Source organism: Pan paniscus, chromosome 7 (genome assembly GCF_029289425.2).
Source record: "Pan paniscus chromosome 7, NHGRI_mPanPan1-v2.0_pri, whole genome shotgun sequence".
Lineage (NCBI taxonomy): Eukaryota > Metazoa > Chordata > Mammalia > Primates > Hominidae > Pan > Pan paniscus.
Window position 1 is genome coordinate 136,628,037 of NC_073256.2, and position 72,089 is coordinate 136,700,125.

Below are 72,089 nucleotides of genomic sequence, written 5' to 3' on the forward strand. Positions count from 1 at the left end.
TACTCAGGAGGCTGAGGCAGGAGAATTGCTTGATCCCAGGAGGCAGAGATTGCAGTGAGCCAAGACCACACTATTGCACTTCAGCCTAGGAGACAGAGTAAGACTCTGTCTCAAAAAAAAAAAAAAAAGTGTTCTTTTTCAAGCCGATAATATGTTACAATAACAGAGCGCTCATTGACAACCTTTTTCATGCCACTGGTCACTGTGGAAGCAGGAAGGAGAGGCAAAGCAAAGATGGCTGAGGATATGCAGTACAGCAAGGAGGGTGCAGTAAGAGACCCAGTTGAAAGTGTTCTCCTAGGTGGCAATGCTAAAATAAGCTCACTTGAGGCTCTTCTGAATCATTAGCCCTTCTAGAAACTCCAAGGACATATTCATTCACTAAAATATTTTGGGCATAGCGTAGTTGCTGATCATCTCCATGATTACTTCTTTGAAGTCTTTCCTTTGAACATTTTTTAAGTGCTTACTGAGAATTCTTAGGCAGAAAATAAAACAGAAAGATCATCCCGTGCCAATCAGAGTCTGAACACAGACAGGGCTCATCGATCAAACAAATCAATGCAGAAAACTTAAAATTTCCTATTAAATAAACACCACACATTAAATACCAGAAAGTGGTGACTAAGAGGTGGAGAGAGGAGGGATATACAAAAGGTTTCACCCACACCCTGTTTTGTGGTTTTTACCCGGATGCCACAACCACACCTATGAGTTTCACTTATTAAAATAATAGAGAAGTAGAGTAACTAGAATCTGCTGAGCAGAGCATAGTGCTAAATACAGTTCCTCAGAGACTGAACCTGACAGGCAAGGTCAGGATTCAACTTGGAGAATGTCTGATGAGATTAGCCAATGTTTTTTTCCAACGTGGTCTACCTGTGTGTGCTGATGCGTGTAGATTTGGTAGATTTGCTCATCTTTAGTAGACGAGAAAATTAAGCTCATCTCCTCTGTTGAACTTACAAAATGTTGACGTTAAAACCAAGGATAAAATGGAGATAAATGGGGATAAACTAGAGCAGGAAATTCGAACCATACATTGACTTAAAAAAAAAAATCCCCTTAAGCCATTAAAAGGCAATAAGCAAGTAGTTTTATACCAGTGAAATCAATAATTAAAAGTTCTACTTAAAAAAATATAACCCATGCAACATCGTGTGTCCACTGAGCAGTAATAGGCGCCTGTGTAAGGAAAAGAGCTCTCATCATATCAGCTAGCATTTAAGGAGCTTACTGTGCGCTAAACTCTTTTCATGTTATATGATCTAATGCGAGCATCTATGCCAGTGGATTTCACATCCCCGTTTCACGGACGAGGACACCTCCGGTGACCTGCAGGGACCCCGCGCCAGTGGCTGCTGCAGCTGACTCATCCGACTCCCACGCGCGACGCTGCCCTAGTGGCGTTTTAAAAAATCCCACTCGAGTCCCATTTAAAACATAAGCACCCCACTTTTTAAGTGTGACTGGTGACCTCGATTTTACCTTCTGAGTCACAGCACCAAGACCTGTGTATCTGTCAAACTGAGCACAGTGGGCGAGGGCGCGCTGTGAGAGCTGGGGAGAAGACAGGTGGAGAGCACAGGTGCAAACTAAGGGGAGGGCTAGAAGGTAAAAATAGCGATCAGGGGTATGGGGGTGCGCACGGAGACGCCCGCGGAGCGCTGGCGCTGGCCAGCGGAGCAGGAGGTGAGGTCGGCGGAGCTGGGAGGACCGCGCCTGGCGGCTGCAATAGCCGCACCTGTGCACGTGATCGCGAGCGGCTCGGGCGCCAGGGCGGAGCGGCGCTCACCTGGGCCCACGTGACGGGGCGGGGCTCGAGGAGCCCCCCACGGCCACGCCTCCTCCCGCGCGGCGCGCCCGGAGCCCGCGGAGCTGAGCGGCGGCTGCGGCGGCGGCGGCGGCGGCAGGAGCCCGGGAGGCGGAGGCGGGAGGCGGAGGCGGGAGGCGGAGGCGGGAGGCGGAGGCGGGAGGCGGCGGCGGCGCCCGGAGACGCAGCAGCGGCAGCGGCAGCATGTCGGCCGGCGGAGCGTCAGTCCCGCCGCCCCCGAACCCCGCCGTGTCCTTCCCGCCGCCCCGGGTCACCCTGCCCGCCGGCCCCGACATCCTGCGGACCTACTCGGGCGCCTTCGTCTGCCTGGAGATTGTAAGTGGGGCCGCCGGAGCGAGGGTCGCGCGGGGAGCGAGGACGGGCGGCGGCATCCTTGTCTTCCTCTGCGTCCGCCCCCGGCCTCCTTCCCTTCGACGTGGCTTTGTCCTGCGCTCCCTCCCGGGGTCCTCTCGGTGCCCCGCGCCGCCGCCCGGGCCCTCCCTCCTAGCACCTGTTACGCGGGCACCTGCTCCCCCGCGGGCGACGGAAATTGCCTGGGGAGGGCGAGTAGGCGGCCCGGCAGGGCCGAACACTGGGGACGTGGAGGAAAGAAAGGTGTTGGGGCTCAGAGGCGCCTTTAGAAACCCAGGGCATGGCCAGGGGCCGCGCTTGGCCGGAGCGAGCTCCTGGCTCTCGGCCTCGCCTGTTGCTAACCTGCCATTTTGTTGGGTGGTGCAAAGGTGTAGCCGATGACTGGGTGACCTGGTGGCTGCCACGCTGTGGAAAGTGGGGGCGGGAGGCAACAGGAAGAGGAAGAGGGCTGAGGACTTGAGCATGCTTTTTCCCCACTCACCCTTGCCATCATTAGTGGCCTTTGGATTGGAAAGAGGAGCTGGGCAGGAGGCAGGGCAAGGAGAAAGGTGAGTTATGTGCCATGCCCTGGGCAGTTTCTAATCCAGTGGGTGTGAGAATGGTGGGGGAAAGGTGGAAACGTGGCTTTCGAGTTCTTCTCTGCCTGCCTTTGCACCTTCTCACTTTCTGGCCTCCTTACGCAACTCCAAACCTTTTTAGCACACTTTCTTGGGCCCAAGTAAAGGTGGGGTTACCTGCCTGTCGTGCAGCCTTTATAGGTAGCACTTGAACTTTTTTAATGGAATTTTATGGAGTTGGAAACTTTCGAAGCTCCTTGTGGACAAGTAGAAAATGTGCAAATATAAATTGGGCAACCTGAGGTTGCATCATGCCTGAGAATGGCAAATAAAAAGTGAAATGTTAGCGAGTTAGTGCCTTTCCGGCAGGCTGGTATTGTTTGCTCGGTTTAGGATTTTCATCTCTCCCCTCACCCTCGCCTTTGAGCTTGCATAACCTTTATTTGGGTCGCTTTGGTTTCACTTTTGTGCTTGTGGAGCTGGAACACCTTGTGAGCACTGTTCTATTATGCTCAGGTAGCCACACCACCCTAAGTTAAGTTTAGCCCGGATTTGAATCTGAAAGAGGAGACGTGAGTGAGTTGCCGGCTATGACATCAGTAATGGGATCCTGACTGCGAGGCTGGTTTGAGTTTGAGCCTGGTTCAGAAGCATCTGAGTGCTTGGGATGAGGTGCAGGCATCCATGTGGGAAGAGCGGAGAGAGGATGGCATTGGGCTGGCTGCCTTGCTGTGGGAGGGAGACACGTTTAGAACTGGAAGATCTGCAAAGAACGATTTCTTAGGTTCTCGGCTACTTTATTCCATGTTCTGCAAGCTCCAGTTTTTTGCCTACCTCTTTGAGAAGTTTTTGCCATATCCGCATTCCACCTGTACTAGAATTTACAGACAGTTCATTGAAATACTTTCTAAACTTCAGTACTTTTGTCTTTTCTTAAGCAATAATATACATGAAATTTCAAATTTGATATTCTGGTTATATTTTTCTAATGTTTATTCAAATATATGTATGTATGTATGTAAAGATACATGTATGTGTATATGTAAATATATATACATGTGTATATGCAAAGAAGGCTTATCCATATGCCCTCTAATCAAATACCATCTCAAGAACCTGTAGTCATGTCAGACTTTTAGGAAACAAGGCCTAATTCTGGGGGAAAAGAATAGAAAGTGACTTAGTCAATTTCCCCCTCCCCCTCCCCATTATATCTTTTTTAAATCTAGCCCAGTGGTTCTCAATTCTTGCTGTACTTAATAACTTGAACAGCTTTTTAAAATACTGTTACCAGCCCAGACTAATTAAATCAGAATCTCTGGGGGAGTGCCAGAGTTCACTAGTTATTTTTTTAAAGCTTCCCTGGTGATTCTAATATTCAGAGCCTAGAGAAGACAGCTCTGCTTTCAGAGATGTGAATTCTATCTGCTAAAACTACCACCACTCCCCAACCTAGGAGGGATTCCAGACTCACAGAAGTGTCCAATCTAATCCTCTTATCTCATTTCCTCTGGCTTCTTACATCCTGCAACATGTCTCACACTCCTGGCTACGTAGAACAGCATCACTTCCAAAAGCTTATTAGTTTGCTTCTCTCTTTTTATGGCCAACTCAATAAGTTTACATTTTAGGCCCCCTTTATCTCCTTTACTTGAATATCAATCTCCCCCACCCCATTGAAAAATGACCAAAATGTTCCAGTGAAACTGGTGACCTTAGAGAAACAAAACAAGAGATCACACTAGAGTCAAACTATAGCTCCTCGGCTCTCATCTTTTAGGACTGTTTAGAGATATTGGTTTACATGCTTTAAGAGAGCAGAGATCAAAGCTGCCTTGTTACCCCTCCATTTAGAATACTCATCTTGAGTGGATGTACAGATAGAAGCTAAGTGAACACTTTTGAAGCAACTTAGCTCCTAGATGTCTCAATTTCCATCTAATTTTCTGATTCTTTTAAAATTGGCCATCTCCCATGGCTCCTCCTCAGAAATTCCTCAACCTGTAAAGTAAATGTGAGAATTTCCCAGGCACTGTCCTAAATGCTAAGTGATCTCCATTCTGGGGACCCATTATTTTAACCTCTGCCAGTGTTTCTGGATATCCTCAAACTCCATTTTAATTTTGACCTTCTGTTCAAATTCGTTTGTCTTTAAGAGTTCTTCATTTCTGTCCCATTGCCTTCTGAAACTTAACATGTGAAAATTGTACCTGACAAAGGAGGACTGGGCTATCAACAGTTGACTACGCTATTGACACCATGCTCTTGGAGTTTGGTTCTCACACTAACCATTTAACTTGGCTCAAAATATTCATTCCCAATTCCCCTTAACGTATTCTATTCATAGCCTGTCAGATATAAGCCATTTGTTGGGGAGATATTACAAAATATATAAATAGTGCCAGCCTACGAGCACCAGGAAAAGCATTATAGCACTGGCTTCTTAAGTGGAGAATATTACAATCTCACATGCATAGTGATTTTTTTTTTTTTTTTGAGATAGGGAGATAAGGTGTGTTCCACTCCTGGATACCTAATTGTCAGCTCTTTGGTTTTGGGCTTAGCAGTACTTACCAATGTATGCTTGCCACAGAGTTTAATACTAAGTTAATATTGCAAAGCTAAGCCTTTTAGCTTAGAATGGAAGACATCACCTTCAAAATTCTCATTTTCAAAATCTCACAGTTTTTTGAGTGAATATTTTATAAAAATCACTCATCGGGTATTTACTGAATACCTACTATGTGCAAGGCACTCCTCTGGGAACAAAGATGTTTAAACCCTTCCTCACTGGAAAGACCTATAACCTAGTTGAGAGTATATTCACAAAAGTAACTACCATTCAGGGAAGAAAGAATTAAGTATGGGAAGTGAACTGCAGCTAAAACATTTTCCAGGTGGGTCTATCTACTTTAAAAAATAACATGGGATCATCTGCACTATTGGGCTGAACAAGATATTTAGGGTCCCTGCTCTCAATGAGCTTATCTTGTAAAATGCACAAGAAAAATTGAATTTTTAATAGTATTAATCACGAAAAAGAATACAGATAATCATTGAATTCATTGTGTTTTATTTTGCAGTTTTAGTGTTTAAGAAACTACTTATATTCCCCAAGTTATTCATTCACATTTATCTTTGTGGGAGATACTCTAGGATTCTTATTCACATGCTTCTAACTGCAGTGTTTTGGGTGCCATAGTAATTTTCATTTACTCAGCTTATAATTAAGAACATACTAGGCATCAAGCCTTCTTTTATGCCCTGAAAATAGAGTAACCAACATGGCTCCTGCCCTTAAAAGAAATTACTGTTTGGTGGAATATAAAGTCAAGAAAGAATTACCGTGCTGTGTATGAAGTGCCAATATAGATTTATAAAAAGTATTGTGGAAAAGCAGGATAGAGTACATCTGACTTCTGGAGAGGTCAGAACAGGCAGCTTTAATGAGGTGGGGACATTTGAGGTTAGCCTTCAATAATGAGCCATGGTTCATTAGAAAATGGGAAAGAGAATTCCAGGTAGAAACAAGGACACGTACAAACACAGAGACAAGAAGGACAATGGCAAGAACGTTCTGTCAGTTGTGAGATTTTGGTGGGCAGTGGCAGAAGAAGGAAAAACAGCAGGTAGGACTCAGGTTCTGGTTTGCTGAGAAATGCTAGGCCAAGGCATTGGATTTATTGTCTGATGGAAAGCTGTGAAGGACAGAGATAAACTTGATCCAACCTGTGTCTTACAAACCTTTGAGTGATGAAGTTTGGTTGTAAAACAAAGAGACTGAAGGCAGGAAGAGCAGTTAGGGAGCTTATTGCAATAGTTTAGATAAGGGATGAAAAGAACCTGAAATAGAACCAATGAAAGAAGGATGGAGAAGAAGAGAGAGAGGTTTGAGGTTTGGGAAGTCAATTAAGTATGTAAAGTTTGATTTGCCCCAAAATGATACCTAGACTAAACTTAAATATAAGATGTAACTCAGAGGAATTATGCCAGAAAAACAAATGTTAATGAAAGGATGATTGTGAGGGAGGGACTTTAGGGGAGGCAGGTTCAGTCATGCAGATAAATCTATGAAAGGGACTTCAGGTTATTTTCAACTGAGAGCTTTGACTTTGGACTAGTAACATGTATATGTTCTGATGTATAGAGTTTGTTGCCTGGAAAATAAATTTTGACTGTGAAGGGACATTGCTTATTTGCAGTGTGCAAGAGGCAGCTGTCCATGGACATAGTTGTCCCCTAAATGGGTTTTAAAACTGTAAGTATTTTTTTTCCTTTGCCTCTGGATTAAAAATCTTCATCCACATTAAAAGAATCTTTAGGCCAGGTGCAGTGGCTCATGCCTGTAATCCTAGCACTTTGGGAGGCTAAAGCAGGTGGATCACCTGAGGTCAGGAGTTCGAGACCAGCCTGACCAACATGGTGAAACCCCCATCTCTACTAAAAATACAAAATTAGCCAGGTGTGGTGGCACATGACTGTAATCCCAGCTACTTGGGAGGCCGTGGCAGGAGAATTGCTTGAACCTGGGAGGCAGAGTTGCAGTGAGCCAAGATTGCACCATCGCCCTCCAGCATGGGAAATAAGAGCGAAACTACATCCCCAAAATAATAAATGAATAAATAAATAAACGTTAAAGTTTCATAAGGGAAAATAAACCAATGCCCCTGCCAGAGATTATTATCAACAGTCATTTGCTCCGACTGGCAGTCCTTTAAAAAAAAATACGAAGAACTGAAATATGGAAAACTTTAAACCAAGTAGCTGAAAAGATTCACCTTGAGCTCCAAAGGAAAAAGTCATGGAGAAGAGATTTGTTTTGTAGAGCCTGATAGAAAGGTTGTACGTGGTGGTAGGAGCTGTGGACATGGTGTATTTGCAGTGATATGGCTGAATAGAAATGACCCTGTAATGACAAAGGACAGGAACCAGGTTGGCATACCCAGTATCATGCACATGCAGTACTTAACAAATGCTACTTGTTTGTTCTATAGTACAAACTGAGCAGTATGTGAAAATAGTCTGGAGACATTGGCTGGAGTGGAGAAGGGCAGCTTGGGAGTAGATGCCCTCTTAAATCTTGCCCAACATGTAAACTGCCATAATTCTTCTCCAGGTTTCTGCACTTTAACTTGAATTTCCTAAGTGTTCTATTTCATATGAGAGTACCATGTCCTTTTATAGACAACATATATAACAATCTCAACTTTTGTATAATAGCTATGAGAAGGAGGAAGGTAAAAAGAAAGGAAAGAGCAGTGATTTATGCAGGTCTGGCCAATATCAGGGCATTGGCACGCAGGAACAGCTTTAAACTAAAAGTGATAACTAGTTACCTGCAAACATGAAAAGAGAATTTTCAGAATCGAGAGGAATTATTATAAAGAAGAATAAAAAGAATCAGAACATATTTCTCCTCTGTAATATGAGCTTTCCATTTTAGGGTCAGTGTCAGCTATTTAAGCAGCTGAATTGGAGGTTTAGGTCACATGGGGAGGAAGAAAGTATAACTCTTTATAGCACTCTTAGACATATTTTTAAAGCCTTCAAATGTAAAGCTAAAAAGTAGAACTTCTTTTGCAATGAGTATTAACGTATTTTGGTCATAAGCCTCTTATGTGTATGTCATTTCTCATTACATCCCAGAATTTGTTCTGTTTTCCTAATTAAATAAATAAATAAACACCTTGCTGCCTTGCATCTCTAACGCAGGTCTATGCCAGGGCCAGTCCAGAAGCAGTTTGGACAGAAGTCAGCATGGTTAGAGGACAGATGGGGACTGATGAGGGGAGCAGGAGGCACTGGGAGAAGGCACAAGATTTACCCTGGTCAAAAGTTCCAGTGGCAGTTACAATAGAAATAGGTCATGTGGGCAAATTTGGGGCCGAAAAAAGATTTAAAATTGGGTGTCATGAATTCAACTGGCAAGAGGTACAAAGTTTCCCATAACTTTCCATCTCAGCCTCCTGAGATCTGGTACTAGGTGGTGGGTGTCACCAATAATAACTTGAGAATTGAGAAGTACATATTCTCGCTTCACTCGTTTTCATGCCTATTTTTGGACATCCACCATGAACCAGGGAGTGAGCTGGGCTCCAGACCGGAGTGTGTTCCTAGCATCCCAAGCTGCACTCCTCGAGCATTCTCTTTTGGAACCATTCATTACACACGCTGGTTGGTTTCCATTCATTTCAAGGAGGATGGATTGAGGACCTTCTGTAGAAAGCACCATCCTGGGTAATGAGCATACGGAGATGTTGAAGGCAATGTCACCGACTCTGACGTCACAGTCTAGTGGGTGAAACGGGCATGTGGATCCATGACTTTGATCCAGTTGTAATTGCTGTGGAGAATACACGCGTCAGTAACCGTGGAAGCACCGAGGGATGGCACCTGGCCAGGGAAGTCTTTCTGGAAAACATGGTAACTGGAGTTTAGTTATCCAGCAGAATTTTTACTGGCAGCATGCTAGGCAGACACATGGTCAAGTGTGATCATTTCTCTGTGCTCAGGGGATGAGGGGTAGAGGCTGGAATGCAAAGAGAGGGTGGTAGGAAAAGAAGCATTACAGGGAAGATGATGAGCTTGGGGAGGGGGGCAGCAGTATGCCTTGTAGTGGTACCAGTGATCTACAGTCGCATTGTGAATGAATCCATACTTGTGTGGGCTGCTTTGTAAATACATCTACCAGTTATTATATTGTATCTGTTGGCTAAGTATGTTTCTAGTTTAAAGAAATCTTTCAAAATGCGAATTGTATGTAAAATGTAGCTAATTGTAGATAATCTTTTTTTTTCTAGCTGATAAATTTCTGAATATACTGAACACTTCCATAACCATGATGTTTCCTGTGAACACCCCATAAGTAAACATCCATTAAAATAGAAGGGGTTACAAGTAGATAAAGTGTTCTGAACTCCTGGGTGGGGGGGCCACATGCCCCTTTGTGATTCTGATGAAAGGTGTGGACTGTGTCCTCAGAAAAATGCGTATGTACTTGTCCACCCAATTTTATATGACTTTAGGAAATCATATGGAATATGGGTAGAAACCCTGCTTTAGAATGAACACTAAACCACGAGAGGGGCAGAATAGCAGAATGTTAAAATCATAAGTTCTGGAAGCCAATTGCCAAGTTCAAATTTCAGGTCTAACACTTATTAACTATATAACTAGGAACAAGTTATTAATGGATTTTACCTCAATTAACTTATCTATAAAGTAGGAATAATAATGTTGTCTCTCAAGGTTTGTGAGGATTAAATTGGCACAAATAAAACCCTTATAACAGTGCTTATAACATAAGAGCTCAGTAAATGTTAAGTACTATTTCTGCTATCACCATTAGCTTCAACTTCTTACTCTAACTCTACAAGCCAGACTGGAAGACAAATATTTTTTTGCTTTTCCTCTATGTTTACTGGGTGTTCATTCTCACTGCAGTAGAATAATGAATTATCCAATATATAGATAATAGAATTAGAAGGAGGGAGCTTAATACGGAAAGTTCTAAATAGTGTTTTCCCTTATGGGTAGTTTAGCCAGCCTTTATCCTTTCAAATTCACTTACCTTTTCCTGTTCTCATTCCAAACATTAATTGAAAATCGGTCACAGTAGAAATTAGCCTGTTTACTTTGTGGGTATACTAAGATGGAGGTGTCAAATTGGTTTGAAAAAATTTTTAGCTGTCAGAGGGTATGTTTAAAAGCAGGTAATTAGGAAATAAGTGACATTTGAAAAGAAAAAGGGCATTTGCAAAAGGAATCCTTTGGGAACATAAGACCGTCCAAATAGGAGATGAGTTAAGAATCTGTAATTCATGCACCCAGAATTGCAAGAGTTGCTACTTGCTCAAGAGCATGTTTTCCCGTGGGACTATGTATTTTTCCCATTCCACAGTTTCTAGTGAAAACATGTTTTAACATCAAACCCTGAGGATTCAGTTTAGTGTGATTTGTGGATAAATACTTCTGTGGTTTTCTTATGGGAGGGTTTCAGCCAAGTCATACCTTTCTGGTCTGCAGAGACCAAGCAAACATAACAAACATATGTTAAACCAGGAAGAAGATCAGTTGTTTTAGGAATGTGTAGCAATTTAATAACTGCAACTCAGAATATATTTGAGTACTTCTGGTATGTACCCAGTACACCTAAAGTTGGGTTAAGAAGATAAAAGGTGACTGAGTCACCGGGAAATGCTGATACCTACTCCTAGGAGGTTTTTACCTTTGTATTGCCTGGAAGCAAAGGTAGTCTTTTTGTTAGAGCTTGAGGTTTGATGTCATAAGCACTGACTTAGTTTCTTAAAGAAATTTCAAATTGAGGTGCATTTGGCTATTTTATACATAATTATTGGATTTTTTAGAACACTAGAAAGCAGTGGAAGGCAGTGGCAGGGAAGGGGTCAGAATATGGATTCAGATCCAAGACGATGAGAATAACGTGGGCGAAACATATAATAGTTCCGAATACCTTTCTTCACAGTGTGTACTCTGCAGTTGCTACGGTATTTATCATCTGTTCTCTGTCAGATTTAACCATTTTTGTGTTCTGCTTTTTACTTCTAAAAATATGGCCACCTCCAGAGTCATCTCTACTGAACAAGAATGCTGATAATTACACTGTTTTGCAAACACTCTAAGCTCACTAATGCCCAGAATTAGAGGAAGTGAATATACTGAGCATTGGTCATCTCAATTTTTTAAGTTCAGTTTTTTAACTTAAAAAAACTGGAGCCAAGTTTAAGTTGGAGCCAAGTTGGGAAGCTCAAGAAGAAAAGTAGCTTTTGTCGAAAGGAAATCACAAAGTAGGGAATAATAACTGTGTCAAGGCCAGAGTGATCCATACACCAGTATGACAGTTTCAAAATGAGGATGGTGGCCCTCCAAAGTGGGCTCAATTATGTTCTCTGGCCCATCCTCTCTCTTCCAAAGCGAGCCTGGATTTCACAGAATCTCAGCTCTAGGGATGTATCATATGTATTTACTTGAGTGAGAGAGAGGGGGCATTCCTACACTCCTTCCCTCTCCCCTTTCCATGCAGCACATACCCCACAAGTGAGGAGGTGAATCTGACTCCTGTTCATGCAGCATTTAGTTTCCCTTCCAAGCCTTTGAGGTGTTTGAAGGGCTGTAATTTTGAGTACGATAAGAATGGTTAATCTATACTGTTTTACAGTATAGCCTCTGCTGTCAAAGCCTTGGTCTGTCTTGAAAGCTTACTCTGAAGCCTGCCTCCCCTGCCTACCTTTCCAGATTCTTCCCATTATATTTCTTCTCTCCTCTCCAAGCCTCTCAGAACACACTGTGTTGAGCTCTTTTTATAGCATCCACCGCAATCTGCTCCTGAATCAGTTTAATGGTGTCTATTTCTTCCTTATTTCAAGCTCCTGGAGATGGAACCTTGCCTTTTTTGTTTTTTCTTGAGTGTTCTTCTATAGTACCTAGCAGTAGGTTCGGGGCTGGCCTGTTTGAGGTCCAGTCTGGGTTTAGTAAATGCTGTGTTTAATTCCAAAGGATCATATAGCCTCCTCTTTAGAGGTGTGAATATATCATCATCCCTAACTCATATCTATTTGGCTCTGCCTGTCCCTAACAAACAGTGGCCAGTTGCTTTTTATTATCCTTTATATTTGCACATAGGTTTTCAGGAAATAACTCAGAAGAGATACTTAATGTATATTTCTTAAACTGAATTTAAAGTTATGTAGGTTATTCTTTGTGGGAGAGTAAGAAAAGACTACCAGAAAGAAGAAAGTGGAAAAAAAGGAAAGATTGATCCACTGAAGACATACTTATATCATCTTCAGATATTTATTTAATAGTATGTAAAGGTAAATAATATTTTATTAGGAACAAGTTTTTTCTTTTATAGGCACTGATAAGGTGGTGGTTAAATGTTTAAGATGCATTGATATTCATTAGATTTATTTCATAACACTTTCTGGATCAAATGTTAATTTTTTATTTGACTTTAGCAGTTGAGGTATACACCACAACTATACATTTTTTTAGACTGGTGATTCGATTATCATTGATCAAGTGATCATTTATGCTTTCAAAAATGTTTCTTCAAAGCAGTAACAAATTATATGATTGGGCCTTTTCTTGAAGCTTGAATTAGAACTTGTGTTTTTAACTTTCAGTGACTTGTGGAGTAATTTGGATATCTAGATACTGAAATGCAATGTACAGATGAGTATTGATTTTTAATATTTGGAGCTCAAACTGTTCTCATATGAGCACTAGCTTGTTTACTAAGCAAATAATTGAGAGCGTGCTCTATCACTCTCCCTGGGTGTGTGTGTGTGTGTGTGTGTGTGAGAGAGAGAGAGAGAGAGAGAGAGAGAGATTGATTCTCACTTGCTTGAGGTGTCTTCAGGGCAGGTATGTAGCCTAAGGTTTTGTGCTGCCAAATCTAGCATAGTACCTGACTGATGGTTAGGAAAGGATTACTGTGTAGATTAATAAATGGCTTGGGATGCAGAGACATATAAAGCAGTATGCTGCCAAGAAGGCCTGGTAGTGCAGATGGAGAGCCAAAGGGATTTAATTACAGTGTATCTCACTGATGTAACAAAGCCCAGTAGGGAGGTTGCCCAGAGGAGGGAGGCATAACTGAGCAGGGGTGGATCTCAGGAAAAATGTTGTAAATGATGTGCTCAAGATTAGATGTGAGTGGGAGAACCTCAAGTACACATAGGGAGGGAATGACATTCACGGCATGCAAGTAACAGGCCACTCTGATGTGAAAGATCTTTGTCTTGGAACTGTGGATTTTTTTTCTCCCCCTAATACAAAATGTGAGGGGCATAGTGGCAAGAGACAAGGATGAAAAAGACATGTCAGATCACAAATGGCTTGGAATGCCAGGCATGGTAGTATGGAGGAGACCAATGGTGATAGATGCATAAAACTCATCTTCACACCATTTCTCCTGCGGTGTTCTCTCAAGCCTAGAGGCCTTTCCAGAAATCTGGGTGTTTTCCTTATCTGTCCTTTTTCTGTTGTGTCCCACATCTGATCAGTTACCAACTATTATCATGTCTACTTCTAAATTTCACTCTAATCCATTCCTTTCTCTCTGTCCTCAGTGTTCTGATTCTTACACTCTGTTGGTATAACAGTCTCCTGTGTTACCCAATGTTTGTGAAATCTCTGTGTTGATAGAGCTGAGAAACACAGAGATGTGCTGCCTCACCATCCACCCTTGCCTCCCCAGTCCATTCTCACATTCTAGCCAGAGACAAATTTCTAAAGGCAAATCTTGACCATGCTAGTTTCTGCTCAAGATGATCTTGGCTTTGTCATCGCCCTTAGGTGAAGTTCAGTTCCTTGGCCCGAGCTTCAGCACCTCCTCGCTCAGTCTGCAGTACAGTTCTCTCCATTCCCCACCAGCACATGCCCCTCCTGTCTTGCTGAGCTTTGTTCTTCACCTATGCGGGGCTACTCTCAGCTCCTGCCATGGAACCCCCCCTTTCCTCCCTCTGCTTTACCCCATAGCCCTGTGCTTTGGATTGTTGTTTCTAGGAAGTATTTTCAAATCTGGATTTATAGCCCTTGCTGTGTGGACCTGCAGTGCCCAGTATTTGCCCAATTGTGACATTTATGAAGCAGCTTTTTAATCACTTGCTTACTTGTCTCTTTCCTCTAATAGACTGTGAGTTCTGTGGTGACAGAAACCAAGTGTAACCTGTTTACCATTTGATTCCCAGCACCTGGCATAATGCCTGAAATGTAGTAGGTATTTATTGATACTTAGATCCACAGATATGTGAAGTACTTATTCCTATGTCGAACACATAATACTCAATAAATGATGGTAGTTTTTATTGTTTACTGCCATATACAACAGCTGCAACTATTATTCTAGCCATTTTTTACTAACTCTCTAAGAAGCAATGACATCAAAAGCTGGTTTATAGTGATGTGAAGAGCAACTTCAAGGAGAGGAAGTGGAGACCAAGCAAAGATGAATTTGTTAAAATGGTTGACTGAAAAAATACCTTCATTGAAAAGGTGGTAGTCAGAGAATCAGTAAAGTCAAAGGAAGGTATTTGTCAATGATGAGGGAATACTGGACATGTACATGGGTTGAAGAAGCGAGTCCAACCTGAAGATACAGGTGTGGAGTTGGATCAGTTCTCCAAGCAGGAGGATTGATCTTGCACCTGAGGAAAGAAGGCATCTTACATAATAAGGGGAAAATCGAAGGGATGGGGTTGCTGGAATATGTGCAGGGGTCTGGGAGGAAAATGAAGGCAATGCTGAGGGTAATACAAGCATGTTTAATTCTGTTGTGTGAAAGGTATCTTTTAAGCAAACCAATTACCCTCTTTTTCTCTTTCAGCTGTTCGGGGGTCTTGTCTGGATTTTGGTTGCCTCCTCCAATGTTCCTCTACCTCTACTACAAGGATGGGTCATGTTTGTGTCCGTGACAGCGTTTTTCTTTTCGCTCCTCTTTCTGGGCATGTTCCTCTCTGGCATGGTGACTCAGATTGATGCTAACTGGAACTTCCTGGTAAGGACTTTTTATTTTAAGTCTATTGCAGGAAGATGGGAGAAACCTGTATCCTATTCTGTTCTGAAATGCCAGAGTCCCAGTTCTGTTGCCCCTAATGGGAGAGAAGCGGTCCAACCACAGAGACTGCTGTGGTGCTGTGGTGGTGTGTGGCTGCCTTGATGGACAACAGGGCCCCAGTTTGCGAAATCTCTGTGTTGATAGAGCTGAGAAATAATTGTTACTCCTACAACTTAGATAACTGTTACTCAAAAACTGTTTCATTTCATATGGCAAATGAATTGCATTACAATTATCAAACAATTGAACAAATGCCTTTGGGAACTAAACATTGTCACATCTTGAAATTTTCCATTAATTTCTGCCCCAGATATTTAAATATGTATTTTTTTTCAGAAAACAAATACTTACAAAAGGGCATGTTTCATATTGATAATAAACGTCTGTCCCAAATTAAAAAGAATTGGTGAGTTTTTAAAAATGAATTTGTGGCCGGGCGTAGTAGCTCATGCCTGTAATCCCAGCACTTTGGGAGGCCGAGGCAGATGAATCATGAGGTCAGGAGTTCAAGACCAGCCTGGCCAACATGGTGACACCCCGTCTCTACTAAAAATACAAAAATTACCCCGGGCATGATGGGGTGTGCCTGTAGTCCCAGCTGGTTGGGAGGCAGAGGCAGAAGAATTACTTGAACCCGGGAGGCAGTGAGCCTAGATTGTGCCACTGTACTCCAGCCTGGGTGACAGAGCAAGACTCCATCTCAAAAAAAAAAAAAAAAAAAAGAATTTGTGACCAAGTGCAGTGGCTCATGCCTATAGTCCCAGGACTTTGGGAAGCTGAGGCAGGAGGATCACTTGAGACCAGGAGCTTAAGGCCAGCCTGGGAAACATGGTGTAACCCTGTCTCTACAAAAACTACAAAAAATATCTGGACATGGTGTTGTACTCCTGTAGTCCCAGCTACTCAGGAAGTTGAGGCAGGAGGATCACTTGAGCCCAGGAAGTCGAGGCTGCAGTGAGCCATGATCACACCAGTGCACTCCAGCCAAGGAGACAGAGCAAGACCTTGTCTTTCAAAAAAAAAAAAATTTGCAATCAACACAATTTTTAAAATTATGACACCATTAAATTAGATCAACTTTTTGTTTAGTATATAGAGCTTGTCTTTCATGCTTGCAGCCATTTATTCTCTAAGACTGTTTTAGAATGACTCAGAGGATCACAGTGCTTCAGGGAAGTTCAAGAAGAACCCCCATTAGGTTATGATCATACTTTGGTGTTTAGAAGCTTACATCAGACCTTCAGTCAGGCTTTATATATATTCCTTTCAAGTATAACAGCATATTATTCCACAGCTTTAGTGCAGATGTTAAATATCTGTTCTTGTTTTATTTATAGGGCATAAGAGGAACTGTAATCCTAAATGTTATTAGTGGTGAAGTGTAGGGAATGTGGCTGGCCTTTAAGCCAGCCCTGGGGCAAATGGCATAGCTTAGTATAAAGCTAAGAAGGAAGTGGAGTACCGTGGTTACAGTCCTGCATGGGCTTTGAGCATAGATCTGGTTTGCTTAGTAGCTGTGTAGCCTTGGGCACAATTATTAACCTCTCTCAATTTTAATTTCTTCCTCTGTAAAATGAGAATAATATATTTGGTATTGAGTACAGTCATTCATGTCCTTATTAATTTATTTGTTTTCCCAAGTTTGCATTTCCCACCCATTTGTAGCATTATATCTGATGTTCAGAAAATTAAATGTTAAGCGTTTCTGTTGTTTTAATTGTGCTACTCTATGAAAGTGACAGCTGAAATTGGAAATCTTTGTTTCATAGGTCAGCTGCAAAGGTTACCTGTGGTCTTTTAGCTGGAGTAGTCTTTTAGCTCAGTAGCTGTTACTGAGGCCAAAGATGGTAATAGCAATGCACAGTGTTGATTGTATGGTAGGCATGCTTTCTAAGAGCCAAATCTTGTCTTCAAGGAATTTATGAAATGTTTTCCCTATTTCGAAAGGGCTTCTCTTTTTTTCTTCTTTTGTGTGTGGGTCTTTTTATTATTATTATTCAGTCATTTTTTATTGCATGGCTTGCTTTTGATAGGTTTGGTAACATATTTTGTACACTCTCCCAGGAAAGCTTTTTAGCCATGTATATAATGGAATTGTCACAAGTTGGTAACAATTTTTAATTGTTGCATTCTGGAACTGTCAGACATTAATGGCTCAAAAATAGTTGTTTTCTCCTGTGATAATAGTTTACCACTTTATACCATACTTGAAGGAAGCAAGAATGCATTTTGATAAAGAAGTTATTTTCTAGATGTATTTGTTGTAGGATATTGAGTTTACTATTTCTTCTGGGTTTTATTGACTAAGAAAATTACATTCATGATAGATAGCTTCAGCAGTTTTTCCTGAGCTTTCTAGCTTTTATATAAATAGTGAAATAAAAATATACTATCTAATAACAGATATAAAGTACTAAATACTTGCCTCATTCTATTCTGGGAAAATAAGGAGATTTTGGTTTTGAAACAGCTTTTCTGTATTTTTTTTCTGGAGAGGAAAAAAATACCATTTTTGTGGAACTTTTAACAGAAGATTCTAAATTTATATAGTCCCCTTTGTAGGAGAAGGGTACTAAGGAAAGATACATTTTAGAAAAATAGAGCTATTTAAAAATCCTATGCAATTAAACATGTTTCCCTTTATTCCCCCAAAGTATAACTGGCACACATTTTATCATTTGCCTATTATGGACATCACTTAATATATTGGTTTTTTAAAGATTTTTTTAATTTCAATAGCTTTTAGGGTACATGTGGTTTTTTATTACATGAATGAATTGCATAGTGGTGAAATCTGAGATGTTAGTGTAACAGCCCCCCGAGTAGTATACATTGTACCCAATATGTAGTTTTTTTATCCCTCCTTCTCCTCTCCCCACCCACTCCTGAGTCTCCAATGTCCATTATACCACTCTGTATGCCTTTGCATGCCCATGGCTTGGTTCCCACTTACAACTGAGAACATACAATATTTGGTTTTCAAATAATAAGTGAGTTACTTCACTTAGAATAACGGCCTCCAGCTCCATCCACTGCTTAGTATCTTACATTTCGTCAGCTATATTTTCTGGCCCCATATTCATTTGCTTATTTGACCTTAATGACAATTCTTTATGGGTGATAAGTATTCTTGTTCTCATTTTTACAAATGAGAAAACTGAGGTTCAAAGTGGTTGTCATCCATTTTTCTTGCTGCTGTTAATGTAAACGAGGATCCCCCTATACACAATGCAGCTTTTTTTTAAGATTAACTTTGTAGAGTTTTACTACATAAACTTGCAGATAGTATTTTCTCACTCCAACTTTTTTTATACTTTAAGTTTTAGGGTACATGTGCACAACGTGCAGGTTAGTTACATATGTATACATGTGCCAGGTTGGTGTGCTGCACCCATTAACTCATCATTTAACATCAGGTATATCTCCTAATGCTATCCCTCCCCACTCCCCCCACCCCACAACAGACCCCGGTGTGTAATGTTCCCCTTTACATATGTATACATGTGCCAGGTTGGTGTGCTGCACCCATTAACTCATCATTTAACATCAGGTATATCTCCTAATGCTATCCCTCCCCACTCCCCCCACCCCACAACAGACCCCGGTGTGTAATGTTCCCCTTCCTGTGTCCATGTGTTCTCATTGTTCAAGTCCCATCTATGAGTGAGAACATCAGTGTTTGTTTGGTTTTTTGTCCTTGCGATAGTTTGCTGAGAATGATGGTTTCCAGCTTCATCCATGTCCATGCAAAGGACATGAACTCATTTTTTATGGCTGCATAGTATTCCATGGTGTATATGTGCCACATTTGCTTAATCCAGTCTCATTGTTGGACATTTCGGTTGGTTCCAAGTCTTTGCTATTGTGAATAGTGCCGCAATAAACATACGTGTGCATGTCTTTATAGCAGCATGTTTTATAATCCTTTGGGTATATACCCAGTAATGGGATGGCTGGGTCAAATGGTATTCCTAGTTCTAGATCCCTGAGGAATCGCCACACTGACTTCCACAATGGTTGAACTAGTTTACAGTCCCACCAACAGTGTAAAAGTGTTCCTATTTCTCCACATCCTCTGCAGCACCTGTTGTTTCCTGACTTTTTAATGATTGCCATTCTAACTGGTGTGAGATGGTATCTCACTGTGGTTTTGATTTGCATTTCTCTGATGGTCAGTGATGGTGAGCATTTTTTCATGTGTCTTTTGGCTGCATAAATGTCTTCTTTTGAGAAGTGTCTGTTCATATCCTTCACCCACTTTTTCATGGGGTTGTTTTTTTCTTGTGAATTTGTTTGAGTTCATTGTAGATTCTGGATGTTAGCCCTTTGTCAGATGAGTAGATTGCAAAAATTTTCTCCCATTCTGTAAAAAATTTTCTCCCATTCTGTAGGTTGCCTGTTCACTCTGATGATAGTTTCTTTTGCTGTGCAGAAGCTTTTTAGTTTAATTAGATCCCATTTGTCAATTTTGGCTTGTGTTGCCATTGCTTTTGGTGTTTTAGACATGAAGTCCTTGCCCATGCCTATGTCCTGAATGGTATTGCCTAGGTTTTCTTCTAGGGTTTTTATGGTTTTAGGTCTAACATTTAAGTCTTCAATCCATCTTGAATTAATTTTTGTATAAGGTGTAAGGAAGGGATCCAGTTTCAGCTTTCTACATATGGCTAGCCAGTTTTCCCAGAACCATTTATTCAATAGGGAGGGAATCCTTTCCCCCCCCTTTTTTTTTTAACTAGTAGATGGAAGTTTGACCCTGAAATGAAGAGCAAACATGGGCTTAAGACAAGAATGTGAGATATAGTCACTTGCGGGCGGGGTGTGGGGTGGAAGCTATGCCTGAGGCTGAGGTTGCCCAGGGAAAAGGCAGACACATAGTGGGCAGTGCTCTGGGGTGTGTGAGCATTGATAAGATGGGTGAAACAGCAAGAGCACATGAAGGCAATTAAGAAAGAGGATGGGTTCATCTGCTAATAAGTGGAGGCCAGGGGCCTAGGGCAGAGATTTACAAATGGTGGTCCTGGCCAGAAGAGCAGCAGCATCTGGAAACATGTCAGAAATGGACATTATCAGGTTCCACCCTGACCTGCTAAGTCAGAAACTCTGGGAGTAGGACTCAGCTGTCTTGTGTTTAAACAAGCTCTCCAGGTGGTTCTGATGCAGGCTAACATTTGAGAACCATTCACTTAGCAGAAATGATCTGGGCTGTCAAATGCAATGAGTGAGGCTTGTGGAAGACCTTCTTAACACACATCCCACACCTGGCACAAATTGGAATAGTACACTCAGGATGGCCAAATACAAATATAGGTACAGTCCACCAGGGGTTGGGAATAGTTACTGAGTAGTTGGCCCTATACTAGGCCCTGGGAATACAATTGTGAAAAAAGACAGATCTAGCAGTTGCTGTCAAAGAGTTTGTTGTAGTAGACAATGTAAGTAAATTGTTACAAAATTAATGCATTAATTAATGTTATGTTAGTAGCCAAAAAGGAAAAGCCTAGCATGCCAAAACAACATATGTGTCATCTCAGCTTCACTGGGAAGTAGATTCTAAGATGGATTGAGAAGTACAAGAGTTTTGGTTTGGGCTTTTTGTGCATTTTGTTGTTGTCGTTATTGTTTAAGGGAAAGGGGAGATAACACTTGTAAAAGAAAATAAAAGAGGAAGTAAGATCAGGAAGAAAACCCAGAATGATACACTCTACAAAGTCTTGACCAAATCCATACAAAACTTCAGAACACAGCCTGTCCTTTGAGAGTTTTGTGTTGGGCACAAGTGGCCAAGCACTAGTACCTCCACTGTGCTGTCATTAGTGGGGTTGGGGGATATCCAGGAAGAATGTGGCCTTGGCTCATGCATTGTAGCAGATCGCAAATCCACTGAAGCTGGAGGCTGTCAGCTACCTGCACCCTTCACAGCTAAACATCAAGTTCCTTCTTGATGGAAAATGTGTGCAGTGCACAATTAGATGCTCCACTCTCCTCTCATACTGCAGATCCATTTCTCCATATACATCTGGGAGTCACTCCTCTGGGGTTCCCATGTGCCTTTCTTCCTGAAGAAAGACTTAAAGGAGAGAGGTTAGAGGGATACATGACATCTCCGTTCATTGGAGTTGGTCTCAAGGCCAACTGGTACTCATCTTCTTCTTCCACTGACCATTTTACATTCCTCTTCTCAGCTTTCCTGTCTGGTGGTCTCAGTGGTTTCCTGTTGGTGAATCCAAATCTCATTCCTGAGAGAGTCAGGGCCCCTGGCAACCACATCTGCTTCAGGCCAGCATTGCTACACTTGTTTGTTTTTAGTCACAGTTGGCAGAGAGACTTCCAAGAAGACCTCAAGTAGATCACCTGAGGTCTACATATAATTCCTTTCGCCCTCTTGTGGCACATACATGAGGGCAATACATGCTCCTTACTGCCATCCTGACTTCCAGCAGCTCTGCCTTCTCTTGAAGTTTAGTGGCAACTACCTTTGTCAAGATGGTAACTCCTCTTCCTGCCTTTTTGTCCCTGGACAAAAGAGTCCGAAGTGGCCAGAGAGTAGCCATAGCTTGTAGCTCAATGGGACCATTGCTGTCCCTTTGGGGACAAGGACCCCTGACCATGAAAAACCTAGAGCTGTGGGAACATAAATCATAAAGGATTTCATCAGGTTATTAGAAGCGATAACAAGTGGAGAAACTCTTGCTTTTACCCCTAAGTTTCCATTCTTCCAATGGGGACACAATAACATGTAGGAAGCTCTTCTTCAGTGTATCTACTGCATCCTAAAGGATGACCCCCATCCTCACAGACTAGTGCCTCCAAGCTGTGCCTTCAGCCAGCCATTCCTTTGTGCTATCAGGCCAGGCCAGCAGCTTCTAGGTGGTGCAGTACATGATGCAGCCCATGGGTAGGCACCCATTTCCACTCCTGCTTTGTTGAGAAGTGGTTTCCTTGATCAGAGACTGAGTGAATGCAGTCTGTAAATCCTTGGGTATAGCTGGTGGCTCAAGCTCAGAGAGTCATAAAAGCAAATTCATAAATCCTCGATGCCCTAGGTAATTGTATTTTAGTGAGAATAACCATTATGGGTGTGTGTTTTTGTGAGAGTGAAATATTTTGCCCTCCAGGAAGGTAGGAGCTCAGTTTTCATTCATTTACTACAGGTAAGTGGTTGGTCCCCTTGAGGATAATCCCTTATGAGGAGCTCAGAGTTGGTCTCTGTTGCTGGCAGTTCAACATTCAGAGGAAGCAGTGGGTAGATCAGCTTTGGCAATAAGGAGGCCATACTCTTGGGCCTTTCCATGGCCACTTTCTCTGACCATGGGTACTCTGTTTATGTGCCCATAATGCCAGGTATGGGATGGTTGATGACAAAGGATTGCTAACATCAACTCGAAGGGTCCTTTTGGCTACGTAGCATTCTAAAGTGATGCTTCTGGTAAGCATTACCAAGTGACAGAAAGATCTCCACATAGTATGCCTAATCCCATATCCCTTCCTTGTCCCTGAAGCTTTGAAATGTTTTAATCCCATGGCCCTGACAAGTACAGTAGTCTATTTGCTATTGATCATCAGTCTATGTATATTCTCACTGTGGGCCTCTTTTTTTTTTGAGACAGAGTCTTGCTCTATTGTCCAGGCTGGAGTGCAGTGGCAGGATCTCTGCTCATTGCAACCTCTGCCTCCTGGATTCAAGCGATTCTTCTGCCTCAGCCTTCCGAGTAACTGGGATTACAGGCATGCACCACCATGCCCAGCTAATTTTTGTATTTTTAGTAGAGATGGGCTTTTGCCATGTTGGCTAGGCTGGTCTCGAACTCCTGACCTCAAGTGATCCACCACATCGGCCTCCCAAAGTGCTGGGATTACAGACACGAGCCACCGCACCCAGCTATGGGCCACTTTTCTTTCTGAGCAAAGTGTATAACATGCATCATCACTCAGCTCTACCCATTGGGAAAATAGTCCCTAACCACTGTCTTTCAAAGCCAACTCTGAATATGGCTATAATGCACATACAATACAGCTGCTGTCCCTTTCAACCTTGCAACCACATAGGAGCCAACTCTTCCAAAAACAAAGCTCAGGGTTTTTTTCTCCTTCAGGTGGGCATAAGGAAACCACTCTTCCCTGTGGCCATAGGTACGAACTGAGGAAGGACAGCAGTTCCACTCTGGTGGGTAATATGAGAGCCTAGGCTACCTGCTCTTGCAGTTACCTCTTGTTAACTGGTCTTGCTCAGGTCAATATCATATGTGCCCTTCCCATCACAAGGAGACAGCTGCTGGCCCACCTGATTTTTTGAGTTAGTGGCTTCCATGGAACCCAACCCAAAATAAGCAGTTCTGGATGCCTGGCCACTGGTGTTAAGTGTTTCTTCTCTACCAGGTCTAGTACCAGGAGCTACTTTTCAAACACTTGTCACTCTCCAGTGCAGGTTACTAGAGGCTCTAAAACTCCAGGAACCTCCAGTGATTTTCACATTGGCATTGCCATAAATTCCACACTATGTACTTTCTCCTAACACCAAGAGTATATATGACCCTGGCTGGATAGGATGACCCAAGCATATGGAGTGAGAAGCGCGAGAAGTGTGTTGGGAAGTAACACCTATAAAAGATGAAAGGGGAAGAAATAGGATTGGACAGGAAAGCCTTGAAACCACAATTTAATTCAGATACTTCTGAAAAGGAGGGAGGAAGGGAGGGAGGAAGAAGCAAAATTGGCAGGATTGGGGGCGGGAAGGGGCAAGCAGTAATTGCTTGTGGGCAGAATCCTTTCTGGCAGACAATACCATGTGTAAAGAGTAGCATCCTTGAGCTATAAAATGCTTCCTAGGGACCAAAATGAGGTGAATGTGGGTGACATTGAAAAAGGTATGTAATGGTAGAGAAATTAAGGGATCAGATCACACGAAGAGTTGCAGGTCCTGTCACCAAATCTCTTTATTTAAAGATAAACTATTTCTGATGATTCACCTCAGTAAGTTAAATGAGTGCCTAATGATCTCAGACAAATTTTCTCTTAATTTTTCTTACTAAGATCTAGCATCATTTCATTAAGCCATTAAAAATGGTGACATTTGAATTTGGGGTTTGACCTTCATCAGCTAATATTTGTTGAATAACCACATGTATTTGAGCATCTCTCCTACAAACATGTGCCCAGTATGTAACACTTTTCTTAAATCTTTTGAAGGCATTTGTGAATCAGTTTACAAATGAGAGTTATTTAATAGAAAGCACACCTTTGTAGTTCTTACCCATGGTTAGTTAAATTTGTCCTAGCAGAGTATTTTAGATGTGAGAACAATTTCTTTTTTTTGTTTGTTTGTTTTGAGGCAGAGTCTTGCTCTGTTGTCCAGGCTGGAGTGCACTGATGCAGTCTTGGCTCACTGCAAGCTCCACCTCCCAGGTTCACACCATTCTCCTGCCTCAGCCTCCCAAGTAGCTGGGACCACAGGCGCCCGCCACCACACCCAGCTAATCTTTTTGTATTTTTAGTAGAGACAGGGTTTCACTGTGTTAGCCAGGATGGTCGGTCTCTCCTGACCTCATGATCCGCCCGCCTTGACCTCCCAAAGTGCTGGGATTACAGGCGTGAGCCACTGTGCCCAGCCAGATATGAGAACAATTTCTATAAACAGTATGATTTGCTGTATGGGCATTTACAAAAGCAATGCAATGCTCTCCTTTGTAATATTGCTATAACGGTAATAGAAATCAATAATAGGTTTGATAGGAAAGAAAGTAGACTTCAAAGGGAACCCTTGCACACTGTTGGTAGGAATGTAAATTAGTGCAGTCATTATAGAGAACAGTGTGGAAGTTCCTCAAAAAGTTAAAAATAGAACTACCATATGATCTAGCAATCCCACGCCTGGGTATATATCCAAAGGAAATGAAATCAGTGAGATATCTGCATTCTCATTTTCAATACACCATTATTCAAAATGCCAAGATATGGAATCAACCTAAGGGCCAGTAGATGAATGGATAAAGAAAATGCAGTATATATTCACAATACTAATTGCCTTTAAAAAGGCAGAAATCCTGTCATTTGCAATATAGATGAACATTGTGTTATGTGAAATAAGCCAGGCACGGAAAGACCAATACCGCATGATCTCACTTATATGTGAAATCTTAAACAGTTGAATTCACAGAAGTAGAGAATAGAATGGTGATTACCAGGGTATGGGGTGATGGGGGACTGGGGAAATGTTGGTCAAAGGATACAGAATTTCAGTTAGGAGAAATGAGTTCAAGAGATCTATTGTACAGCATGGCAACTATAATTAATAACAGTGTATTATATTCTTGAAAAATGCTAAAAAATATTTTAGATGTTCTCACTACAAAAAGTAATTATGGGAGGTTTTATATATTTTTATATATTTATGTATATATAAATTAGCTCCACTTAGCCATCCCACAATGTATAAATATTCCACAATGTATAAATATTTAAAAACATGTACACGATAAATATGTATGATTTTTGTCAATTAAAATAATTTTTGAAAACTAAAGAAACTGGACTTTGGGACCAGACACACTACATGTTTTTCTTCCTCCAAAAGTTAATATTTGTCTGGCTTCAAACAGTCAACAGTCATTTAACTGAAAAGAAAGAAGAAATTCTTTGTAAAATGGAGATAATAAATGATGGTTATAAGGATGAGTAATAATGCACATAAGGTACCTGATATGTGGGAGCTATTAAACAGTGATGTGTTGATGGTATATTAATTCAGGTAAGACAATATGAACTGTAATAGTGTTTTAATTCAGGTAAGACAATATGAACTGTAATAGTGTTATGCTTCACATGAATGTCAGCAACATACAAAGAAGCCTAATAAACGAGTTCTTATACTTTTGGTGGAAGTATATGTTAGTAGTTTTTAATGAAATATATGAATATATGTTATTGAATTCTATTATTAGTCTTCTGTATCTTTCAGTGGAAAATCTCTAATGATAAAAATAACTGCTCAAAAATAAAATTACATAATGTGTATGAATACATATCATAACCATAATAAAAAGATGTTATTTAAATGCTATTTTACTTGAATTTTAAAGACAGCATATGTTATGGCTTTTTTATATTATCCTAATTAACACTGATCTCTATGGCATCTTAATCCAAATTAAAATTACATATTATTAGGAGCAGGTTGTTCAGTTTCCATGTAGCTGAGCAGTTTTGAGTGAGTTTCTTAATCCTGAGTTCTAGTTTGATTGCACTGTGGTCTGAGAGACAGTTTGTTATAATTTCTGATCTTTTACATTTGCTGAGGAGAGCTTTACTTCCAACTATGTGGTCAATTTTGGAATAGGTGTGGTGCTGAAAAAATGTATATTCTGTTGATTTCGGGTGGTTGGGTACAAAACAAAATGAAGGCAGAAATAAAGATGTTCTTTGAAACCAACGAGAACAAAGACACAGCATACCAGAATCTCTGGGACACATTCAAAGCAGTGTGTAGAGAGAAATTTATAGCACTAAATGCCCACAAGAGAAAGCAGGAAAGATCCAAAATTGACACCCTAACATCACAATTAAAAGAACTAGAAAAGCAAGAGCAAACAAACACATTCAAAAGCTAGCAGAAGGCAAGAAATAACTAAAATCAGAGCAGAACTGAAGGAAATAGAGACACAAAAAACCCTCCAAAAAATTAATGAATCCAGGAGCTGGTTTTTTGAAAGGATCAACAAAATTGATAGACCGCTAGCAAGACTAATAAAGAAGAAAAGAGAGAAGAATCAAATAAATAGACGCAATAAAAAATGACAAAGGGGATATCAGCACGAATCCACAGAAATACAAACTGCCATCAGAGAATACTACAAACACCTCTATGCAAATAAACTAGAAAATCTAGAAGAAATGGATAAATTTCTCAACACATACACTCTCCCAAGACTAAACACACTCTCCCAAGACTAAACCAGGAAGAAGTTGAATCTCTGAATAGACATATAACAGGCTCTGAAATTGTGGCAATAATCAATAGCTTACCAACCAAAAAGAGTCCAGGACCAGACGGATTCACAGTCAAATTCTACCAGAGGTACAAGGAGGAACTGGTACCATTCCTTCTGAAACTATTCCTATCAATAGAAAAAGAGGGAATCCTCCCTAACTCATTTTATGAGGCTAGCATCATCCTGATACCAAAGCCGGGCAGAGACACAACCAAAAAAGAGAATTTTAGACCAATATCCTTGATGAACATTGATGCAAAAATCCTCAATAAAATACTGGCAAACGGAGGGGAGGAGCCAAGATGGCCGAATAGGAACAGCTCTGGTCTACAGCTCCCAGCGTGAGTGACGCAGAAGACTGGTGATTTCTGCATTTCCATCTGAGGTACCGGGTTCATCTCACTAGGGAGTGCCAGACAGTGGGCGCAGGCCAGTGGGTGCGCGCACTGTGCGCGAGCCAAAGCAGGGCGAGGCATTGCCTCACTTGGGAAGCGCAAGGGGTCAGGGAGTTCCCTTTCCCAGTCAAAGAAAGGGGTGATGGACGCACCAGGAAAATCGGGTCACTCCCACCCGAATATTGCGCTTTTCAGACCGGCTTAAAAAACGGCACACCACGAGATTGTATCCCACACCTGGCTCGGAGGGTCCTATGCCCACGGAATCTCGCTGATTGCTAGCACAGCAGTCTGAGATCAAACTGCAAGGCAGTAACAAGGCTGGGGGAGGGGCGCCCGCCATTGCCCAGGCTTGCTTAGGTAAACAAAGCAGCCCGGAAGCTCGAACTCGGTGGAGCCCACCACAGCTCAAGAAGGCCTGCCTGCCTCTGTAGGCTCCACCTCTGGGGGCAGGGCACAGACAAACAAAAAGACAGCAGTAACCTCTGCAGACTTAAATGTCCCTGTCTGACAGCTTTGAAGAGAGCAGTGGTTCTCCCAGCACGCAGCTGGACATCTGAGAACCGGCAGACTGCCTCAAGTGGGTCCCTGACCCCCGAACAGCCTAACTGGGAGGCACCCCCCAGCAGGGGCACACTGACACTTCACACGGCAGGGTATTCCAACAGACCTGCAGCTGAGGGTCCTGTCTGTTAGAAGGAAAACTAACAAACAGAAAGGACATCCACACCGAAAACCCATCTGTACATCACCATCATCAGAGACCAAAAGTAGATAAAACCACAAAGATGGGGAAAAAACAGAACAGAAAAACTGGAAACTCTAAAACGCAGAGCACCTCTCCTCCTCCAAAGGAACGCAGTTCCTCACCAGCAACGGAACAAAGCTGGATGGAGAATGACTTTGACGAGCTGAGAGAAGAAGGCTTCAGATGATCAAATTACTCTGAGCTACAGGAGGACATTCAAACCAAAAGCAAAGAAGTTGAAAACTTTGAAAAAAATTTAGAAGAATGTATAACTAGAATAACCAATACAGAGAAATGCTTAAAGGAGCTGATGGAGCTGAAAACCAAGGCTCGAGAACTATGTGAAGAATGCAGAAGCCTCAGGAGCCGATGCAATCAACTGGAAGAAACAGTATCAGCAATAGAAGATGAAATGAAGCGAGAAGGGAAGTTTAGAGAAAAAAGAATAAAAAGAAATGAGCAAAGCCTCCAAGAAATATGGGACTATGTGAAAAGACCAAATCTACGTCTGATTGGTGTACCTGAAAGTGATGGGGAGAATGGAACCAAGTTGGAAAACACTGCAGGATATTATCCAGGAGAACTTCCCCAATCTAGCAAGGCAGGCCAACATTCAGATTCAGGAAATACAGAGAACGCCACAAAGATACTCCTCGAGAAGAGCAACTCCAAGACACATAATTGTCAGATTCACCAAAGTTGAAATGAAGGAAAAAATGTTAAGGGCAGCCAGAGAGAAAGGTCAGGTTACCCTCAAAGGGAAGCCCATCAGACTAACAGCAGGTCTCTCGGCAAAAACTCTACAAGCCAGAAGAGAGTGGGGGCCAATATTCAACATTCTTAAAGAAAAGAATTTTCAACACAGAATTTCATATCCAGCCAAACTAAGCTTCATAAGAGAAGGAGAAATAAAATACTTTACAGACAAGCAAATGCTGAGAGATTTTGTCACCACCAGGCCTGCCCTAAAAGAGCTCCTGAAGGAAGCAATAAACATGGAAAGGAACAACTGGTACCAGCCGCTGCAAAATCATGCCAAAATGTAAAGACCGTTGAGACTAGGAAGAAACTGCATCAACTAACGAGCAAAATCACCAGCTAACATCATAATGACAGGATCAAATTCACACATAACAATATTAACTTTAAATGTAAATGGACTAAATTCTCCAATTAAAAGACACAGACTGGCAAATTGGATAAAGAGTCAAGACCCATCAGTGTGCTGTATTCAGGAAACCCATCTCACATGCAGAGACACACATAGGCTCAAAATAAAAGGATGGAGGAAGATCTGCCAAGCAAATGGAAAACAAAAAAAGGCAGGGGTTACAATCCTAGTCTCTGATAAAACAGACTTTAAACCAACAAAGATCAAAAGAGACAAAGAAGGCCATTACATAATGGTAAAGGGATCAATTCAACAAGAAGAGCTAACTATCCTAAATATATATGCATCCAATACAGGAGCACCCAGATTCATAAAGCAAGTCCTGAGTGACCTACAAAGAGACTTAGACTCCCACACATTAATAATGGGAGACTTTAACACCCCACTGTCAACATTAGACAGATCAACGAGATAGAAAGTCAAAAAGGATACCCAGGAATTGAACTCAGCTCTGCACCAAGTGGACCTAATAGACATCTACAGAACTCTCCACCCCAAATCAACAGAATATACATTTTTTTCAGCAGCACACCACACCTATTCCAAAATTGACCACATAGTTGGAAGTAAAGCTCTCCTCAGCAAATGTAAAAGAACAGAAATTATAACAAACTATCTCTAAGACCACAGTGCAATCAAACTAGAACTCAGGATTAAGAATCTCACTCAAAACCACTCAACTACATGGAAACTGAACAACCTGCTCCTGAATGACTACTGGCTACATAATGAAATGAAGGCAGAAATAAAGATGTTCTTTGAAACCAATGAGAACAAAGACACAACATACCAGAATCTCTGGGACACATTCAAAGCAGTGTGTAGAGGGAAATTTATAACACTAAATGCCCACAAGAGAAAGCAGGAAAGATCCAAAATTGACACCCTAACATCACAATTAAAAGAACTAGAAAAGCAAGAGCAAACACATTCAAAAGCTAGCAGAAGGCAAGAAATAACTAAAATCAGAGCAGAACTGAAGGAAATAGAGACACAAAAAACCCTCCAAAAAATCAATGAATCCAGGAGCTGGTTTTTTGAAAGGATCAACAAAATTGATAGACCACTAGCAAGACTAATAAAGAAAAAAAGAGAGAAGAATCAAATAGACACAATAAAAAATGACAAAGGGGATATCAGCACGAATCCACAGAAATACAAACTGCCATCAGAGAATACTACAAACACCTCTACGCAAATAAACTAGAAAATCTAGAAGAAATGGATAAATTCCTCAACACATACACTCTCCCAAGACTAAACCAGGAAGAAGTTGAATCTCTGAATAGACCAATAACAGGAGCTGAAATTGTGGCAATAATCAATAGTTTACCAACCAAAAAGAGTCCAGGACCAGATGGATTCACAGCTGAATTCTACCAGAGGTACAAGGAGGAACTGGTACCATTCCTTCTGAAACTATTCCAATCAATAGAAAAAGAGGAAATCCTCCCTAACTCATTTTATGAGGCCAGCATCATTCTGATACCAAAGCCAGGCAGAGACACAACCAAAAAAGAGAATTTTAGACCAATATCGTTGATGAACATTGATGCAAAAATCCTCAATAAAATACTGGCAAAACGAATCCAGCAGCACATCAAAAAGCTTATCCACCATGATCAAGTGGGCTTCATCCCTGAGATGCAAGGCTGGTTCAATATACACAAATCAGTAAATGTAATCCAGCATATAAACAGAGCCAAAGACAAAAACCACATGCTTATCTCAATAGATGCAGAAAAAGCCTTTGACAAAATTCAACAACCCTTCATGCTAAAAACTCTCAATAAATTAGGTATTGATGGGACGTATTTCAAAATAATAAGAGCTATCTGTGACAAATCCACAGCCAATATCATACTGAATGGGCAAAAACTGGAAGCATTCCGTTTGAAAACTGGCACAAGACAGGGATGCCCTCTCTCAACACTCCTATTCAACATAGTGTTGGAAGTTCTGGCCAGGTCAATTAGGCAGGAGAAGGAAATAAAGGGTATTCAATTAGGAAAAGAGGAAGTCAAATTGTCCCTGTTTGCAGATGACATGATTGTATATCTAGAAAACCCCATTGTCTCAGCCCAAAATGTCCTTAAGCTGATAAGCAACTTCAGCAAACTCTCAGGATACAAAATCAATGTACAAAAATCACAAGCATTCTTATACACCAACAACAGACAAACAGAGAGCCAAATCATGAGTGAACTCCCATTCAAAATTCCTTCAAAGAGAATAAAATACCTAGGAATCCAACTTACAAGGGATGTGAAGGACCTCTTCAAGGAGAACTACAAACCACTGCTCAAGGAAATAAAAGAGGATACAAACAAATGGAAGAACATTCCATGCTCATGAGTAGGAAGAATCAATATCATGAAAATGGCCATACTGCCCAAGGTAATTTACAGATTCAATGCCATCCCCATCAAGCTACCAATGACTTTCTTCACAGAATTGGAAAAAACTACTTTAAAGTTCATATGGAACCAAAAAAGAGCCCACATTGCCAAGTCAATCCTAAGCCAAAAGAACAAAGCTGGAGGCATCACACCACCTGACTTCAAACTATACTACAAGGCTACAGTAACCAAAACAGCATGGTACTGGTACCAAAACAGAGATATAGATCAATGGAACAGAACAGAGCCCTCAGAAATAATGCCGCATACCTACAACTATCTGATCTTTGACAAACCTGAGAAAAACAAGCAATGGGGAAAGGATTCCCTATTTAATAAATGGTGCTGGGAAAACTGGCTAACCATATGTAGAAAGCTGAAACTGGATCCCTTCCTTACACCTTATACGAAAATCAATTCAAGATGGATTAAAGACTTAAATGTTAGACCTAAAACCATAAAAACCCTAGAAGAAAACCTTGGCATTACCATTCAGGACATAGGCATGGGCAAGGACTTCATGTCTAAAACACCAAAAGCAATGGCAACACAAGCCAAAATTGACAAATGGGATCTAATTAAACTAAAGACCTTCTGCACAGCAAAAGAAACTACCATCAGAGTGAACAGGCAACCTACAAAATGGGAGAAAATTTTTGCAACCTACTCATCTGACAAAGGGCTAATATCCAGAATCTACAATGAACTCAAACAAATTTACAAGAAAAAAACAACCCCATCAAAAAGTGGGCAAAGGACATGAACAGACACTTCTCAAAAGAAGACATTTATGCAGCCAAAAAACACATGAAAAAATGCTCATCATCACTGGCCATCAGAGAAATGCAAATCCAAACCACAATGAGATACCATCTCACACCAGTTAGAATGGCAATCATTAAAAAGTCAGGAAACAACAGGTGGAGAGGATGTGGAGAAATAGGAACACTTTTATACTGTTGGTGGGACTGTAAACTAGTTCAACCATTGTGGAAGTCAGTGTGGCGATTCCTCAGGGATCTAGAACTAGAAATACCATTTGACCCAGCCATCCCATTACTGGGTATATACCCAAAGGACTATAAATCATGCTGCTATAAAGACACATGCAGACATATGTTTACTGCGGCATTATTCACAATAGCAAAGACTTGGAACCAACCCAAATGTCCAACAATGATAGACTGGATTAAGAAAATATAGCACGTATACACCATGGAATACTATGCAGCCATAAAAAATGATGAGTTCATGTCCTTTGTAGGGACATGGATGAAATTGGAAATCATCATTCTCAGTAAACTATCACAAGAACAAAAAACCAAACACTGCATATTCTTACTCATAGGTGGGAATTGAACAATGAGAACACATGGACACAGGAAGGGGAATATCACACTCTAGGGACTGTGGTGGGGTGGGGGGAGGGGGGAGGGATAGCACTGGGAGATATACATAATGCTAGATTATGAGTTAGTGGGTGCAGCGCACCAGCATGGCACATGTATACATATGTAACTAACCTGCACGTTGTGCACATGTACCCTAAAACTTAAATTAAAAAAAAAAAAACCCCATCTGGGGCCGGGCACCGTGGCTCATGCCTGTAATCCCAGCACTTTGGGAGGCTGAGGCAGGCAGATCATGAGGTGAGGAGTTCGAGACCAGCCTGGCCAACATGGTGAAACCCCGGCTCTACTAAAAATACAAAAATTAGCCGGGCAAGGTGGTGCATGCCTGTAATCCCAGCTGCTCAAGGGGCTGAGGCAGGAGAATCGCTTGAACAGGAGGCGGAGGTTGCAGTGAGCCGAGATTGTGCCACTGTACTACAGCCTGGGTGACAGAGCAAGACTCCATCTCAAAAAAATAAATAAATAAAAAATAAAAAAATAAAAATAAAAATAAAGAAAGAAAGGGGTGGGGGAAGCTGTGGTTTTCGGTTTAAGTGAACTCCTTATAAACATGTAGTAACCAAAAAAAAAAAATACTGGCAAACCGAATCCAGCAGCACATCAAAAAGCTTATCCACCATGATCAAGTGGGCTTCATCCCTGGGATGCAAGGCTGGTTCAGTATATGCAAATCAATAAATATAATCCAGCATATAAACAGAACCGAAGACAAAAACCACATGATTATCTCAATAGATGCAGAAAAGGCCTTTGACAAAATTCAACAATGCTTCATGCTAAAAACTCAAAAAATTAGGTATTGACGGGACGTATCTCAAAATAAGAGCTACCTATGACAAACCCACAGCCAATATCATACTGAATGGGCAAAAACTGGAAGCATTCCCTTTGAAAACTGGCACAAGGCAGGGATGCCCTCTCTCACCACTCCTATTCAACGTAGTGTTGGAAGTTCTGGCCAGGGCCATCAGGCAGAAGGAAATAAAGGGTATTCAATTAGGAAAAGAGGAAGTCATATTGTCCCTGTTTGCAGATGACATGATTGTATATCTAGAAAACCACATTGTCTCAGCCCAGAATCTCCTTAAGCTGATAAGCAACTTCAGCAAAGTCTCAGGATACAAAATCAATGTACAAAAATCACAAGCATTCTTATATACCAATAACAGACAAACAGGGAGCCAAATCATGAGTGACCTCCCATTCACAATTGCTTCAAAGAGAATAAAATACCTAGGAATCCAACTTACAAGGGACATGAAGGACCTCTTCAGGAACTACAAACCACTGCTCAAGGAAATAAAAGAGGAAACAAAGAAATGGAAGAACATTCTATGCTCATGGGTAGGAAGAACCAATATCATGAAAATGGCCATACTGCCTGAGGTAATTTATAGATTCAATGCCATCCCCATCAAGCTACCAATGACTTTCTTCACAGAATTGGAAAAAACTACTTTAAAGGTCATAGGAACCGAAAAAGAGCCCACATCGCCAAGTCAATCCTAAGCCAAAAGAACAAAGCTGGAGGCATCACACTACCTGACTTCAAACTATACTACAAGGCTACAGTAACCAAAACAGCATGGTACTGGTACCAAAACAGAGATATAGATCAATGGAACAGAACATAGCCCTCAGAAATAACACCACATAACTACAACTATCTGATCTTTGACAAACCTGAGAAAAACAAGCAATGGGGAAAGGATTCCCTATTTAATGGTGCTGGGAAAACTGGCTAGCCATATGTAGAAAGCTGAAACTGGATCCCTTCCTTACACCTTATACAAAAATTAATTCAAGATGGATTAAAGACTTAAACATTAGACCTAAAACCATAAAAACCCTAGAAGAAAACCCAGGCATTACCATTCAGGACATAGGCATGGGCAAGGTCTTCATGTCTAAAACACCAAAAGCAATGGCAACACAAGCCAAAATTGACAAATGGGATCTAATTAAACTAAAGACCTTCTGCACAGCAAAAGAAACTACCATCAGAGTGAACAGGCAACCTACAAAATGGGAGAAAATTTTCACAACCTACTATCTGACAAAGGGCTAATATCCAGAATCTACAATGAACTCAAACAAATTTACAAGAAAAAAAAACAACCCCATCAAAAAGTGGGTGAAGGATATGAACAGACACTTCTCAAAAGAAGACATTTATGCAGCCAAAAAACACATGAAAAAATGCTCATCATCACTGGCCATCAGAGAAATGCAAATCAAAACCACAATGAGATACCATCTCACACCAGTTAGAATGGCAATCATTAAAAAGTCAGGAAACAACAGGTGCTGGAGAGGATGTGGAGAAATAGGAACACTTTTACACTGTTGGTGGGACTGTAAACTAGTTCAACCATTGTGGAAGTCAGTGTGGCGATTCCTCAGGGATCTAGAACTAGAAATACCATTTGACCCAGCCATCCCATTACTGGGTATATACCCAAAGGACTACAGATCATGCTGCTATAAAGACACATGCACATGTATGTTTATTGCGGCATTATTCACAATAGCAAAGACTTGGAACCAACCCAAATGTCCAACAATGATAGACTGGATTAAGAAAATGTGGCACATATACACCATGGAATACTATGCAGCCATAAAAAATGATGAGTTCATGTCCTTTGTAGGGACATGGATGAAATTGGAAATCATCATTCTCAGTAAACTATCGCAAGAACAAAAAACCAAGCACCACATATTCTTACTCATAGGTGGGAATTGAACAATGAGAACACATGGACACAGGAAGGGGAACATCACACTCTGGGGACTGTTGTGGGGATGGGGGAGGGATAGCATTAGGAGATATACCTAATGCTAAATGACGAGTTAATGAGTGCAGCACACTAGTATGGCACATGTATACATACGTAACTAACCTGCACATTGTGCACATGTACCCTAAAACTTAAAGTATAATAATAAAAAAATAAAATAAAATTACATATTATAAAATTCAGTATATGGAAAGGTTTACCAATGTGCCATTTAAGATGGGTCAGTTGATTTTCACTTGGGTTCTGATAGTCTAACATTTCTAAAGCAGCTAAGCTAAACAGTGAATATAGTTAAGATTGTTTAATTAAATGTTTTGATCTTGCTAAACCTAAACTTCATTATTTAAAATAAGGAACAGAAAAATATTTTTTTTTAATTGCAGATGTCTTTTCTCTCCTCTTTTAGGATTTTGCCTACCATTTTACAGTATTTGTCTTCTATTTTGGAGCCTTTTTATTGGAAGCGGCAGCCACATCCCTGCATGATTTGCATTGCAATACAACCATAACGGGGCAGCCACTCCTGAGTGATAACCAGTATAACATAAACGTAGCAGCCTCAGTAAGTATTCATATTCAATGAGTACCATTCACCAGCACTTCCGCTCCACTGTCAAGGCCTTCAAGAAACTCCTCAGGCAACAATAGTTTTCTTCAATGCTAGCCATTGGCATTAAATATGTAATAGCTATTTATCTGTACAATAACCCTGTAAGCAAAGTGCCATGATCACCCCCAGTGTTGTGGATGATTAAACTGTAGCACGAAGAGGTTGATGTTCATGTAAGATCATAGCGAGCCAGTAGGACTGCTTGGGTTTGCACAGCAGTGTCTACTTTGCAAAAAGAGTTGTGTTTTTTGCTTCTGATAACTTTCAGAGATGGTAAAGGAGATTTCCAGTTTTGTGCTTTAGTATTCAATAGCTGCTTGCAATTTATTTCTATTGAATGAATAGTTACTGTGGGCCTACCATTTATCAAGTAATTTTGCTGGGTGTTGAGGATGGGGTGAATAAGTTGCAGTTCCTGCCATTAAGGAAAGTGCAGGTGAGAAAGGGAGGCAAATATGCCAGCCATTGCAGTAGATGATAGGCAGATGAAATATATTCCTTGGGGTATTTATTAAATTTTTGAAATCATCTTTAATTCATATACTGGAGTGAATTTGTCATTTTGTGTAGATAATTTGAGGAAATAATATTTTTGTTGTTAGAGATCATTGTTAAGATGTCAGAAGTCCAAATTATTTTCTGAAATATTGTGATATTTAATATAAGTATATGGCAAGTTAGTGACCCTAATGTTTTATTATGTTCCCCAGGTAGCCTATAAATAACCCAGTACTCATATAGTCATTGCAATCTGTCTGGAGCAGCACTGTCTAGTATAACTTTCTATAATGACAGGAATATTTCATGTAAGTGCTGTCCAAAATGGTGGCCACTGGCTTCATGTGGCTATTGAGCAGTTGAAAATTAACTAGGCCAAGGAATCATAGCTCATGCCTGTAATCCCAGCACTTTGGTAGGCCGAGGTGGGAGGACTCCTTGAGGCCAGGAGTTTGAGACCAGCCTGGTCAACATAGCAAAACCCTGTCTCTGAAAAAGGAAAAAAACAGAATAAAGAATTGGCCAGGCCTGGTGGCTTGTGCCTGTAGTGCTACCTACTCAGGAGGCGGAGGTTGCAGTGAGCAGAGACCACACCACTGCACTTCAGTCTGAGTGACAGACCAAGACTCTGGTCGGGGGAGAGAAAGATAACTAGTATGACTAAGGAACTTGAATTTTTAGTGTTACTTAATTTTAATAATCACATGTGCCTAGTGGCTATCATGTTAGATAATACATGTCTAGAGTGAGTTTGAGGGGTACAAGACAAATGATTTCAAGACCTATTGTAAGTTTCCCAAGTCTCTGGTAGGATTTGTCAAAATTTATTGAATGCCTGCAATGAATTAGGCTGAAGGTGGGATTACAACAAAAAGGAGTCATGGTTTTAGCTTTGAAAGGTTTATAGTGTAGATTCATGACTTTAACACTTGCTTATAAAAGAAATAAAGGTTTTATTTAATCAATTCTTACCTAAAACCCCAATAAATCTAGAAGATAAAAGTGTAGGTGCTCTAGTTGAAGTGGAGGAAGAGGGCCTTGAATGATGCTCATTCTCTTTTCATAAAGCTGCCTCTACCCACCCATATCATCCCTGAGGATGATAGAATCCTTGTGATCCACATTAGAAAACCCTTGGTTTTAACAGCTTTACAAAGCAAAGTTCAGGGACTTTTTCCTATGCTATTAGTCATCAATTCCCATTGTATTTGCCTTTATGTGTTTGTTACTTCCAGTCCCTTCATTTTAACGGTGCAGGCTAGATTCTTGTATCTTGGATCATTGAAGTAGCCCCAAATCTATTGACAGTCACCCTAGAACCTACTTTCACAAGAATAGTAGCTGCTGAAATACGTGATGGTTGTCTGAGGTCTTCAATTTGTCACCTTTGTCCTAAGGGCCTAGTTTTCCGTGTTCTCCATAATGTAGTTCTGTTCTGGCTGCTTCTCTTTTGTGACTTTGTCCCTGTTGTCCTTCCCTTTCTAAGTGAAGCTGTCTCAGTAAACCTCTACATGCTTCAAGTTCAACATCACATCCCATTTCATCCATATGCTCACTCCAGTCTAAGTAAATCTCTAGTTTGAGTTTTATTGTAACTAAAATGTATTAGCCATCCATTTGGGAAATTAGAGAGGAAAATTCCTTTTCCCTAATAATAGGTATCAAATAATAGGTATCAAAAGCTATTGCTCTCATTCAGAAAACAATGTCTAGATTAGAAATGTATCAGAGAAACAATCAGCAGAAGAAGGGTGGAAAGAAAAGCAGAATAGTAAACTGTGAAAATGGTCTATAGGTGAATCTGGTATTCCTTCCCAGAACTAGTTTCCTGGTTAAGAATCCCTGTGCTAAACCCACAACATTTATCATGTTGAACTGCTTTTGCTTTGTCTTTTACTCTTCTATGGATCATAAGCCCCAAAAGGGTGAGGACATTATCTACTGTTTGTTTATATGTACCAAGTACAGTGATATACACACAGTTGGTGCTGAAGAAATTCTCATTAATTCCAAGTAGAGTGCAGATTTGTACATAGGACTGTCTCCCATACAAGAGCAAGCCAACCTGATAATTCATTTCCACTTGTCTTAGTTGAGTTTTAAAATTACCTTCCATCATCATAGAAATTATTTGATGCATCCTCAGGTTCTGATAGTTGCTGGCTTCCTTGGCTGTGAAGCCACTACATGAACAGAACTTCATGCTGAATTTTTAAATACAGTGCTTAGGGATTCACAAATACTTAAGTGAGCCCAGAATGTGAACAAATTGAACAAATGTTCAGTGTAAAGTTGTCCACAAATGAGAAAATTATTAGGAGCTAAAATGTTTAAAGGAAGGGGGGAGGGTAATTGTATGAGGGAATAAAACAGTTGTACAAATCATCAAAAAAAAAAAAACAATGTAAAATATTTTTGTAAGTGTCGAAGTATCTTTAGGTAGATTGTTGGTCAAACTTCATATGGTTGTTCTTTATGACACTGTTTATAAGTCGGTGTTGTAAATCTGATGTGAATTTTTGTTTCTTTTTTCTTAGATTTTTGCCTTTATGACGACAGCTTGTTATGGTTGCAGTTTGGGTCTGGCTTTACGAAGATGGCGACCGTAACACTCCTTAGAAACTGGCAGTCGTATGTTAGTTTCATTTGTCCACTTTATATGTCTGATCAATTTGGATGCCATTTTGTCCAGATGCAAAAACATTCCAAAAGTAATGTGTTTAGTAGAGAGAGACTCTAAGCTCAAGTTTTGGTTTATTTCATGGATGGAATGTTAATTTTATTATGATATTAAAGAAATGGCCTTTTATTTTACATCTCTCCCCTTTTTCCCTTTCCCCCTTTATTTTCCTCCTTTTCTTTCTGAAAGTTTCCTTTTATGTCCATAAAATACAAATATATTGTTCATAAAAAATTAGTATCCCTTTTGTTTGGTTGCTGAGTCACCTGAACCTTAATTTTAATTGGTAATTACAGCCCCTAAAAAAAACACATTTCAAATAGGCTTCCCACTAAACTCTATATTTTAGTGTAAACCAGGAATTGGCACACTTTTTTTAGAATGGGCCAGATGGTAAATATTTATGCTTCACGGTCCATACAGTCTCTGTCACAACTATTCAGTTCTGCTAGTATAGCGTGAAAGCAGCTATACACAATACAGAAATGAATGAGTGTGGTTATGTTCTAATAAAACTTATTTATAAAAACAAGGGGAGGCTGGGTTTAGCCTGTGGGCCATAGTTTGTCGACCACTGGTGTAAAACCTTAGTTATATATGATCTGCATTTTCTTGAACTGATCATTGAAAACTTATAAACCTAACAGAAAAGCCACATAATATTTAGTGTCATTATGCAATAATCACATTGCCTTTGTGTTAATAGTCAAATACTTACCTTTGGAGAATACTTACCTTTGGAGGAATGTATAAAATTTCTCAAACTATCTCAGGCAGAGTCCTGGATATAGGAAAAAGTAATTTATGAAGTAAACTTCAGTTGCTTAATCAAACTAATGATAGTCTAACAACTGAGCAAGATCCTCATCTGAGAGTGCTTAAAATGGGATCCCCAGAGACCATTAACCAATACTGGAACTGTTATCTAGCTACTGATGTCTTACTTTGAGTTTATTTATGCTTCAGAATACAGTTGTTTGCCCTGTGCATGAATATACCTATATTTGTGTGTGGATATGTGAAGCTTTTCCAAATAGAGCTCTCAGAAGAATTGTTTTTACTTCTAATTATTTTGCATTACTTTGAGTTAAATTTGAATAGAGTATTAAATATAAAGTTGTAGATTCTTATGTGTTTTTGTATTAGCCCAGACATCTGTAATGTTTTTGCACTGGTGACAGACAAAATCTGTTTTAAAATCATATCCAGCACAAAAACTATTTCTGGCTGAATAGCACAGAAAAGTATTTTAACCTACCTGTAGAGATCCTTGTCATGGAAAGGTGCCAAACTGTTTTGAATGGAAGGACAAGTAAGAGTGAGGCCACAGTTCCCACCACACTAGGGCTTTTGTGTTGTTCTACTTTTTCAGCCCTTTACTTTCTGGCTGAAGCATCCCCTTGGAGTGCCATGTATAAGTTGGGCTATTAGAGTTCATGGAACATAGAACAACCATGAATGAGTAGCATGATCCGTGCTTAATGATCAAGTGTTACTTATCTAATAATCCTCTAGAAAGAACCCTGTTAGATCTTGGTTTGTGATAAAAATATAAAGACAGAAGACATGAGGAAAAACAAAAGGCTTGAGGAAATCAGGCATATGACTTTATACTTAACATCAGATCTTTTCTATAATATCCTACTTCTTTGGTTTTCCTAGCTCCATACCACACACCTAAACCTGTATTATGAATTACATATTACAAAGTCATAAATGTGCCATATGGATAATACAGTCCATTCTAGTTGGAATCGTTTACTCTGCTAGAATTTAGTTGTGAGATTTTTTGTTTCCCAGGTATAGCAGGCTTATGTTTGGTGGCATTAAATTGATTTCTTTAAAATGCTTTGGTGGCACTTTTGTAAACAGATTGCTTCTAGATTGTTACAAACCAAGCCTAAGACACATCTGTGAATACTTAGATTTGTAGATTAATCACATTCTAGACTTGTGAGTTGAATGACAAAGCAGTTGAACAAAAATTATGGCATTTAAGAATTTAACATGTCTTAGCTGTAAAAATGAGAAAGTGTTGGTTGGTTTTAAAATCTGGTAACTCCATGATGAAAAGAAATTTATTTTATACGTGTTATGTCTCTAATAAAGTATTCATTTGATAATCTTTGTGGTCATCTTTTACACCATTCACTTTGAAATTCAGTTAAAGGTTTGATATAAATTTGGCAGAGCTTATAGAATTATAATGTATAAAAAGTTCTGTTTTAAACATTTCTGTGTAAAAGTCTCTCAGGAATTGTCAGTAAGTCTTTTTTCTTTGATGAAGGTGAAAGAGGCAAGTCTTTGGAAGTAACGTTGCAAAGGAAGTTTAAATGAGAATTCTGTTTTGCCGAGTGTGATGACTTATGCCAGTATTCCCAATACTTTGGGAAGCCGAGGCAGAAGGATCACTTGACACTAGGAATTCAGGACCAACCTGGGCAATATAGCGAGACCTCATCTCTACAAAATAATTTAAAAATTAGCTGGGTGCATGTGGCACGTGCCTCTAGTCCCAGCTACTTGGGAAACTGAGGTGGGAGGATTGCTTTAGCCCAGGATGTTGAGGCTCCAACCTGGGTGACAGAGTGAGACCCTGTCTCACAAAAAAAAAAAAAAAAAAACCACTATCCATGCTAAAAAGAATTGTTTTATTTAAAAAGCATTTATACCATGTTTTATATGTTTCAGGCATTTTTTTCACATATTCATTTATTTCTCATCATAACAACCCTATGAGGTGTATACTCTTATCCCATTTTAAAGGCTTGGAGACTAAAAAACCTTAAGAAACACCCAGTGCTGCCTGCCTAGCAAGTGAGAAAGCTGGGATTTAAACCCCAACAGTCTGACTCCAAAGTGCAGACTCTTAATTTCTGTTTGCCTCAGTTCACCCAGATTTTATATCTATATCCAAAAATGTGATCTTTTCTTCACCCAGAGAAGTTTTAGCAGAATGTTTAACATCATAATTATTGTAAATGTCATATCTTAGAACATTTTTGTCATAACCAAGGACTCATGATTTTAGCTGTAAGAATTTAAGCCAAACCTGCATGATGGAGAAAAGGTTAGGCCACTTGCCTCTAGAACAGTCCCTGAGTGCTTGTCTACCTGAGTGTTTTTCCACTTTGTCACTTCTGGCATGAACTATGGGGGCTTTGGTCTGCTGTATTACCTTACGTTGAGTCAGCCTTTTCCCAAATTATCCAGGCTTCCAGGGATGTCTGGAACTGACTTCAGAAAGGTTTTCCAGTCTGAGAGATGCCATTCGATCTTGAGCATGGACTATGAATTTCCACCTCTGAATACTCTAGAATCTGGAACTCTGGATCACTGTCATGAAGGTTCTATCATTAACAACATGTCTGAAGTTCGTTAATTGGTGAATCAGTGTCTCAGGTGTCAGCTTAATGTATTCATCAGGCAGGGGTCCAGAGTATGGGGATAGCAATGATCTTTAACCTATCTATGCCTAGTGTTCCATTATTGGAACACTAAGCTTGTGGGAGTTATATCCTACTGCTCAAGGTCATCGCCAAGGTCTGATTTTTCACAAAAAACACTTGCAACCTCTGGCAAAAATTGGTTATAATATGTTTAATGTTTTGAATGTCCAGCTTTGTAACAAAAAAGGACGTTAGTTACACTTTTATTAGGCTGTGCCCCTAGCAAAAGGACAATCCTAGTTCCTCTCTCTGGAGCACTTTTTTCTCAAGTTACCTACAGAGCTGGCTTTCTCACCCTCTTTGGGTCTTTGCTTAGTCATCACCTTTACAGTGAGGTCCTACCTCAGAACCACATTTAATCTTGAATCTCACACTAGCACTCCCTGTTCTCCTTTTCTACATTTTTCTCCATAGCTCTTAGGACATACTTTATGTATAGTGTATATGCATATAGCATTAATTTATTATATTTGTCCTCTTCTCCACTAGAATGGAAGGCTTGTGTTTTGTTAATTTTAGACAGCAGGTTTTAACAGTTGTCTCCATTTTTGAGCATACATAGTTTATGCATGTCGAATATATGAACTGGTGTCCGCCTATTTTAAGTATTTGGTTGGTTCAAAAGTAATTGTGGTTTTTGCTATTGAATGTAATGGCAAAAGCTGCAATTCCTTTTGCACCAACCTATTAGTAAAAGTTTAATTTTATGTTCATAAAATAGTTAAAATATTTCCTTTGTCACTCTGTGTATTATCTTGCATATTTCTTTAAGTGCACATACTCCATTTTAGAGGCCATAGGAAAAGAATATTGGCTTGGAGGGCATAAAACTGGACTATCTCCTTTGCTGTCTTGATGGATGTGTCTAACACAGGCTGGCAGCCATAAGCATTGAAATTGGTTTCTCAGTAAGACGATAGGTACTCCATTTCTTCAGAATGACTACATTGACTAAATCTCAAAAATTAACTCTTGGCCAAATATGCTTTCATAGAACAAACAAATTCTCAACAAAAAAAAAAATGTGATATTATGTACTTTTCCAGTGTGGGATAACTAAGTTGACCAGACTTAGTCTTGTTTTTTATTTTAAATTTAATAGTTATACTTTCAGTGTGAATTAGGGAATTATAACTTGCACATCAATTGCGTGATTTCATGGATGTTATTCAGTATGAGAATAAGTATTGTGAAAAAAATAGTCCATTTAACATTTGTGGGACCTGAGGTGAGCCACTTAATTTATTCAAGCCTAAGTTATCATCTACCAGTGATGATGATGCAAGTCTGGGAGAGGAGGTCCTTTGGAAAGAAGAAGCCAAGATGCAGTTCAAAGTACGAGATGTTTGTTGGAGATAATGCCTATAAAATATAAAGAGGAGAGAGAGCACAAGCAGGAAAAAAAATATTTCTGCCCCTGATACAGGTTTGACTCACATGAAAGGAGAATAAGATTAGGTAGGAAGAGCCTCAGACTGTGCTCATTCTGAGAAAGTCTCAACCAATTTAGCAGTGAGCTCCAGCACCAAGACTGCCCATAGAGGAGGAGTCTCACACTAGCTGGAAACGATGAGCCCTGATACCAACACCATGTGCAGTCATTGCCTGTGGACTGCCCAGAATGAATGGCCTCAGCTCATTGGTGTGGACACTGAAGGAAGATCCTGAGGGTATCTGCAACTGGTGCTGTCAGATAACTGCACTCCCTGTGGATGGTTATCTTTTGGAGATCTAAATAGCACACTTCATAACTGCCACTTTTCACCCCTTGTACCAAATCAATCCACTTCTCCATGCATATCCTGGGAGCTACTCCTCAGTGGGCCTCTCATCCTGAGGGTAAGACTTTTAGAAAAGAAAGGTTAGTGGGTCAAACTCAGCCACATCACTGCAGTTGGTCTTGGGGCCACAACTGGTATTCATCTCTCTCTCCAACCATCCATTCTGAATTGTCTTAGCAGCTATCACCTACCTTTGCAGGTCTGGGTGAATTATCTGGTGGTGTGACCCACACACTCATTCTTGAAGGGTCTGAAACCAAGACAACAGTAACTTTTTCAGGTGGGGGTCACTGCACTTGTCCATCCACAGTCATAATTGGACAAGGAATTACCACAAAGGTGCCCATGTGGATCACCTGAGTTTCATACATATTCCTATTTCTATTGTGTAATAACAGCCCTACATACCTTTTTATCAGGATAAATTACCCCTGCAAAAAGGGCAACTCCTTCCTGCCCGCTTGGTGCTTAAAGACTCCAAAATGCCTCAACAGCAGCCACAGCTTGTAGTTCAATAAAACCCTTGCTCTGCCCCAGATAAGAATAAGCCTCCTTTGGAGATCAGAATGGTAATCAAGCAGAACCCCAAATTGTAAGGATGGGAAGCACAAAATCCATAGTGAGTCACTGGGAGTGATGGTAAATGAGGCCACTCCTGTTTTCATCTCTCTTTTCCCAGGCCGATTAGTTTTTCCTTTTGGGAACACAATACTCTATAGAAGTTTCAAATTCAAATTCAATGTGCATGTGGCATTCAGGAAAATGGCACCCCACTGTCATGGGTATTGCCTCTGTGCTGGTGCTTCAAATGTGCTTTTAGCAGGCTATTCCAACACTATCAGGCTGGTTGATCCTGAATCATGAATTATGTGATATGGTCAATGACCACAGTCATGGGGCTATCTCCTGGTTAGATGCTAAGTTGAGTGTGATTTCATGCTTCTGGAGCAAGCACTCCATAAGCCCACTGCACATGACTGTATATATTCTCACATCGGAGCACTTTTATTCCACAAAAGTGTCATCAGATAAACTCAGAAAACATAAGGGTAAATCCCAATGACCTTGAATTTGATCATGGATTCTCAGGTATGACACTAAAAGCATAAGCAATCAAAGAAAAAACAGATAAATTGGTCTCCATCAAAAGTTTAAACTATTTTTACATCAAAGGACACTGCAAAGAAAGTAAAAACTTACACAATGGGAAACATTTGCAAATACATCTGATAAGGGTCCAGTATCCAGAATACATAATTCTTAATCCAGTCTCTCATTGTTGGACATTTGGGTTGGTTCCAAGTCTTTGCTATTGTGAATAATGCCACAATAAACATACGTGTGCATGTGTCTTTATAGCAGCAATAGACTGGATTAAGAAAATGTGGCACATATACACCATGGAATACTATGCAGCCATAAAAAATGATGAGTTCATGTCCTTTGTAGGGATATGGATGAAATTGGAAATCATCATTCTCAGTAAACTATCGCAAGAACAAAAAACCAAACACCGCATATTCTCACTCTTAGGTGGGAATTGAACAATGAGATCACATGGACACAGGAAGGGGAACATCACACTCTAGGGACTGTTGTGGGGTGGGGGGAGGGGGGAGGGATAGCATTGGGAGATATACCTAATGCTAGATGACGAGTTAGTGGGTGCAGCGCACCAGCATGGCACATGTATACATATGTAACTAACCTGCACAATGTGCACATGTACCCTAAAACTTAAAGTATAATAATAAAGAAAAAAGAATTCTTACAACTCAACAAGAAACAGTCAAACAACTCAATTTAAAAATTGGCAAAAAACTTGAATGGACATTTCTCCAAAGAAGATATACAAACAGCTAAAAAGCACATGAATAGATACTCAGCAACATTAGCTACCAGGAAAACGCAAAGTAAAACAATAATTACCACTTCACCACCCACTAAGATGGTTAGCTATAATTTTTTAAAGAAAAGAAGTTGGAAGCCTTGTACATTGCTCATAAGAATGTAAGATGGTGCAGCTGCCGTGGAAAATAATTTGACAGTTCCTCCAAATATTTTGGCAGGCAAACAATATAATTATATATGACCCAGTAATTCCACTCCCAGGTATGTTTTCCAAAGAATTTAAAACAGATACTCAAGCAAATAAAGCAAATACTATACACAAATGGCCACTCACAATACCTGAAAGGGGGAAACAATCCAAATCCCATCAATGGATGAATGGATGAACAAATGTGGTATATCCATAACATGGAGTATTATTCAGCCATAAAAAATGAAGTACTGATACATGCGACAACATAGCTGAACCTAGAAAACATTATGCTAAGTCAAAGAAGACATACACAAAAGGTCAAACATTGTATGATTTTATTTATATGAAATATATATAGACAGAAAGCAGATCAGTAATTGCCAGGGGCTGGAAGGAGGAGGGATTGAAGAGTGACTGCTTAATGGATATTGAATTTCCTCTCAGGGTGATGAAACTAAGATGTAGGTAGACGTGATGGTTGCACAACATTGTAAATGTACTAAATGCTACAGAATTGTACACTTTAAAATGGTTAATTTTATATGTGAATTTCACATCAATTTAAAAATGCTCCAAAAAACAAGGGGAGGTGATGATTAAGCTCCACTTATTTTTAAGATATTTTCCTCACCACTTTCTTCAAAACCACCCCTGGATATGACTCTAATGGAGCTATCATGCATTTTCAGCTTATACCCACATAAGGAAACCCCCATAAAAGGCAAAGGTGTGAGCTAGAGGGAAAGGTGATGGCTGACAAGCAAGTCTGAGCTAACTGCTCATGCAACTTACTCATGCCTTCCACCCTAAAGTAATGTCTCCACTTATAATAAACTACTGTGCTCACCCAAATTTATGACTTGATTGTAGCCCAACAAAACCTAGCTCAATTGAGCAGCTCTGGGTGGCTGCTCACTTGGTATCCCATGGTCCAGTGTTCTGTCTCTACCAGGGCCCAATGGCATGTAGAAGCTATTCCTAATAGGCATTTAATTCTCCACTTCAAATGGGATGACCTTGCTGCAGAACCCACAATTTAGGGCCTAAATTGTGATTCTATTTTTACACACACCTCCACCTGAATTCATATGTTGAAGCTCCAATTTCCACCGTAATTGTATTTGGAGATAGGATCTTCAGAAGACAAAGATAAATTATTTTATAAAGGTTGGGCCCTAATCCATAGGACTGGTGGACCCATTAGAAAAGCAACTCTCTCTGACTCTGTCATGTGAGGGCAGAGCAAGAGGATGGCCATCTGCAAGCCAGGAAGAGGTCCTAATAGGAATTGACTCTGCCAGAAACAGATTTGGGACTTCTAGCCTCCAGAACTGTGAGGAAATAAATTTATGTTATTTAAGCCACCCAGTTCTGTGGCATTTTCTTATGGTAAAGTGAAGTCACCAAGACAAGCTGCTATGTCACAGCCTGGATCTGCTGCACAGCTCTTTCCTGTTCCAGACACCACTCAAAGATGATTCCCTTTTATGTCAAACCATGTATGAGCCAAAGGGACATTCCTATGAAACATATTACCTTAGAAAACCCAGTGAGACCTGCAAACCATGGTACTTCCATTGTGGAATTAAGAAAGCAAAATGCAACCATTTACCTTTTTCTTTGCAGCGGAGGTCCCAATATGCCCCTGACAAGTAGATGCCTAAAATTTTTACAGAAAGAGCAGGTGCTTGAATCTTCAGAGGCTTCATCTCATGCCCTCTGGAATGCACATTTTACCAAGCTCTTCATTCTGCCCTTGCTCATCCTGATGTTATTGATGTAATGAACCAATATCATGTTTTACAGTTATATCCAGGTGGTCTTCAGATTATGACATACAACAGGAGAATTATGCCAGTCCCAGTACAAATCTGTCAACGTCAGATGTGGCCAATGTGATGATTCAGGCCTTTGTAAGTACAGAGGAAACAATACTTGAAAGTACAGAGGGAACAATATGTTTAGTGCTGTTTGATCCATGTAGTAAACTGTTTCTGATGCTCTTTTCTGACTAAAATAGAACAAATTCCTTCACCATACCATAATATGATATTATGTACTTTTCCAATGTGGGATAACTAAGTTGCCCCGACTTAGTCTTCTTTGTTTTTTATTTTAAATTTAATAGTTATACTTTCCATCTGAATTAGGGAATTATAACATACCTCATATCTGGCATCACAGCTGTAGTCAAGATCACCAGTTGGTTGAGCTTGTGGTATTCTATCTATGGTCAATCTCCAGGATGCTTCTGATTCCTGCAAGGGCCATACTGTTGAATTAAATAGAGATGTATTAAAGACAAACTTCCCTGCATCATTAATATCCTTAGTGATGGCACTATTCTCTGTCAACCCCCTTCCCATGAAATGTAATTTTTTTTTTTATTTAGTGCATTGGCTGAGGGACTGCACAGTTTCAGAAACTTTTACTTGGGCTTCCCCAATATGACAGTTCTTAATATACAGACTAGAAATTCAATACAAGGTTTACACCAATTGCCAAGTATGGTAAAACCAATTATACATTTAGGGACCAGGGAGATGACAAAGCTTAGTTTACAAACTCAGTAAGTTTATCATAAGATGGACTTTGACCAGGGTTCTATTTATTAACTTTCTACCCAATCTAACAGTGAAATGATATTGATGTTTTGGGCCTTCATATATGAATGTCAACTCAGTCCCTGTGTCCAAAAGCTTCAAAATGTCTTATAATTCCCCTTGACCCAATATCAATCACTTGAATAAGTTGTCATACATCTCTTTGGGGGAAAGACCAAGGGAATCATCATAGTATGCAATTGCTCTAGGGTTGCAGGGTTTTTTCTGGCAAACCATCCACCTCATCAGTCAATAGTTTCCTGGTCTTCCAACTGCTTCAGATTTGTGAACGGACCAAGAAAATGTGAGCCCTTGCCAAAAGCTTCCTGCTCATCTATTCTTGCCTCTTTTATTGTGTGTAATAAGCAGTACCCTCATTCACTGTCCATTTGTTCTTGCCCCTAAGAATGCCATGTTCTAGTAAACATCTGCATAAATCCCTGTGGGTCAAGGCTCTATGACTACCTCTCCTAGAATGTGCAGCCCCCTGGACGTGGGTGGTTAAGGTTTACCATCTAGACTCTTATCTTGGGGTCTTATCTTCATTAATGATGAGGCAGGCTCTGTTAATACCTTTTATACCATCATTCCTGGTCTTTGTAGGGGATCCATCACTGATATTAGGATGATCTTGATTCCTCTCACCAGAGCCTTCCTGAGAGCATTGGTAAATTATGTGTCCTCTATGACTTCCTATAAAATAAAATCTTTTAGAGAGTATTGTTCCTTCACATAATATATTATCCCGACACATTCAAAGCAGAGGGAAATTTATAGCACTAAATGCCCACAAGAGAAAGCAGGAAAGATCTAAAATTGACACCCTAACACCATAATTAAAAGAACTAGAGAAGCAGGAGCAAACACATTCAAAAGCTAGCAGAAGGCAAGAAATAACTAAGATCAGAGCAGAACTGAAGGAAATAGAGACACAAAAAAACCTTTCAAAAAATCAATGAATCCAGGAGCTGGTTTTTTGAAAAGATCAACAAAATTGATAGACCGCTAGCAAGACTAATAAAGAAGAAAAGAGGGAAGAATCAAATAGACGCAATAAAAAATGACAAAGGGGATATCACCACCGATCCCACACAAATACAAACTACCATCAGAGAATACTACAAACACCTCTACGCAAATAAACTAGAAAACCTAGAAGAAATGGATAAATTCCTCGACACATACACCCTCCCAAGACTAAACCAGGAAGAAGTTGAATCTCTGAATAGACCAATAACAAGCTCTGAAATTGAGGCAATAATAGCTTACCAACCAAAAAAAGTCCAGGACCAGATGGATTCACAGCCGAATTCTACCAGAGGTACAAGGAGGAGCTGGTACCATTCCTTCTGAAACTATTCCAAGAATAGTTCCTTCTGAAAAAGAGGGAATCCTCCCTAACTCATTTTATGAGGCCAGCATCATCCTGATACCAAAGCCGGGCAGAGACACAACAAAAAAAGAGAATTTTAGACCAATATCCTTGATGAACATTGATGCAAAAATCCTCAATTAAATACTGGCAAACCAAATCCAGCAGCACATCAAAAAGCTTATCCACCATAATCAAGTGGGCTTCATCCCTGGGATGCAAGGCTGGTTCAACATATGCAAATCAATAAACGTAATCCAGCATATAAACAGAACCAAAGACAAAAACCACATGATTATCTCAATAGATGCAGAAAAGGCCTTTGACAAAATTCAACAACCCTTCATGCTAAAAACTCTCAATAAATTAGGTATTGATGGGACGTATCTCAAAATAATGAGAGCTATCTATGACAAACCCACAGCCAATATCATACTGAATGGGCAAAAACTGGAAGCATTCCCTTTGAAAACTGGCACAAGACAGGGATGCCCTCTCTCACCACTCCTATTCAACATAGTGTTGGAAGTTCTGGCCAGGGCAATCAGGCAGGAGAAGGAAATAAAGGGCATTAATTAGGAAAAGAAGGAGTCAAATTGTCCCTGTTTGCAGATGACATGATTGTATATCTAGAAAACCCCATCGTCTCAGCCCAAAAATCTCCTTAAGCTGATAAGCAACTTCAGCAAAGTCTCAGGATATAAAATCAATGTGCAAAAATCACAAGCATTCCTATACACCAATAACAGACAAACAGAGAGCCAAATCATGAGTGAACTCCCATTCACAATTGCTTCAAAGAGAATAAAATACCCAGGAATCCAACTTACAAGGGATGTGAAGGACCTCTTCAAGGAGAACTACAAACCACTGCTCAATGAAATAAAAGAGAATACAAACAAATGGAAGAACATTCCATGCTCATGGGTAGGAAGAAACAATATTGTGACAATGGCCATACTGCCCAAGGTAATTTATAGATTCAATACCATCCCCATCAAGCTACCAATGACTTTCTTCACAGAATTGGAAAAAACTACTTTCAAGTTCATATGGAACCAAAAAGGAGCCCGCATTGCCAAGTCAATCCTAAGCCAAAAGAACAAAGCTGGAGGCATCATGCTACCTGACTTCAAACTACTACACGGCTACAGTAACCAAAACAGCAAAGTACTGGCACCAAGACAGAGATACAGACGAATGGAACAGAACAGAGCCCTCAGCAATAATGCCGCATATCTACAACTATCTGATCTTTGACAAAGCTGACAAAAACAAGAAATGGGGAAAGGATTCCCTGTTTAATAAATGGTGCTGGGAAAACTGGCTAGCCATATGTAGAAAGCTGAAACTGGATCCCTTCCTTACACCTTATACAAAAATTAATTCAAGATGGATTAAAGACTTACATGTTAGACCTAAAACCCTAGAAGAAAACCTAGGCAATACCATTCAGGACATAGGCATGGGCAAGGACTTCATGTCTAAAACACCAAAAGCAATGGCAACAAAAGCCAAAATTGACAAATGGGATCTAATTAAACTAAAGAGCTTCTGCACAGCAAAAGAAACTACCATCAGAGTGAATGGGCAACCTACAGAATGGGAGAAAATTTTTGCAATCTACTCATCTGACAAAGGGCTAATATCCAGAATCTACAATGAACTCAAACAAATTTACAAGAAAAAAACAACCCCATCAAAAAGTGGGCAAAGGATATGAATAGACACTTCTCGAAAGAAGACATTTATGCAGCCAAAAAACACATGAAAAAATGCTCATCATCACGGGTCATCAGAGAAATGCAAATCAAAACCACAATGAGATACCATCTCACACCAGTTAGAATGGCGATCATGAAAAAGTCAGGAAACAACAGGTGCTGGAGAGGATGTGGAGAAATAGGAACACTTTTACACTGTTGGTGGGACTGTAAACTAGTTCAACCATTGTGGAAGAAAATGTGGCAATTCCTCAGGGATCTAGAACTAGAAATACCATTTGACCCAGCCATCCCATTACTGGGTATATACCCAAAGGATTATAAATCATGCTGCTATAAAGACACATGCACACGTATGTTTATTGTGGCACTATTCACAATAGCAAAGACTTGGAACCAACCCAAATGTCCATCGATGATAGACTGGATTCAGAAAATGTGGCACATATACACCATGGAATACTATGCAGCCATAAAAAATGATGAGTTCATGTCCTTTGTAGGGACATGGATGAAGCTGGAAACCATCATTCTCAGCAAACTATCGCAAGGACAAAAAACCAAACACTGTATGTTCTCACTCATAGGTGGGAATTGAACAATGAGAACACATGGACACAGGAAGGGGAACATCACACACCGGGGCCTGTTGTGGTGTGGGGGGAAGGGGGCGGGATAGCATTAGGTGATATACCTAATGCTAAATGACGAGTTAATGGGTGTGGCACACCAACATGACACATGTGTACATATGTAACAAACCTGCACGTTGTGCACATGTACCCTAAAACTTAAAGTATAATAAAATTTTAAAAATAAAAATTAAAAAATGTATATATTATCCCAACATGCCAACTTTGCTGAGTTTTCCAATCCCTTCTTGCACTGTATTCTTTTCTAATTCAGTTACCTCAACCGCTGGGATTAAAGAATTCTTTCTTATCTAGTCCTATGTTCCGCTTTGCTTGATCAAGCATCCTTAAAATCCAATCTCATTGGTACTCCTCTGGCTCCTACTAATACATGCTAGTTAACTTTTGCAACTGCTTTGGGTATAATCTCCTTATACTTTAACATATCCTGCATGAATTCAGCTGGGATATCTGAGGATTAACTGTAGTTATCAGCCTGGCAGCCAGGAGAACAGTGAGGACATATCCTAAAGAGAGCCTTCTGCTGACTCCTGAGGGATAGGCCACTATGTGGGGAAAGTGCTAGCAATTGATAGGGAGGGATTAAAGGAGGGAGCAGCAGCACCTCTGCAGCTCTAAATGTTTAGGGGATTCTAGAGAGCCTCAATATTTGAGAGTATTCATTCAAATGTCCCATCTCATGTTTTCCTAGGCTTTCCTTACTAGGGTGCTGAATTTAGCATTACATATTTGCCTTGGCAGAGCATTCTACTATCTTTGAAGTTCAATAAACCTGTCAGATCTTGAGTGGGCTCTTTAGCTGTGTTGCTCTTTGACTGCAAAAGACTGGTCCTCTTTATAAACTACAGAATAAGCCCCTTGGCTGTTATATTTAGCTTTCATTATTTGTTAAGGACCTCCATTGCTCATTATCCTTCTGTAGGGCATCAGTATAGCCAATCATTAGATTTTGTTGTTTGTTTATAATTTAATGTGTCGTTCCCTCCGTACTTTCAAAGGCCTGAATCATCACATTGGCCAGAGTGCTCACCTCCATGTTGACATTCCCCTGTAGAGTGGAATTAGGATGATGATATTTACCATTAAAGTATTTGTGCTTTTTATTTTATCAGTTCCACTGACTGTAACTATAAAACTTAACATAAATGTATAAATGTGCTTGCCATTAACCCAAAAGAATACTATTTTATTCTACATAGAGTATCATTGCAAAATTTACTAAGGTTCCATAATATTTTTTTAGTCCAAAGGGATTTGAGTAGATTTGGTTTCCAAATTTAGAAAAAAGAATCCAAATGACTTGCTAAAACAAACTCGAGGAATAATGTAAGAGATTCCCACAAACTACTATGAGTCTCCTTCAGACAAGTGCACACTATCCGGAACCATTCGGTCCTAAATTTACCTGTGGTATTTGTTCATGTTTTAATAACACTTGTCTGGATAAAAGTCCTCCTCCTTTCCTTCCGTTTTTTTAAATTTCTTCCACTTTTGAATCTGTTGGTCACTTCAGGTAAATCAAACGTGGATATTTAAATTGTTAAACTATGTCATGTGGGGTAATTTGGGGGAGTGCAAATTAATATTGAGCATACTTGCTCATTTTAAAAAAGCTGAGTACTTTTGTCATTGTGTTAATCCATTTTGCATTGCTCTAAAGAAATATCTGGCTAATTTATAAAGAAAAGAGGTTTATTTGGCTCACGGTTCTGCAGACTGTACAAGAAGCATGGTGCCAGCATCTACTTCTGGTGAGGGCCTCAGGAGGCTTACAATCATGGTGGAAGGCAAATGGCCAGCAGATTTATCACATGATGAGAGGGGGAGGAGAGAGAGAGAGAGAAGGTGCCAATCTTTTTAAACAACCAGCTGTAATAGTGACTAATAGAGTGAGAACTCACTCACCACCGAGGGGATGGCACCAAGCCATTCATGAGGGATCCACCCCCATGACCTAAACACCTCCCACTAGGCCCCACCTCTAACAGTGGGGATCAGATTTCAATATGAGATTTGGAGGGGACACACATCCAAACCATATCAGTCATTTGCACTATATATTTTTTCTCATTTGGGTACAATGGAACAAGTGGGAGACTGTTATTTAAGAGATCTTTCACTCATCCACTTCATTCAGCAAATATTTATTGAACTCCTATGTGTGCTATGTGTTCTATATGCTCCAGAGGCAGACAGTGAAGAAAATTATGTCCCTGTCTTCATAGGGCTTCCATTTTGGTGTAAGGAGAGAGGCAAGACAAAATTGCAAAGTACATACATGAAGTATTACATACTCATGAGTGCTAAGGAAAAAAGCAAAGTAAGGTAAAGATTGTGGACATGCCAGGGAAGGGGGAGTTGCAATTTTAAATAAGCTAGAAAAGGAAAGCCTAACTTGGAAGCAAGGAACTGAATTCTGAAGTTGAGGGAGGGAGTCATGTAGGTATCTAGGAAAAGGAAGAACCCTTTAGAAGGACTGACTTGAGAGCATGGTAATGTGGTCAAGTTTAGCAAAGAAGGTAGTGTATCTGGAAAGAAGTGAGTAGGAGAAGGAGTGGTGTGAGATGAGACAGGAAGCTATGCTGTTGGATGCAGCTCACATAAAACGTTGACATCAGATGATAGGACCCTACATTTTTCTGAGAGATACGGGGAGCCATTTCAGAGTTTTGAGCAAAGGTGTGGTATAATCTGACATGTTTTAACAGGACAGTGCTGGCTGCTGGGTTGACAGTAGATGGTAGGAGAACAAAAGGAGGAACAGGGACCCTCATGAAGCGGCTACTGAAATAGACCAGGTGAGAGATGATGATGGGTGAGACCTCAGTGTCAGCAGTGGAGGTGGTGGTAAGTGCTTAGAGTGTAGATATGTTGTGAAGGTAAAGCTAATTGAATGCACTGATAGATTGAGTATGGAGTGTGAGCAAAAGAGAAAACAAGATATTAAGACCAAGGATGAAGTTACCATTTACTGCTTTACAAGAGACTATGGCGGGAGGTGTGTGCAGGCAAAGGTGACCCCATCTTGGATACTAATCCACCATATTGACATTTGAGTTGCCCCAGTTCTGGAAATGCCTCCTGATTCCTACTTTTTTACTGTCCATATTATTCTCCATAAATTCTATTCTAGATCAAAACCAACTTGATGTTATCACACAAACTATAGGCTATGATTCCCATAGCATTCTTGCCTCTTCTGGAAGGTTGTCTTTAAGTGTCTCTATTGAGCATGTACACCCTTTCTCTATAGTACACAAGCCCTAGGTCTGGGGAGTCATGATGTGGAGATCTACCTGTCTTACCAATGTCCAAGAGTACACCTCTGTTCATAACATTCCCAGTAAATCATCCTCTACTGACAAACTGGATTTGTCTGCCTTATTCCTTGATTCCTCAGCTCCTTCTGCACTTGGGGGTCACTTTGCACATAAAGAACATGGTTTGGAAGAGAATTGGGCATTAAGTTTTGAACATTGCATTTGTTTTCTTAGGGTTGCCTTAACAGAACACCGCAATCTCGTACCTTATGACAACAGAAATATACTTTCTCACAGTTCTGGAGGGTAGAAGTCTAAAATCAAGGTGTCAACAGGATCTTGCTCCCTCTGAGACTCTTATAGAACCCTCTCTCACCTCTTAGCTTCTGGAGTGGCCTGCAATGCTTGGCATTTCTTGGCTTGCAGCTGCATCACTCCAATCTCTGCCTCAATTGTCACCTGGCAGTTTCTCTGCATGTCTCTGTCTCTTCTTCTTATGTAGACACCAGTCAAATTGGATTAGGGCTCATCCTAATGACTGCATTTTAACTTAATTGCATCTGCAAAGATTCTATTTACAAATAAGGTCATTCCTGTGTCCCATGAGTTTGGACTTCCATATACCTTTCTGGGGGACACAATTCAAACTGTAACAAACATGTCAAGTTTGTTTTTAAGTTTGAGATTCCTTACACATCCATGTTGAGAAGGTAGTTGGATATACAAGTCTGGAGTTCAGATGGAAGATCCAAGTTTAGGGCTGTCAACTCTGGCACCCACTTATTTACTGGATAAGCCTGGGAAAACTACAAAGCAATCATAATATCCTTCTTCTCTGTAAGATGGGAAAATACAATACCCACTTGGAAGGGACCATTGCGAGAGTTTCATGGGACAATGAATGCAAAAGACCCCCATGAAGTTTCAAGAACGATATGAGTCAAAGCTCCTCATATTGTCTATTGCTCTAAATTCAGCAATCATATATTTGGCACAAACGTTTTTGGAATATAACATGCTTTAGTATACCACCAGTTTGTATTTAAAGCTAAATGTCAGCTTGCTTTGGGGCAGCTGATGTATACAAATAATGATAAATTACACACTGGTGAGAATTTTTTAAAAAAAGAAAAGAGTTCTAGGTTGGTGGTTGACCAGAGAGCTTTTAGACTCTTTAACATTTCATTAAAGCAATATCCAAAGCTTACCACACCACTAAAGTGAAATTACCAGAGAACTTCTCAAGTGGAAGTTCTGCATGATTCTTAGAGAAAGTAAGGGAATCCTTTCAATTGTTCAAAATATACATTGAGAATATATTTTGGGCTAGGCATTGTACAAGAGATGGGACTATAATGGTGAATAAGACCCAACAACTGTCCCTAAGGAGAGAGACTTACAGATAAACATACAATTAACATAGAGCAAGTTAATTTTAGATATAAACATAAGATGCTATTGGAAGCACAGGGAAAGGCTAATTAACTAGGTCTTGGAGTAAGGAATGACATGTATGAGATCTGATGGATAAATTAGAGTCATTCAAGAAAATAAGGAAAGGGCATTCCAGGCAGAATGACTCAGAAAGGCTCAAAAGAAAAAGAGATGATGGGTTCAGGAAGGAAAGTAGTTCGATGCAGCTGTAGTGTGGAGGGTCAGATGGTGATGGATGTAGGGATGACTCTACAGTTGATAGCAAGAGCCCATTATGAAGACCCTTCTGTGTCGCGCTGAGGAGTATGTGCTTTGTCCTATGAGACTTGAGGCCACTTTAAACCAAATTGCACCTGCTCAACTATTTCTCATTATTTCTTTACGTACATACTATTTTTTTTTAACTTAAGGACTATGAATGCTGAAGTTTTCCCAACTGCCCTGGAAGAGTTTGTCCAATGGTCTTCGCTATATCACTGTAGTCTGAGAATTCTAATGCTTTGTTTCAGAAGCATATAGCAGTTTATTCACAGACACTTAGAGGTAGCAGGTCCTATTTTTAAGTTTACCTTCCTTTCTCTGTGCCAATTTACTCTCATAATCCACTAATCTGCTGCCAGGTATTCTGTGACCTGGTATTCTAATCTGGCAACATTCTAGTTCACAACTATCTCTTTATTTCTGAAATAAAGAATGGTCAGAAATTCCTATTCCTTTTCCATTTTTGCTAACAGATTTAAGAGCAAAGGTGCATATCTGATATAGTATAATTATGTGCCCAGTCTTCTTGAGTCGGAACCGCTGGAATGATGCTAAATGGAAGGCAAGCGCCTGTTGGAGCTCCGTAGTGAGTGGAGTACTCAAGGGGTACTTACCATTGCCTGGCCATTGTGAATTTGTGTTTTCCCTACCATCTGAATAGTGAAGTTTTTCTTCCTGTCCATCATTGGATAAAAGGAATAGCTATATAATCCCTTTCAGAAAATTTCCTATTAACCTATAAAAATTCAAGTCACTTCTGACGTTTTGAGCTATTCATTGGATACTTGGCCTGAAGGTATTTTAAAGGAAGAATTTCTTCTACTTTAAAACAGCAACAGAAAATAAAATCTCCATTTGTGTGTTGTGTGGGTCACAGTTAGGTAAGAAGGTATATACAGTAGATCTCAGGAGAGGAACAAAGATCTATAGAGTGTTTTGAGGTCAATGTAATTCTACTAGACACATCGAATCTCTATTAGACATTAGATATGTTGGTGGCAAGGAACGTTTTTATGGTTCCTCTGCTAAGTGGAGGTTTTAACAAGTTACTGATCCTACCCCTCTTTTGACTATAGAATAACATAAGCACCTATCATTTACTGAGCATTTATTCTGTGTTAGTTGCTTATCTAAGAATTTTAAATGTATCACATTTAATCTTCACAATAATCTAACACATGCTTTCATGATCACCATTTTACAGATGTGGAAACTGAAGACACAGAGATTAAGGGATTTATGGAAGGTGACACAGCTTGGAGCACAGATGCATTTCAAACCCAGGAAGTCTGGTCCAAAAGGCCGGGAAATATCCAAAGCATTTTTAAACATCAGAATTCTGAACCAGACGCAAGGAGTTGAGTAGATACATACATTTTAGGTTTTATCACAGCCATGAATTTAGTAGATGAATGCTGGAGAAATTCTGGAGTGTTTTACAAGAAAAAACAGAACATTTTCCATGGATTTCCAGCTACCTCTGTTTTTGCACTTCAGCCCGATATCAGTCTCTTTATCTGCCACTGAGGCACCCCAAAGGGCACCAGGCTACAAAATAAATGAATTAAAACAAATGCAACATTGATGCCCCCCAGCTTCCACTGGGTTCTGACCTACAGTTTATGAGGCTGAAACCAAACCCATCCAGAACTTGCATGAGATCTGGCCACTCATAATAGATAACTGTGGGACAACCCTACTGACCAAATGGTCCTAAAGTAAGACTTTAGTCCAACATTGGGGTGCTTTTTCATGGAATCTGTTAAGATTTATGTTGGCACTGCAGAGTCAGATCTGAGAATTCTTCTTCTGCACCATTGTTTTTCTCTTTTGATCACTAGGTAATTTCCATTTCTATTAAATTCAGATTCATCAAAGAGCATGCAATGAATTGTTAAAAAGCAATGTTCCTAACTGCTCTTCTTGCTATTCTTACATCCAACCAGGAGAGGGCAGTCAGAGTACATTTTAGAGGCCACAGGCAGCTGCTGATGGTGGGAAACTTCGAAAAGATTTTCCATTTTAATATGAGGTACCCTTGAGTCCCTTCTCCTCAGGGTAACGTGAAAACCCAAATTTTAAAGCCATATATAACATGCTGTTCTAAATAATTGCAGAGAGCTATAGCCCCTTTTAAGGCACCAGCCAAAGCTTAATCATTAAAAGCACCGATGGCAATAAATGTAATCAGAATTAAATTAAAAGCACAGATCAATATAATCAGAATGCAAGTTTCCATGAAGCAGGGGGTTGAGGGTGGATCAGACTGAAAACATCAGTGTCTTTCATGTCCTTGAGACACTCACTGTGTTATAATTAAAAGTTATTTTTCAACATCTTGCCATATATTTCTGTTAATCAAAATACAATTTCGGAACATGTAAACTGGGCTCCATTTGCAAAACTTGGCTTCTTCTACTGACGTTGGGCATAGCTGTTTCACTTTTCACTAAAAAACCTTAGCAGTGATTGAGTTATTAATAACAACACGGGCTTAAGGCCATCAGACATTCCGTGCAAGGAGCAAAAGTAAAAGAAAGAAGGCTACATCTTATAGTAAACTTTCTATTTTTGTCTTCGCCTTCTTGATTGAAGTCACAGTTTTTCTCACAACCAGCTTTATCAGGTGGTTCTTTAAAAGGAACACAGGGTTTAGAGCCAGGTATAACTTGTTTTATAGTTTGGCTCAGTGAAAAGATTTGGGGCAAGTCTTATAATTTCTGGGTCAGTTTTTCCCCCAGCAAAATGATCATTGCTCTGATCTTACTCAGAAGTAAGAATTGAAGCAGGAGATGCTGCTGCTGTTTTTGTCATTATTTTGACCAAACTAGCCGGATACTAACCAGTGACTTCCCTCCAAAGAGTAGCTAAGCCTTTACCTTCTTTGTTCTGGTAATACAAATATAAGTCCAATAATTCTGACTTTTACCTAACATGCCAGTTTTCAATATTAAAAGGTAAAAATTCAACTTTGGGGGTTTTTGACCCTCCAGATAGTCCTATTTCTCAAATTTCTTTCTTTATATAAAATCTTCTTATACATACTTTCCTTCTCTTTAGGAATGTGAATACCATAAATAATGAAAAACAATAGCAAAAAAAAAATCTTCTCATTACTAGTTGCAGTTGATTCTAAGTATGTGTAGCAGTTACCTCTTAGGAACCAAATTAGGTTTTTTTAAAAAAAATAATATTTTCAGCAAATACCATAAATGTACCAAGTTATTCTTAGGTTATTTGCATATTGTCTTGCATTTTATACGTGTAAATTTAATGCAGAAATAAAATTATCAGTTTTAACAAAACACTTTCACAAACATGATTTGTTATTTTACAACAGTCTTCTAAGGAAACAGATATTACTTTATTCATATTCTACCAAGAAATAAACTGATGCTAAAGGATCACACCGTTAGTTCTACACAGATCTCAGAAACCAGGTTTTCAGACTCCTAGTCCAGTACTCTTTATACAGTAATCATTTTTACAACCCAATTTCCAGAAATTTAAATCAGGGTGCATTTATAAGGAATCAACAAGTATACCAGCCCCCATCCATGTTCTCAGCAGGTACACCAGTGGCTGGGTGTGACATCCTCTGACCACCCTTAATACTACAAAGCATAGTTTTATAATACACCATCCCGCCCCAGAGGTAACCAAAGATTTTTGCAATTTCTTATGTCAAAGGTGTAATGGAGCTAGCCCATGAGGGGACTCTCTAGCAGCTAAAAAGGCAGATTGTTTGATCTTCAGGATAATAACACCTTTGAGGGGATGCTTAACTGTTGGTAGTCAAAGTGAAACCTAGCAAGACTAAGGACTAGAAAAGCATGCCATCATTTGGATAAGAACTGGAATAATTTATTGCAAAGAACTTGGTTATAGCCATTTATTTATTTTTTCAGTATGAATGATTGGCATCTGTGTGTTGTTAGTAAACTCTTTATTCTCAGAGAATCCTAAACAATAATGATATTGGAATACTGCACAGGCACTGCTAATTAACAAGGAATTTCTAATGGGAGTGCCAGAAAGGGGTAAAATGTATTTTTAACAGTGTGTCACAATAATATCAAGGGCTGACTATGTCAGGACTGTGTGATCAGGGCTTTCTATATATTGTTTTATTCAGTCTTCATGACAAGGCTATGAGACAGGGATGGTCATTATTAAACCAGTACAGATAAGAAAGCGAAGGCTCAAGGAGGTGCTCTTTGCATGAGCCAAAGACTTTCACATGGAGATAATGAGAGAATGAGGTCACAGTGGAGGTGGAGAACAAATTATAACAGGCCTTGGGTGATAAGCTATAGGCTTAATATTTTATTATGCAACCTCTGGCGCAACACTGAAACCCTAAGGATATTTTAATGGGATTATTCAAGCTGCAATGTGTAGGAGCAGAATGAAGGAGGGGAGACAGAAGAGTCAGCAAGCTAGTGCTATATTCCAGACACGAAGAGATGAAGGCCAGGGCAAGGACAGCAGGGAGAGGAAGGAAGGATTCCCTTGGTGATGGGACGCATGGAGGTCAGGGTGAGTGTTTAAGATTTAGAGGCTCAGAGAGTCAGGCCTTCACATGCTGATATGGAAGGAGAAGAAAAATCAAATTCATATTCATCTAGAAGTTGCTTTTTAAAAATCAACCTGTGATGTTAAGCAGTGTATTTTTTTCTCACAAATGTAAAGTTTTAAATGTGATAAAACAAATTAAAGGTCTTTACATCTAAAGTTCTGCTGGTCATCAAATATTATAAATGTTCCAGGATTCTAGGCACATGGTAGGCTTGTCTTGCCTGGGGCCCATGTAATGAATTGAGGCCATATGACCTCTAAGATTAGAGATTGTTTATTACTGCTTATAACTTTACTTAATCTGAATGACACGCTAGCAGTTTGAATCACAAAAATCAGAACAGCATTTCTTAGCATTAATGAGCCAATATCCAAACTTTAGGGAAATAAAAACATACTGAATGCTTTATGAGAGCCTTAATATGTGAGAAAGGGGAGTATGTGCATGTGTGTGTGTGTGTGTGTATTCATTTATTCCTCCACTCAACAAAAGTTTATTGACAAAAATGGATCCGACATTATTCTAAACAATGAGGATATAAACTTTTTGGCCTCTGCTGACATAAAACCAGCAATCTTATGAAAGAAAATCAACATTATAAAGTATTTATAATAGAATTATAAACAGAGTGCTATAGGTGTGCAGAGGAGGATACTGATTCCAGCTGGGCATGATCAGCTGGAAACTTCCTGGAGAAGCAGGTGTCTAAGCTGAGTCTGAATCATAAATATAAATTAATTAGTTATTTGAGAGGATAAGCTGTTTTAGAAAATGAGGATACCATGTGCAAAGAAACAAGACAAAATGGTTTGAGCATGTTTGGAGAGCTATAAATAATTTCCTATGACTGGGACACAGAATGGAAACCAAAAGTGAGTCTAGAAATTAGAGGCCAGGTGACCTGGAGTGTAGTATCAAATAATGGAGTTTGGACTTGATCTTGAGGGTGAGGAAAGTCACAGACTTGAAGCAGAGTGATGACTTGATTAGATTTTTGAGAAAAGTGTCTCTAATAGTAATGGAGATAATGAATTATAGAGAGTGTTAACTAGAAACAGGAAAGTGAATTAGGAGGCCACTGAGTAATTCATGCAAAGGATGATGAAGTTCAGAATTAAGATAGTCACAGAGTAAATGATGGAGAAAAAGAAATACATAAGACAGATATAAGCTAGGTACTGTGCAATAGATAAAACTTCATAACTCAGGAATGTGCCTTGGGGACCTGAATAGACAGTGATAGTTTTCACTGAGGTATGCTCTGTGTGTGTGTGTGTGTGTGTGTGTGTGTGTGTGTGTGTGTGTGTGTGTATGTGAGATAACGGGGAGCAGAGCAGAAAAGGAAGGAGGGGAACATAATAAATTTGATCTGTAAGTCATTAGCACATTTGATTTGGGAAACATCTTGTCAACCATAACTCCTGATCTTAGAAAATCCATATAAGCGGCTGAGCATGGTGGCCTACACCTCTAATCCCAGCACTTCGGGAGGCCGAGGCAGGCGAATCATGAGGTCAGGAGTTCATGACCAGCCTGACCAACACAGTGAAACCCTGTCTACTAAAAATCCAAAATTTAGCCGGGCGTGGTGGCATGCGCCTGTAATCCCAGCTACTCAGTGGTCTGAGGCAGGAGAATCGCTTGAACCCAGGAAGCAGAGGTTGCAGTGAGCCGAGATTGTGCCACTGCACTCCAGCCTGGGTGACAGATTACCCACTTAGGGTTATCTATCACAAAAATCCTAAGTGAGTAATCTATGCAGTTTACCAGTGAAAAATATGCAGAGGAACAAGACTAGTGGAATACCAATACACAAGGAGCAGATGGAGGGAAAGTAGCCCAAGAGAGAAATCAAGCAGGACCCTCCAGAGATTGAGATACAATGTGACTTGATGAAAATCAGTAAAAGACCCAGAGAGAGCGCTCTACCCATCAAATGCTATAGAGGCCATTCATGAATGTGATGTGACCATTCAGTAGAGAGAGTGAGACAGTGAGATGAAAACACAACCCATGAGCCCAAAATGAATAGAAAGTATGCATTTCACAAACAGTTATTAAACACCTACTATAGACTCGCACAGAGGAAAAAGACAAGGAGGTAAATTCCATGTACCTTAACAATAATAAAAACAATTCAACTTATTCATTGACATTCCAGATTCCATCTCTCTTCTTTATTTTATCCAAGATGATCTCAATCACCTCTGGTGCCTACAGATCCTTTGTCCACTACTCCAGAATCCAGAAAACTCTGGAAACTTAATTTTTGAAAAAATTCAACATGACCTGAACTAACAGAAAACTATTTGTAATATTTCTCAGTGTAAACATTCATACATTTTACTATAGTAATATTGATATAGATGATTAAAGGGTGCTACACTGTATCCCACTTTTGATATCATAAATGATACATATTTTCTATTTGCTTTTTAGAATTAAAAAAATTGAATTCCAGAACACATATGGCTTCAAAGCCTCTAGATGAGAGATTATGGATATGTAGAATTATAACAGTCTTAACACCTCAGAAAATATATGATTTTCTTCCTGTATTATGCACTGCTGATGGGAGCCATATATAATATTTATTTTGAATGTGAAACTTTCTGGTGGAAACCAAGTTATTGCACCAAACAACAGTCTATTTATCCCTCTCTATGGCAACTATCACCACTGCTCCAGTGCACTCGCTCACAAAGCAGTCGGTGGTGACTGGAGGGTGCTCCTCAGCTTGCAGAGAGATGTCCTGTCCTGGAGTTGACCTCGCTCCCCTGAGAATTCTTTTTGCTTCCTTCACTCTATGGCCCAGGGTCTGCTGGCTCCCTTTTCTGCCCTGCACCTGGGCCTGCTTCCGTTTTCTTTTCCATGAAATCTTAGGCCAGGGGAATCTTCCCATTCTCATTTGGCAAGCTTGGGATCATTACCATTTCAGAGCTGGAAGAAAACTTGGAGAGAGCATTGAGTTCAATCCCTGCCTTTTAGAAATGAGGATACAGAGGCACAGAGAAGTGAAGGGATTTGGCCACATCATCTAGGAAATTTATGACAAAGCTAGGATGTCCATCCAGGTGGTGATTTCACTTTACCAATCAAGAGATTCAAACATCAGAGAAATAGGTGCAGTAGGTGTGTAATGGACATTTTTGTTTCACTTTGTTTGCTGGTTGGGTTGTTTTACTATCCAGTATTTGTTGTCTTTTCCTCTGGGTGTGATACCTCAAGTTTCCTTTCCAATATCTCCTCCCCTGTTTCTTTCCCAGTGCTTCAAGTAGAACTCACTCAAACCCTTAGTTCCACCAGGTAGCACATAACTCGGCCCTGAGCAATCAGAAAACCACAGCTTTCAACCACAGTGATTGGCTCATAAATGAGCTCTTGACCCAATCAGACACCTAAGGAGTTTTGGTATAATTACTGAGAGAGGAGCATGTGCATGTCATTTTAATCCTCCATCAGGCCTCAGGAAACTAGGAGTACATGGCCTCAAGTTACTTAAAAACACTTTCCCATCACATGAAGACAAGAGAGGAAACCAAAGATCAGAGGTGGAAAGACACAGAACTCTGTCTTTGACACTGTTTATTTGACATGTTCTGATGACATTGTTTGAGTCTCTAAATTCTCCCATACCTGAAACTCACTCTACCTCTGACTTTTTCAGCCACTTAAACCAATTAGTTTCTTATTTTAAGCCCAGTCTAGTGAATTCTTTGTTACATACGAACAGCAGGGCTTTACCCAATAAAATGACCTTTTACAATGCCTCTTCAAACACTGTCAGTATGTAATTTGATGACCTTTTTTTTTTCTGTAAAGGTCTGGTACTTCTGAAACTCAACAGCTTACTGAATTAAAGAAATAAGCAGAGTGAAACTCTTACCTCTCAATGATATGCTGTAGTTTTCTACTCTACGTAAAAGACACCCATTGTTCATGTTAACAAAGTCTGATTTTCTCACTCTATCATAGATGTGTAAATCCATTTGGCTAATTTGAAACTTAAACCAGCATCATAAATTTTTATGTTGCAAACTGAAATCTGGAATTGGTCTTTTCTGTTTTTGTGTTTATAATATTTCCTGTTCTTATGAACAAAAAGAGTTAAAAAGATCTTTTAAAAAATTTTTTTTAGGTAAATAAGTCACAAAAGGTTTTTAAACTTCAAACCACTATAAAACAATGACATGGTAAGGAGTTGAATGTAAATGAATCAGAATCATCCAGATTGTTTGCTTTCAAATCTGCGTGAATATACAAACCAAAGGGAAAGTTTTTTATCGCAAAATACCCCAAGGGAGAATGGATAATATTTAACATGTTTATCTACACTAAATAGGGCCACTTTTGTTGAATAATTACCCTATTTGCATATGAAAAGTGTCTTCCCATGGCCTCCAAAACAGAGAATTTGCCTGAGTAAAATCAATGGAAGAAGGTCTAAGTTAGACAAGGCAACTCATATACCACTCTTCAGATGGGGCAAACCAACAGTGACAAGACAGTTTCAGGTTTAGGAGGAAAATGGCAAGGGTTGTGTAAAGATAGCAACAGTGATTGATTATGTCTATCTTCTCATGAAGGGAAACTTCACTCTTTTATTCAGTTTCCAAATTACCTGCCTAGGCATTTCTATTCTCATTTCAGTTTTTGGCTTGTTGCTTCTCCAATTTTGCTGCATGCCACTCTCCCCTTCCCTACCTCCATTTGGCTATGTCATACCTCTTTCTGTATCTTGAACTTGTCAAGTTCTTTCATATCTCAGGGCTTTTGCACAAGCCATTCTCTCTACCTAGAAAGCTCTTTCTGTGGCTCTTTGCAAATTGGTCCATATGATATTCTCAGACCTCTGCTCATCCAATCTCATGTAGTCCACACCCCATTATTTTCTCTCATAACACCTTGGTAGCTTCTTCTACCACTCTTATAATGACCATTCATAGCTTATTTATTGCCTATCACTTCCTTTTAGAGTGTAAGTCCCTCAAGGGCAAAGATAACTTTTTTGGTGTTTACTGTTTCCAGAGCCTTGAACAGTGCCTAGTACATAGTGTACAAACAATAAATATTTGTGAAAATGTATAAGGGGCTTAAGGAAGGCAATTGTACAACTATGCTCCTGTTCCATCTTTTTCCACAAAGATTTCCCTTTACCTAAAGGATCACCTATACAGAGGGAAGGCTAATTTGACCAAAGAGTAGAAATCTTAGCTAGGTTTGCGGAAAGAAGGCTTTATTTGTTTAGCTGTCATTAAGTTTCACTACAAAAAGCAGCATATGGGTGAGAAATGAGAAGTTTTCCCACACAATAGGAACAGGGCAAGAATGTCCCTTCTCACTGCTCCTTTTTAATATCATACTGGAAGTGCTAGATAATGAAAACAAGAGAAGAAAAGAGAAGAGGGGGAGGGGAGGGGAGAAGAGAGAAGAGAAGAAAAAAAAAAAGAGGTATACAGATTGGAAAGAAAGAAATAAGGCTTTGTTCACAGATGACGTGATCATCTATGTAAGAAATCCGAAAGAATCAACAAAAACTTCTGGGACTAAGAAGTGATTACAGCAAAGTTGCAGGATACAAAGGTCAATATACAAAAGTCATATGTTCCTATATGCCAACAATGAAAAAATGGATTTTAAATCTAAAAACACAATACCATTTGAAGTGGCCCCCCAAAATTAAATATTTCTGTATAAATCACACAATATATGTACAAGATCTAAAAGAGGAAAACTATCAAACTCAGATGAAAGAAATCAATGAAGAACAAAATAAATTGGAGAGATATTTCATGTTCATAGATAACACTCAATATTGTCAAGATATTGGTTCTTTCCAATCTTATCAATGGATTCCCAATCAAAACCCCAGCAGTGGAAACCCAAGCAAAACCTCAGCAATTTAGTTTTATGGACATTGATTAATTTAACATTGATATGGAGAGACAGAAGACCCAGAATCACCAATGCAACATTGAAGAACAAAGTTGGAAGACTAATACTACATGACCTTAAGGCTGATTATGAAACCATAGCAATTAAGACAGTATAGTGTTGGTGAAAGAGTAGACAAATGAATCAATGAAACAGAATTGAGAGTTTAGAAACAGACTCACATAAATATGGTCAACTGATCTTTGACAAAGAAGCAAAGGCAATACAATGGATAAAAGATAATATTTTCAACAAACGGTAGTGGGACAACTGGACATCCACATGCAAAAAATTGAATCTAGACACAGACATCACACCCTTCAAAAATTTAAAATGGATTGCAGACCTAAATGTAAAATGTAAGACTACAAAACATCTAGATTATAACATAGGAGAAAATCTAGATGACTTTGGGTTTGGCAATTACTTTTTAGATACAACACCAAAGGCATATTTATGGAAGAAATAATTGATAACCTGGGCTTCATTAAAATTAAACATTTCTGCTCTGTGAAGATAATGTGAAGAGAATGAGAGGATAAATCACATACTGAGAGAAATATTTGTAAGAAACACATCTCATAAAGAGCTGTTATTCAAATATACAATAAACTCCTAAAACTCAATAAGAAAGCAAACAATCCTACTAAAAAATGAGTCAAAAACCTAAACAGACACCTCACCAAAGATGATATACACATTGCAAATAAGCATATGAAAGCATTCTTCACATCATATGTCATCAGGGAAATGCAAATTAAAACAACACGATACCACTGCACACCTATTAGAATGATGAAAATCCAAAACCACAAGAACACTCATTTATTGCTTGTGGGAATGCAAAATGGACATCCACTTTGGAAGACAGTTTGGCAGATTCTTACAGAGCTAAACATATTCTTATTATACAGTCTAGCAATTGTGCTTCTTGATACTTACCCAAAAGAGTTGATAATTTATGTCTACACAAAAACATGCAAACAAATATTTATAGCAGCTGTATTCATAATAGCCAAAGTGCGGAAGCAACCAAGATATCCTACAGTAGGTGAGTGGATAGCTAAACTCTGGTACACCCAAACAATGAAATATTATTCAGTGCTAAAATGAAATGAGCTACCAAGCCACAAAAACACAAGGAGTAATTTCAAATTCATATTACTAAGTAAACAAAATGCCAATCTGAAAATCCTGCATACTATATAATTCAAACTATATGACATTCTGGAAACAGCAAAACTATGGGGAAAGTAAAAAAAAAAAAAATCACTGGTTGCCAGATGTCGTGGGGGATGAGGAGGGATAAATCAATGGACCACAGAGGATATTTTAGGGCAGTGAAAATACCCTGTATGATACTATAATGATGAGTACATTTCATTAAATATTCACCAAAACCTACAGAATGTAAAACACCAAGCATGAACCATAGTGTCAACGATGGGTGATTATGATATATTAAAGTGGGCTCATCAATTATAACAAATGTGCCATTCTGGTGGGGAATGTGAGGATAGAGGGCAGATAAGAAAGCTCTGTACCTTCTGCTCAATTTTGCTGGAATCTAAAACTTCTCTGAAACCAAGGTATTTCAGAAAGAAAGAAAAAAGTATCCTGTACTATGTTTTATGACCCATAGCCTGAATGAATACAGACTTTTTGTGTGGCTATGATAGAATAACTGAGACTGAATAATTTATAATGAATGGAAATTTATTTCCTCACAGCTTTGGAAGCTGGGAACTTCCAGATTCAAGGCTCCAGAAAGTCCAAGATTCAAGGCACCAGCAGGTTTGGTTGTCTGGTGAGGGCTGCATCCTCTAGAGAGGAGGAACTTCATGTTTTCTCATGGCATACGGACAGGAGAGCAAGCTAGTGGAATGTTGCATGACACCTCTTTCATAAGGTTCTTAATTCCAGTAAGGAGAGAGAGGAGCCTTCACAGCCTAATCACCTCTTAAACGCCCCATTCTTTATTACTATCACATTGACAATACTGGAATTTTGGAGGGAATACATTCAAACCACAGAAAATACATCATACTGAATTGTTCCACCAATGTACATTGTTTAACTATCTTTACAAATTAAGAAAAATTAAATATTCAGAATTCTAGGATACTAGAGTGAATTCTACAAGTTTTCTTCCTCGACTTTTACTTAGAGATAAACCAGGAATATAGGTGACCTTCAGATTTAAGGACAAATGCCAATTAGCCAGAGGAGAAGTAACTCAAGTAATAATGAAAAGCAAGAAAGATATCAGGCTGGATATTGTCCATGGTGAGGACAACTTTAAACTGGGAGAAGAGAGGGAAGGAGAGTGCCAAGTTCAAGCTAGCTTACAAAATGAAAGCACTCCTTGGAGAATGTGGAAATTCAGCTCAGCAGAATCAACTCAGACACAGAGGTTTTATGGGTAAAATCTCAGCATAAATAAGCACAGAGATAAGAAAGGAAGGATGCCATACTTCAGGAAAGGGATTGACTTAAACAAAGAGCCCACCTTGGTGGAGAACTGGTTTCAAAGCACCCTGAAACCAAACTAAAAAAGTCAAGGTCCTTGGGGGTGTCATTAGAGGCAATCATATACACAGCAGAAGGGTAAAAGTGAGAAAAAGGAAAAAAATTGAAAAGAAATGAAAGAAAAAAGTGAGTGAAAAAAGAAAGGGGTAATTATGGTGGACAGTAAAGCTGATTCAAATACACAGTGATCAGGGCTGGGCACAGTGGCTCACGCCTGTATCCCAGCACTTTGAGAGGCCGAGGTGGGCAGATCACAAGTTCAGGAGATCGAGACCATCCTGGCCAACATGAAGAAACCCCATCTCTACTAAAAATACAAAAATTAGTTGGGTGTGGTGGCACATGACTGTAATACCAGCTACTCAGCAGGCTGAGGCAGGAGAATTGCTTGAACCAGGGAGGCAGAGGTTGCAGTGAGCCAAGATCGTGCCACTGCACTCCAGCCT

At 39.7% G+C, this 72,089-nt stretch overlaps 1 protein-coding gene and 1 long non-coding RNA gene across 5 annotated transcripts; one reads left to right on the forward strand and one right to left on the reverse strand.

Moving 5' to 3' along the window:
* Positions 1 to 1,620: 1,620 nt before the first annotated feature.
* Positions 1,621 to 42,143, forward strand: MAL2 (mal, T cell differentiation protein 2). Of its 3 annotated transcripts, none has more exons than XM_063606881.1 (4): positions 1,621 to 1,692; positions 15,092 to 15,262; positions 36,639 to 36,794; positions 39,878 to 42,143. In XM_063606881.1, the coding sequence occupies exons 1-4, from the start codon at positions 1,636 to 1,638 to the stop codon at positions 39,947 to 39,949; spliced, it is 456 nt and encodes a 151-aa protein (XP_063462951.1). In that variant the 5' UTR covers positions 1,621 to 1,635; the 3' UTR covers positions 39,950 to 42,143. The 3 variants fall into 3 exon arrangements, with proteins under 3 accessions (XP_063462951.1, XP_008975203.2, XP_034822418.1); XM_008976955.5 differs by lacking the exon at positions 1,621 to 1,692 and adding an exon at positions 1,907 to 2,149; XM_034966527.3 differs by lacking the exon at positions 1,621 to 1,692 and adding an exon at positions 9,031 to 9,165.
* Positions 8,149 to 44,309, reverse strand: LOC130541772 (uncharacterized). Of its 2 annotated transcripts, XR_008955889.2 has the most exons (6): positions 43,199 to 44,309; positions 41,279 to 41,311; positions 40,756 to 40,801; positions 16,785 to 16,888; positions 14,748 to 14,912; positions 8,149 to 9,153 (listed from the first exon to the last, which is right to left on the reverse strand). It is a non-coding gene; the product is annotated as an uncharacterized LOC130541772 (long non-coding RNA). The 2 variants fall into 2 exon arrangements; XR_008955890.2 differs by lacking the exons at positions 16,785 to 16,888; positions 40,756 to 40,801; positions 41,279 to 41,311.
* Between the last annotated feature and the right edge of the window lie 27,780 nt (positions 44,310 to 72,089).

Bases quoted from the DNA above. Each gene is read 5' to 3' on its own strand.
- MAL2 (XM_008976955.5), top strand. From the start codon at position 2,018: ATGTCGGCCGGCGGAGCGTCAGTCCCGCCGCCCCCGAACCCCGCCGTG. The intron at 2,150-15,091 runs GTAAGTGGGGCC...TTTCTCTTTCAG, and splicing joins CCTTCGTCTGCCTGGAGATT to CTGTTCGGGGGTCTTGTCTG. The intron at 36,795-39,877 runs GTAAGTATTCAT...CTTTTTTCTTAG, and splicing joins ACATAAACGTAGCAGCCTCA to ATTTTTGCCTTTATGACGAC.